General features: G+C 55.6%; 2 protein-coding genes and 1 long non-coding RNA gene across 3 annotated transcripts; 1 reads left to right on the plus strand and 2 right to left on the minus strand.

Annotated features, from left to right (window-relative positions):
• Nucleotides 1-25,207: 25,207 nt before the first annotated feature.
• FGD2 (FYVE, RhoGEF and PH domain containing 2) lies at nucleotides 25,208-34,861 on the minus strand. Its single transcript, XM_064732982.1, has 16 exons — nucleotides 34,653-34,861; nucleotides 32,361-32,583; nucleotides 32,187-32,267; nucleotides 31,735-31,883; nucleotides 30,803-30,959; nucleotides 30,526-30,664; nucleotides 29,353-29,411; nucleotides 28,962-29,108; nucleotides 28,544-28,636; nucleotides 28,164-28,243; nucleotides 28,057-28,087; nucleotides 27,882-27,974; nucleotides 27,633-27,758; nucleotides 26,817-26,963; nucleotides 26,378-26,521; nucleotides 25,208-25,633 (listed from the first exon to the last, which is right to left on the minus strand). Exons 1-16 carry the CDS (start codon nucleotides 34,715-34,717, stop codon nucleotides 25,418-25,420), a joined length of 1,950 nt encoding a protein of 649 aa, XP_064589052.1. The 5' UTR covers nucleotides 34,718-34,861; the 3' UTR covers nucleotides 25,208-25,417.
• Nucleotides 34,862-36,375: 1,514 nt separating this feature from the next.
• On the plus strand, nucleotides 36,376-49,151 carry MTCH1 (mitochondrial carrier 1). Its single transcript, XM_064732884.1, has 12 exons — nucleotides 36,376-36,538; nucleotides 37,604-37,688; nucleotides 38,931-39,037; nucleotides 39,996-40,073; nucleotides 40,357-40,414; nucleotides 41,172-41,223; nucleotides 42,176-42,235; nucleotides 45,298-45,391; nucleotides 45,720-45,767; nucleotides 45,960-46,027; nucleotides 46,701-46,776; nucleotides 47,400-49,151. Exons 1-12 carry the CDS (start codon nucleotides 36,377-36,379, stop codon nucleotides 47,469-47,471), a joined length of 960 nt encoding a protein of 319 aa, XP_064588954.1. The 5' UTR covers nucleotide 36,376; the 3' UTR covers nucleotides 47,472-49,151.
• LOC135458006 (uncharacterized) lies at nucleotides 49,103-53,819 on the minus strand. The gene is made up of 2 exons (XR_010442814.1): nucleotides 53,246-53,819; nucleotides 49,103-50,972 (listed from the first exon to the last, which is right to left on the minus strand). It is a non-coding gene; the product is annotated as an uncharacterized LOC135458006 (long non-coding RNA).
• Between the last annotated feature and the right edge of the window lie 12,707 nt (nucleotides 53,820-66,526).

Raw genomic sequence — 66,526 nt, forward strand, 5'->3', positions numbered from 1 at the left:
GCTGCGCTGCCCAAAGTGCCACTGTTACCCAGCCTCACCTCCCAGTGCCAGCTGATGCCCAGGGCTCCTCTGACACCGCCAAAAGGGCTGGGGGTGTTCAGGTGGGGGTCCTGGCCTCACTGCACCCCTCTGGAGCTGAGGGGTTCTGCTGTCTCACCCGGCTCAGGCAGCAGAGGTGGCTGGCAGAGGGTGCCAGGCATGCCCTGGCACACGTGTTGGAGCTCCTCACACCCAGCCCTGCTCTGCAGTGCCACCAGGAAAGCTCCCAGCCCTGTTGTGAGATCCTGCCTTGGCTCATGCAGCTTGCTCAGCTCAGCCTGCTGCTGCTGCCACACCCAGCCTTCCCTGCTCCCGGGGGAAACTGAGGCACGGGGATGGCAGGATGGCTGCAGGGACGGTCACAGAGCATCACCCACTCATGGGACCACAGCATCCTCCATCCTGTGTCACCCAGAGCCCCGGGGCTGCATCACTCCCAGCCAGGGGATGCTGCTGTTCCTTCCCCAGGTTTCCATCTCTCCCCATCCCTGCAGGCCGAGGTGGGCAGCTCTGGGGCACCGTGCCCACGGCAGCATCACCGCAGCATCACCGCATTCGCTGCCCTTTTTGTGGTGATGAATAATGCAGAGCCCAGCCCCGAGGGCTCCTGGCTGCCACAGGAGGAGCCGGAGGCTGCTCCCTTCGCCTGCCGGGGCACGGAGGGGAAATGCCGGGTCAGGACCCCGTCAGCGTGTGTTTACTGTGTCAGGAGAAGCCGTAAATTCACTCGCTTTAATTGAAAGCCGGTGCTGTGGGTTTGGCTTAATCCACCCTCCTCCTCCTCCATTAGATAACGTCTCGCTGAAACCACTTTGCAAGCTCACGGCATTCCTGTGTGCTGAGCACCGGGCGGGACAGACGGACACGGCCACGCCGGGGGCTCACAAACCCCGCGGGGACTTTGCTGCTGCCAGCTCTGGTCACTGTAGGAGTGACAGGGGTGGGATGGTGGGGATGGATGGAGAGGAGAGATCTCTGCAGCCAGGGCTGGGAACTTGTGGGTTATTGCAAAGGGCCTGGGTGCAGGGCCCTGCTGGGAGCTGCCAGCCACAGCTGGAGCAGGACTGAGAGAGGAGAGGGGCAGAGAGGATGAGAGAGTAAAAGGCTAAGACAGCGAGGTTCCACTTACAATACAATAAATCTTCTGTGCTGAATATTCTGATTCTCACTAATCAATCTAGTCCAATGTACAAATCCTATAGCATTTCCATACAGCCTATAGGAATCATTACATTACCTCACTGTGTTACATTTTAAACCCTAAAATCTCCTCTTTGGGCCCCTTCTGCCAAGCCAGCAGGGTCTGCTCTGACCCTTGGGCCTGTCTGCAAGCAACGGGAGTTTTTCCACCTTCAGTCTGGCCACACCATTGTTTTCCAGTTGTTCAGTAACTGAGGTATCTCAAAGCTTGCTTTCATTTCAATCTCCCTTATAGTTTCCATATTCTCAAAATCTTTTGCCAGACAATCATATTTATAAGGCTTTCCTGTTTCATCTTCCCCAACAGGTCCCCTGTGCTCATCCTGCCCTAACCCTGGTCCCGCTGACCCACTCGTGACATGAAACAGCAGAACAGGATGGCTGAAGGTGGTGGGATGCAGGAAGATGCAGAATTGTGCTGGGTGAGCACCCAGGAGCGGATTCTAAGGGCTGAAGTTGAAAAGACAAAGGGAAATTCTTTGGGAGGGGGGAAATCCAAGCAGGGATGGGCTGGGATGTTTCCAAATAGAGCTGCTGGGGAAGAGCAGTGCGGACCCTCTGGTCTCTGAGCATCAGAGGGGTCAGCACTGCTTCTCCTCACCCCAACAAAGGGAAACTGAGTCACGGAGCTGGGCAGTGCTGGGGAGTGCTCGGGGTCGGGGCTGTTTGTGGGGAGCCCGTTCCTCCTCGGGGTTCTGCAGAACTGACAGAGGAGGAAGCACCGAGGCCATGGAGAGGTCAAACACTGACTGTCCCATGTCTGTGAGCTCTGTCCCGTGTCCGTGAGCTCTGTCCCCATCCCCTCGCAGGGACACCCGGGGGGACCCCTCTGCCGAGGAACGGAGGAACCCCAGCGTCTGGCACCAGGGGAAATTCGCTTTGCCAGCGGAGTTCAGGCAGAGGCCAGGGGCGGCCGGGGCTGTCGGGGTGTCCCGCGGCCGCCGCTGACCTGCCAGGAATGCTGTGAGTCACCGGGAAAGCATCCCCGGGCAGCCAGCCCCGCTCCGAGCCTCCTGAACCGGCACCTCGGCCTTGGGGTGCCGTCCCCGGGACTCCCCGGTACAACCCGAGACACCCCGGGACACCCTGGGACACCCCTGTACATGCCAGGACACCCGGGGACACCCCGGGACACCTCGATACATCCCGGTACACCCCAATACAGCCCGGTTCACCCCGGTACGCCCCGGGCTTTGGGGTGCCGTGCCCGGGACACCCCGGGACACTGCGGGACATTCCGGTACACCCCATTACACCCCATTACACCCCGTATACCCCGGCACACCCCGGGACAACCGGGTAATCCCTGGACACCCCCGATACAGCCTGGTACACCTCGGGACACCCCAGAACACCCCAGGATACCTCGGGACACCCCGATACAACCCCGGTGCCAATTCCCGGACACCATACAGCCGTTATCCCGGACACCTGGTACACCCAGGACCCGGTACACGGTAACGGACACCCGATACACCTACCCGGACATCGACCCCAGTTCACCGAGACACCCGATACCGAACCCCGGCACACCTGGATACACCCCAAGACACCCCGATACACCCTGGGACACTCTGGGACACCCCGGCACACCCTTGGGCACTCCGGCACACCCTGTTACACCTCGGGACACCCCGGGACACCTCCGTACACCCCGGTACACTCTGGTACCCCCCATTACACCCCGATACACCTCGGGACACCCCCCTGCACCCCAGGACAACACGGTACACCCTGGTACACCCCGGTACTTCCCGGGACACCCTGGAGCACCCCGGTACACCCCACAGGGGCACGGGCAGTGCCCACCCAGGGGTGAGCCCCGATGCTGCAGCCAGCCCGGCAGGGACAGGGCAGGCCAGGAGCGATGCCCAGCTCCGGGAAAGGCCAGACATGAACTCAGCCCCTCCGAGAGGGAAGAGCTGACGCGATGCCTGGAGGTCACCGGGACACCATCCCAGCCCAGCTCGGCACCGGGAGGGGAGCAGGAGGTTCTCCCAGAGGCGGCTCCTGTTCGGTCCGGTCCTTTCCCCGGGGCAGCCGGTGTTCCAGGCTTTATCAGCTCTCGGCAGAGGACAGAATGGCTTTTCCCACTGGCTCCTTATCGAGCCTCGGACCATGCATTGTTTCTGGTCACGTTGCGAAATTAAAGAGGCAAACGGCATTTCGGGGAGGAATCGTGAATTCTTGGAAGGTTATCTAAGCGTGGCACCTGCCCCTGGTGCGGGGCACTGGGAGTGGGAATGCCAGGAGGGGACAATCCCAGAGCGTCCATCCCTCTGTGGGTGAGCACCCAGAGCCTGCCCAGCTGTGCCCTCACAGCTGGATTCATCCTAAAGGGGAGGAACTTTCTGTGTTTTCAAAGAAGTCTCAGGAGCAGCACCCATGGGTGGCCACAGACAGCACCACGAGCAGGACCGTGGGGGCCACGAGGGTCCCTTGCCCCGGTGGCAGAGCAGGAGCTGCCACAAGGTTGCATCAGCGAGGTCGGAAAAGTCCTGGATCAGTCCTGAATCCATCCCCAAAGGATCAAACCTTTGGAGTTACCCAGCACCAGCAAACCCAGACCCTGCTCTGTTGGGTCACATCCCTCACACTCCTGTTTGCTCTGACCCTGCAGGGCTCCAGGCACTTCCCAAAGCCCCATCCCAGCACACACAGACAGCACCCACAGCCCCTCACACCCTGCTGGTGTCACTTTGACCATCTCCCTTGCCCTGGTGGCACAGCAGGATGCTGCCATGGGTATTTTCTCCTGGGTGCACCCAGCCCAGCCCAGGATTGGCATCCCCAGGGGCTCTGAGGTTCTCTGCCTCCCCACACCCTCCCTCTGCACAACCAGGGCCAGCTGGGGTGCAGGGGGTGTGGATGGACCCAAATTCCACGAATTTCTGGGAATTGAGCTACCAGATCACACACCACGCTCAGCACAGCTTCTGTTCCTGGGCAGAGAGGGGACGGGGACATGAGCAGCACCCATGGGTGGCTGCAGACAAGCAGGATGGGGAAACTGAGGCACAGAGCAGGTCCCTGGGCTGCCCGTGGTGTCGCCACAGCAGCTGAAGGAGGCAGCAAGGGCAGGAGCTGCCCCTGGAGCTGGGGAAGGATCTTCTGGGCAGGATCAGGCTCCAGAGGATGCAGCCCCAGAGCCCCCCCTGAATTTCCATCCATCTCCCGGCTATTTTCCTTGCTGAAGTGCCTCTTTGCAGGGCGGCTCTGGGCTTCTCCTGGGCACTGGAGGATACTGGGAGGATACTGGGGGCTGCACTGGGAGCTGTGATGCTGAGCGAGGCACCAGCACTGGCTGCTCCCTTTGCTTCCCTGCAGTAAAACACAGCAGGTCATTGAAGGGACAAGTGCGACACAGGAGGAACTGGTGCCACCTCCCGCCTGTCCCCAGCACTAGGGCAGAGCACCCAGGAGGTGACAGAAGGGACCAGCTGTGGGCAGAAGGACGGTGACCTCCAGGCAAGGCTGTGGTACCACAAGGGATTTGTGGTGCCCTCCCAGCAGCCAGAGCTCATCGCTGTCCCCAAGGTGCCACCCCAAGGGCCACTTCAGCACCTCACCCCTCCTGTCCCATCCTCCCAGGAAGAGCAAAGACCTGAGGCTCTTGTGACACCTAATGGCAGCTGCTGTTATCAGACACTCCCAGCAAGGCTCATCTCACCCTGGAGTTGCAGACCAGGTCATGCTCCGCTCCCACCCCAGGCTGGTGTTCCTGAGCTGCCAGAGGGGTTTGGGAGGTGGAAACATCAGCCCTGGGAAATGCAATCCCAGGAGGTGTTTTACACCCCGTTCCTTTCAGGAAGGCTGGCTGTGATGTGGGATGAGGGTTTGGGAAGTGCCTGGAGCCCTGTAGGGTCAGAGCAAACAGGAACGTGAGGGATGTGACACAACAGAGCAGGGTCTGGGCTTGCTGGTGCTGGGTAACTCCAAGGGTTTCATCCTTTGGCTGATGGGTTCAGGACTGACCCAGGAGTTTTCCAACATCAGTGATGGAACCTTGTGGCAGCCCCTGCACCGAGGTTTCAGTGGGTGTCCTTTTGTCCCCTCTTGAGGATTTTTGAGCCTCCTGATCACTCCCAGCTCCCAGTGGTGCCTGCAGGAGAGCCAGGCAGGTGCACAGACAGGAGAAGCTGCCACTGCTGCTCCTCAGTGCTGTCCCAACCCCTGCCCACAACCACAGCCCCAGACATCAGAGGATGCACACGCAGCAGCCCTGACACCCAAATCCAAATCCTGCTGCTGGGGGAACGCCCTGATAAACACAGCCCTGTCCCTGGGGAGGAGGATGGGTGCCCTCAGCTCACAGCACCCAAACCTCGGGGCAGGGGCTGCCACAAGCTTGCATCACCAAGGTTGGAAATCTCCTGGATCCATCCCCAAAGGATCAAACCCTTGGAGTTACCCAGCACCAGCAAGCCCAGATGCTGCTCTGTTGTGTCACATCCCTCACGTTCCTGTTTGCTCTGATCCTGCACCAGGCTCTCTGAAGAAAACACAGAGCAGGCAGTTTTCAGATTGGAAAACTCCTGAATCAGTCCTGAATCCATCCCCAAAGGATCAAACCCTTGGAGTTACCCAGCACCAGCAAACCCAGACCCTGCTCTGTTGGGTCACATCCCTCACACTCCTGTTTGCTCTGACCCTGCAGGGCTCCAGGCACTTCCCAAAGCCCCATCCCAGCACACACAGACAGCACCTGCAGCCCCTCACACCCTGCTGGTGTCACTTTGACCATCTCCCTTGCCCTGGTGGCACAGCAGGATGCTGCCATGGGTATTTTCTCCTGGGTGCACCCAGCCCAGCCCAGGATTGGCATCCCCAGGGGCTCTGAGGTTCTCTGCCTCCCCACACCCTCCCTCTGCACAGCCAGGGCCAGCTGGGGTGCAGGGGGTGTGGATGGACCCAAATTCCACGAATTTCTGGGAATTGAGCTACCAGATCACACACCACGCTCACCACAGCTTCTGTTCCTGGGCAGAGAGGGGACGGGGACACGAGCAGCACCCATGGGTGGCTGCAGACAAGCAGGATGGGGAAACTGAGGCACAGAGCAGGTCCCTGGGCTGCCCGTGGTGTCGCCACAGCAGCTGAAGGAGGCAGCAAGGGCAGGAGCTGCCCCTGGAGCTGGGGAAGGATCTTCTGGACTGGATCAGGCTCCAGAGGATGCAGCCCCGGAGCCCCCCCTGAATTTCCACCCACCTCCAGGCTATTTTTCCTTGCTGAAGTGCCTCTTTGCAGGGCGGCTGGCAGAGGGGGGCACTGCCTTTAAGTGTATTTGATGGATAATTCCTCATTACTCTAATGCATTTGCAAGCTGGGATAATTGATGGATGTTTAACAGGATGCGTTTCCGACAGTCGGCTGGAGAAATGGACTCCCATTACTCTGCAAACGTTTCTTTTTACCATTGAACTCCTTTGTTTCAATTGATCCTCGCCTTTCCCATCACTTGCTGCTCATTAATAATCCCCAAAGCAGCTGCTCCCCCACTCCAGCTCCTCCCAACCTGCCGTGCCCAAGGCTTTAGGTTTGCAAGCAGATCTGGGCATGGCTGCAGTTTTATAATAAACAAGATTTTTCTCTACCCAAAGTGAGGCAAAAGCTGGGCAGGAGCAAGGCAGGGTGGCTGGGGAATCTCCTGGGTCCATCAGAGTGATACCAGCTGCTAATCAGGGGGAATTTGGGGTGAAGAGAGGGAGGTGCAGGTCCCTGGGGCTGAGCTGAGCCCAAGGGAGAGGTCGCCCTTTGGGGCTGGTATCAGCCCAGGCCAGGCTTGGAGCTGAGCCCTGCTCTGCCTGCAGAGCTTTTATCTGCAGGTCCCTGTGCTCAGGGAAGGGCAGCCAGGGGTTATCAGCCCTGCCTGTGCCCTGGGCAGGCTCCGTGCCCACCCACAGAGGGTCCCTGTGTCTGTCCCCACCCTGCAGAGCCACTCGTGGGGCTGGGCTGCAGGGACATCTCCCACTTGCTGAGCAGCCTGGCTTTCATTCCCTGTAGGAGTGACAGGGGTAGCATGGTCAGGATGGACAGAGATGAGAGATCTCTGCAGCCAGGGCTGGGAACTTGTGGGTTATTGCAAAGGGCCTGGGTGCAGGGCCCTGCTGGGAGCTGCCAGCCACAGCTGGAGCAGGACTGAGAGAAGAGAGGGGCAGAGAGGATGAGGGGGTGAGAGAGTAAGAGGCAAGAGCTAAGAGAGCAAAGTTCCCATTCCAATACCATAAATCTTCTTCTGTGTTGAATATTCTAATTCTCACTAACCAATCTAGTCCAATGTACAAATCCTACAGCATTTCCATACAGCCTATAAGAATCATTACATTACCACACTGTGTTACATTTTAAACCCTAAAAACTCCTCTTTGGGCCCCTTCTGCCAAGCTGTAGGGTCTGCTCTGACCCTTGGGCCTGTCTGCAAGCAGAGGGTGTTGTTCCATCAAAAGGGGATCACCTTCAGTCTGGCCACACCATTGTTTTCCAGTTGTTCAGCAACTGAGGGATCTCAAAGCTTGCTTTCATTTCAATCTCACTTACAGTTTCTATATTCTCAAAATTTTTTGCCAGGCAATCATATTTAGAAGGCTGTGGATGGGATGCTTTTCCCATCCACATCTTGCTCAGGATGAGGCACAAGAGCCTTGGCACAGGAGAAGAGCATCCACAGGCCTGGCTTAAGGCAGAATTTAGTAGGAAAAAATAAAAGAGAAAAAGGAGAAAAAAACCCAAAGTCCATAGAGGAGAAAATCAGCTGTGGGTGCTCAGGGGTTACACAGACCTGAGTGGGTGGAAGGAGGGGGATTCAGGTCAGCTGGGGAGATGGGGCAGGACCAGACTGTGAGAGCTGAGATGGAGTGTGGGGAACAGGAGATGTTCCTGCCCTGGGCTGGAACCCTGTCCCAGGGCATGGACCCACCTGATGGAGCCCACAATGCTGGGGCCAGTGGGAACAGCAAACCCCAAATGGCTGAGCCGTGGGAATGAGCCCCTGAGCTCCCCAAAACCTGGGCTGCACCCCTTGCACCCAGAGCACACAGGCCTGGGGCCATGGCTGATTGTCCCCAGAGCCCCATGCCAGGGAGCAGCTGCCTGCAAACACAGCCTGGGCAGGCCATAATCTGCTTTTGGGGGGCTCCCTTTGAGGTCTCAGCTCAGGAGGGTCTGGGGGTGACAGAGGAACCCACACAGCCCATGCCCACCATCCTCCACAGGATTAACACCCTGAGAAGGGATGAGCTCCATGGGAAGGGATGGATGAGACCCCTGTGGCTGCAGACAAGGTGCTGGGCAGGTGGGGGACAGAGGGACAGCAGGATCTGGGATTTATCAGTGCTCCCCTGGAGCACATCCCAGGATTTGCCAGTGCTCCCATAAAGCACCGCCCAGGCAGGATGTGTCCTGGAGATGCCCTCAGTGACTCTGGAGCTGCCCCATGAGCAGCCCTGCTCTGTCCCTGCCCATCATTTGGAGCATTTCTGAGCCTGGGCACACCTGGGGGGTCCCACGGAGCTGCCAAAGCCAGCTCTGATCCCCTCCTGAACTGCGGAGCTGCTCTTAAATCATCGCGGGAAGGCCGGTAAAAGCCTCGGTGCCTTCAAGCATGAAATACAAAGCACTCACCGCCCCCTTTCAGCCTCTTCCCTGAGTGCCCGGCTCACCACATGAAACCTTTTATATCCCCCCTCCCCTCCCCGTTCTCGTTCTCCCCCATCAGCCCGGAGAGCGCCGGCGCCGCCAGCAGCACAATCCCAAATTGCTCCCTTTATTAGGGAAAAAAAAAAGAAGAAAAGGAAGAAAACCGAAGCTTCGATTTCCTTTCTCACCTCTGAAATGGCCTGGGGGAGTTGAGGAGGGGGTGAGGCCAAAGTCACCCCAACCCCAACACTGAGCCCAAACCCAAACACACCAAAGGGCTGGGTTTGAACGGGAAGGGATCAGAGAGGAATTTTGCAGCGAGGGAGGGAGGGTGTGAGTGCAGAGGAACCATGGGGGTGTGTGTAGGGGAGTCGGGGAGCAGGATGGTGGGGATGGATGGAGATGGGAGATCTCTGCAGCCAGGGCTGGGAACTTGTGGGTTATTGCAAAGGGCCTGGGTGCAGGGCCCTGCTGGGAGCTGCCAGCCACAGCTGGAGCAGGACTGAGAGAAGAGAGGGGCAGAGAGGATGAGAGGGTGAGAGAGTAAAAGGGTAAGACAGCGAGGTTCCACTTACAATACAATAAATCTTCTGTGTTGAATATTCTGATTCTCACTAACCAATCTAGTTCAAGATACAAATCCTATAGCATTTCCATACAGCCTATAAGAATCATTACATTACCACACTGTGTTACACTTTAAACCCTAAAAACTCCTCTTTGGGCCCTTCTGCCAAGCTGTAGAGTCTGCTCTGACCCTTGGGCCTGTCTGCAAGCAGAGGGTGTTGTTCCATCAAAAGGGGATTACCTTCAGCTGGCCACATCATTGTTTTCCAGTTGTTCAGTAACTGAGGTATCTCAAAGCTTGTTTTCATTTCAATCTCGCTTATAGTTTCCATATTCTCAAAATCTTTTGCCAGACAATCATATTTATAAGGCTTTCTTGTTTCATCCTCCCCAACAGATGTGGAAGGACCCCAGTGGCTGGGTCAGGGCTGGTATCTGGATCAGGAGGGCTGATGGAGCCAGCGATGCTCCCACAGGCTGGGATTGGATTGGGATCCTCAATCCCACTGCAATCCCAGGGCATGGAGGCAGCCAGGGGTGCCTCGGGGCGCTGCCCAGCATCCTCCCCGCACCCTGGAGGTGGGGAGGGCCCCATGGGGCGCTGTCCCTGCGGGCAGATGGGTCTGGGGGTGTCCCCAAGCCGGGGCAGGCGCAGATGGCGCACATGGGCTGGCTCCTGTCGCGCTGCCATCAATCAGCGCCGGCTCCTCCGAGCACAGCAGCGGCTCCGGGCTGTAAATCAGCCCTGAACAAGGCTCAGGGTTTCTCTGCAAGGCCTGGCCTCGCTGCTGGCATTCCCTCCGGTGGCAGCGTCGCGACGGGCAGACCTTGTGTCCCCGCCGGCCCCGCAAAGGGCGCCCGAGGACGGCGGCGGGAGGATGCTGAACGTGGCACCTCCTGCTGCAGGGGAAAACGGCCCAGGGGAGGAGAAACGGCAGCTCTGGCAGCCTGAACCCCTCCTCAGATGTATTTCTCACCCTTCCGTGTCCTGTTGATGGAGCCCCAGCCTAGCAGGTGTCTCCCCACCCGCCGGGTCCTGCTGGGGTTTGTAGGGGACAATGAGGCACCCACAGACCCTGCATGGCACCCACAGACCCTGAAGGGCACCCACAGACCCTGAATAGCACCCACAGACCCTGCAGGGCACCCACAGACTGTGCATGGCACCCACAGACCCTGCAGGGCACTCAGAGACCCTGAACTGCACCCATAGGCCCTGCATTGCACCCACAGACCCTCAGGGCACCCACAGACCCTGCACAGCACCCACATACCCTGTACTGAACCCACAGACCCTACACGGCACCCACAGACCCTGAATGGGAGTCACAGACCCCACATGGCACCCACAGACCCTACAGGGCGCCCACAGACCCTGCAGGGCACCCACAGATCCTGCACAACACCCACAGACCCTGCATGGCACCCACAGACCTGCGAGGCACAAACAGACCCTGCAAACCCTAGATGGCACCCACAGACCCTGCAGGGCACCCACAGACCCTGAATGGCACCCACAGACCCTGCACAGAACCTGCAGGGCACCCACAGACCCTTCAGCACACCCAGTCCCCTCCCCAGAGCAGGATTTGTCTGTGCAACACCAGGATTGGCCCCCAAGCTGCCCCAAGGAGAGGCTGGGATGGGGACAGGGCCTCTCTGGGTGTCCAGAGGCTGTCTGGTCTCTGCAGTGGCCTGTCACCTTGTCCCCATCCTGCCTGGCACAGTGTCTGGGGGCGTTTCAATCCCCTCCTCCCCATTTTCCTCAGCATCCTCTGGGTGTGGTGCAGCCCAAGGTAGCCCAGCATCCTTCCCACGTGCTTTATTCTCCCCTCCTGGTGCTGCAGCTTCCCAGCAAGGCTGAATTGTTTCATCTCTTTCCAAAATTTGCCTCCCTGGGAGCCAGCCCAGCCTTTAAACTGTGCCACGGTCTGTGTGTAAAACCATTTAAACCATGCCTGGTCTGGGTATTTCTGGTACTGCTGCTTCACCCAGAGGCTCCACTCTGCCATCAGGGTTTCACTTTGCTGCCCCGGGTTTCTCCCATCGCCCCCAGGCTCCCTCCTGTCCACCCAAAGCTGGGGCAGCTCCAGCTCTTGCCTGCAAACACCGAGCCCTGCTCTGGCTGCATCCCTTCCTGATGCCAGCCAGCCTTGGCACAGAGAGGGCAACTCCCCAGAGCAGGGTCTGTGGTGCTTCATTATCCCCTACAAACATCCCTGATCCCCACAAAGGCTGGTCTGATCTGTTCCTTCCCTTCCCCGGGGTGGGAGAGGCTGAGCTCCCTGCCTGGCTCGTGTGAGCATCTTTCATCCCTGCACTGAACGCGCTCGCATTTAAGGAGTAATTACAGCGTGGTGACTCAGCCGTTCTGGCAAACACCCGATGCTGCTCCCCCTGTTATCCCCACCCTGCTCAGGGCATCCCCAGCAGCAGATTTTGGGGGATGCAGCTCAGAGTGTCCCTTGAGCCGTTCAAGCCGCCGGGACAGCGATGCGGATTGTGCTCCAGCATCCCCCCGGCACATCCCGGCCCGGGAGCAGGGGAGGGCAGGGCGGCTGCGATTATTCAATCTGGAGCAACCCTGACCTGCTGACAAAGGCAAAGTTATTTTTAAAAAGCAACCACTCAGCGAAATTCGCCTCTGCTGCTCGTCCTGCTGCTGCTGCTGCCCGCCGGGGAGACAGAAACAGCATTTCTGTCCCGGGAAAGGCTGCCCTGGGATGGCAGCACCGGGGCAGGGGCGTGGGCTCTGCCCCACACCCTCCAGGCTCCGGCCCCGCTGGATTTTTGGGCTGTCGGATCTTCCACAGAGCCCCGGGAGCATCACAACCTGCTTTCCAGCATTATTTATATCTATTATATCTATCTATCTATCTATCTATCTATCTATCTATCTATCTATCTATCTATATTTATATATATAATTTTATATATATATAATTATATATATAATTATATACAGTTATATATATTATAATGCTATATTATCGATATTATTATGTTATATTTGTATATTAATAATAAATATTAAAATATTATTTTATATATTTATCATATATTGTATCTATACTTATATTATATTTATAGTTATTATATTATATTTATAGAATAGTATATTTATATTATATTATATTATATTATATTATATTATATTATATTATATTATATTATATTATATTATATTATATTATATTATTATATTATATTATATTATATTATATTATATTATATTATATTATATTATATTATATTTGCATGGTGAGCCCGGGGCACCCCACATGCACCCCCCAGAGCATCTCCCTGCTCCCTCCAGCAGCAGCAGAATGGATTCTGAAGGGCTCAGGGACATGTTGATGTCAGGGTGGTGCTCACTGCAGCAATGCAGGGTGCAGGGACTGGGAATCACCAGGATTTGCAGGGTGGGGGTGTGGGGGTCCCCCATTTTCACCGCCCCCTGCTCAGCCTGGGGGTCAGCAGCAGCCTCGGACTCAGCCCGAGCGCTCGGGTTTGCCCTCTTTGTGCCAAGGCTGGTTGGCATCGGCAAGGGAAGCAGCCAGAGCAGGGCTCCGTGTTTGCAAGGCAAGAGCTGGACCTGCTCCAAATTTCCAGGGTGAGAAAACCTCCCCAAGTCACGCTCCAGCTCCAAACAAACGCTCGGCTCCAGGGGCCGCCGATGATTCAGCCGGGTGAGACCTCAGCGCTCCCACCTTGCAGCCGCCCCCTTTCCAAATCTGAGAGCGCTCGGGGAGGGTTAATTCCCAATTAAAGGGGGGATGGCTCCAAGATTGCCTGGCTCTTGCCCAGGGCTGTGATCCCAGCCCCGCTCGCCTTCACTCCCCCGAGGTGGCCCGGGAGCCCTCCTTCCCTTTTATTGCCACGAGGTGAATTAATACCCATTTCCTGAAGCTTTTATAGTTTCCTCCCAAATGGCTCTTACATCAGGGGCATATTGGGTTACAGCAAATACCAGCAGCAAGGAACGAGCCAGGCTTTGCTGTTCCCGTGCATTTGGGGACCGCCAGCCTCCGGTCCCTCTCCCTTCCCCCAGAGCCGGGTGGATGCTCCCAGCAACAAACGACTCCCTTGAGATACTGGGAAACAAGGAGGACTCTTGTGGAGCTGTGCAGGAGGAGCCCTGGGCTGGCTGAGCCCCTGAGGGGTGTGGATTGGGGGTGCCCCCCGGTTTCGGGCTGGTTTCGGGGTGCCGGCTGCGGCTGCCGAGGCTGCTGGCTCCGTCTCGCTCGGAGCGCACGCACACCTCTCGGGCTGGTTACTGTAGAAACGAAATTAGCACGGGGAGGGAATGCAATCCCAGAGCTAATTAAGGTAATTACAGCTTCACACCAGCTGCTCACGAGGTCCAAGGACCTTCTGGAACTTGTGGAGGGGATCAGGCGCTCCGGGGGACTTTGAATTCCGATTCCCCCGGACCACGCGGCTCTCGTGGTGTCACTTGTGTCACCCGCCGGTGTGACATTGAGCTGGGGGAGGATGCACGGTGCCAGATGTGCCCCCCAGATGTGCTGGCCCCATCGCAGTTTCAGGCTGTGATTGGGGTCTGGGGTGTGTTTGGGGTCCCTGGGGAGCTGCTTTGGAGGGGGGGGTCAGTGCTGGGGGGGTGCTCTGTGAGCCCAGGACATCCTGCTGGACACTTTACAGATGTGTCACTTTGGCTCTGCAGCTGGGGACAGGCTGACCTGGCAGGGAGGGAAACTGGCTGGCTTGGGGTCCCCCTGCACCCCATATTTCTATTTTATTTTATTTATAGTTATTATACTACATTTATTATTTATAAGCTCACGTGCATGGTGAGCCTTGGGCACCCCACATGCACCCCCCAAAGCATCTCCCTGCTCCCTCCACCAGCAGCACAATGGATTCTGAAGGGCTCAGCGACATTTTGGGGACCCAGGGGCATTTTGGGGACCCAGGGGACAGGCTGGCTGGGGTCAGAGGCTGCAGGATGGGTGCAGGCAGCAGGGAGGTGGGTGTCAGGGGTATTGGGGTGGGGTGCTGGAAAATGAGATTTCTGCTCCAGGCTTGGATGAGCCCACTGGAACCAGTTGGACACACGGGGGATGGGGTGAACGACCTGGCACAGGATCACCCCCAGCATCCAGGGGGGCAGGAGCATCCCCAGAGCTCCCCACTCTCAGCTGGCAAAACATTCTCCCCCAGTGGTAAAAACCATGGATTTGGAGCTGATTCCTGGCACTGATGGAGACGGGAGCCAGGAGAATGTGGCCAAACGTGTTTGTGCCGAGAGTGCCCGGTGGCGTTGAGGGGCTGGGACCGGGGGCTGCGCTGCCCGGGGGCTGGCGGGGCCGGGGCCGGGGACAGGAGCTCCGGGTGCCGCCGTGTGTCAGCAGCAGCAGCAGCAGCGCCGGCAGCGGGCGGTGATTCACCGCTTCCCAGCAGCTGATATTTATTACTCAGCCTCGCTGCGGGCCCGACATGAAATGTGGTCCAGGGAGGGGGAATAAACACCGAGCGGAGCGAGAGGGGGGCGGCGGCATCGCCCGTGCAACCTGATGGGTTTCCCCATCCTCCCCCTCCTGCTGCTCTCTCCGGCTGGTGGATTTTGATGGAGGAAAATAAAGGCTCACAAAAATCACTCTCTCTCTCTCTCCCGGCTTGTCCCCGTTTGCCCTGTGCTTTGGCAGCTCTGCCGCGGTGGGCTGGGACGTGGCAGGAATGGAAGCGAGGAGGGAGGAGGGACGGCAGGAAGGAGCTCCCCTGGGATGCCTGGCCCCAGCAGAGTGATGGGACTGAAATGGGACCCTCCTCCCGAATGGGATCCCCCTCCTGCAGCCCGTTCTCCGTGGCTTTGGAGAAAGCCAGGCATGATGTGGAACTGCGGGCATGAGAACTGCCCAGGTCGGTCACGGGTGAGAGGCAGGGATGGGGACCCATGGGATGAAGAGATGGGGGAGAAAGGGGCACACCCCCGAGAGATGGTCCCCAGAGCTCGTCCTGCACCCTGAGAGGGGTGGTGTGGGGAGAGTTTGGGTATAGGGCTGGATCCATGGGAGCAGAATGGACCCATGGCAGCAGGGTGGATCCATGGGAGTAGGGTGGATCCATGGCAGCAGGGTGGATCCATGGGAGTAGGATGGATCCATGGCAGCAGGGTGGATCCATGGCAGCAGGGTGGATCCATGGGAGTAGGGTGGATCCATGGCAGCAAGGTGGACCCACAGGAGGGATGGGGTCCCATGGGATGAAGAGGTGGGGGAAAAGGAGGCAGATCCCCGAGAGATGGTCCCCAGAGCTCATCCTGCACCCTGAGAGGGGTGGTGTGGGGAGGGTTGGTCTGGATCCATGGGAGGAGGATGGATCCATGGCAGCAGAATGGACCCATGGCAGCAGGGTGGATCCACAGGAGTAGGATGGATCCATGGCAGCAGGGTGGATCTGGTGCAAAGCCAAGGATCCAAAGCACAACGATGCAGCTGCTGCTTGGGGACAGATCCAGCACAGAGGGATGGCTCGGGTGCGGGCAGCTGGTTGTGCTGCAGGGGATGGAACTGCTGCAAAGGGCCGGGTCTGATGCAGAGGGATGTGACTCAGAGTGACACGAGTGCCGGGCTTTGTGTATCCCGCCACTCCAGCCCTGCTGATCCCCTCTCCCACCCCAGCATTGCAGGCACACGGGTCCTTCACCTCCCCTCGCCCCCACAGCAGAGCCCCACCTGTGCCTCAGTTTCCCTGTGCAGCAGCCAAGGGGCAGAGGCCGCTCCGTCCCCGTTTCCCTGAGTGCCTCCATGTGTCCATCCACCCTCCAGCGGCACGGCGAGGACGGACGGGGGCTCCGACCTCCTCCCGCAGCAGCCGGGAAGGGCCGGTGCGAGCTCCCCCGGTTATTTATCACCGCTCCCAGTGCCGGTGTGCGGCTCCCGGGGATATTTTTAGCCCGCTGCAGGGAATCACGGCGGCGAGGGCTCGGGAGCAGCAGGAGGGAGGCAGAGGTGCCGCAGCACGAATCCCTGCCAGCATTCCTGCTCCAAAAACCCTTTCCAGGGAGGATCCCCGCTCCGGGATGGCTGCGGGGTCACGCCCGGGCTTGGCGCCGTCGCATCCCTGCTGGGACCCGGGGGCTGCAGGCTGGGCTGGGCACGCAGCGAGGAGCCGAGGGCGGCTGCAGCACACACAGGAGCTGAGCAGGCTGCTGCTGTCTGCTCGAGACAGGAAGACATTAGAGAGCAGCGCTGTCTGCATCCCTAATCGGCCTCGCTCCGCCGCTGCCGCCCGCTCCCCCTCACGGCGCTGCGCCGGGGGCTGCGGGAAAGCCGGGCCGGGGAGCGCCGGGAATGAAGGGCCAGGGAAAGCCGGAAAAGCCGGGCCGGGGAAAGCTGGGAAAGCAGGGCCGGGGAGCCCCGGGAATGAAGGGCCAGGGAAAGCCGGGAAAGAAGGGCCAGGGAGCACCAGGCAAACCAGGCCAAGGAGCCCCAGGAAAGCTGAGCTAGGGAGCCCCAGGAAAGCCAGGCTGGGGACCCCAGGGAAAGAAGGGCCAGGGAAAGCTGGGAAATTCGGGCCAGGGACCTAGGAAAGCGGGCCAGGGATCCCAGGAAAGATGGGCCAGGAGCCCTGGAAAGATGGGCCAGGGTAGTAGCCGCCAGGAAAAGAATCGGCCAGGACCCTGAAAGCCAGGCAGGGACCCCAAGAAATTCAGGCCAGGACCCCTGGGAAAGTGGAGCTAGGGACCTCCAGGAAAGAAGGGCCAGGGATCCCGGGAAAGCCAGGCCAGGACCCCTGGGAAAGCAGGGCCAGGGAGCCCTGGGATAGCCAGGCTAGGGATCCCAAGGGAATTCAGGCCAGGGAGCCCCAGGAAAGAAGGGCCAGGGACCTCCGGGTGCTCCGTCCCTGCAGTGGGTGCTGCTGCTCACCCTGGTGCTGCTGCCACCCCTGTCCCTGTGGGTGGGTGCTCTGCAGCACCCGTGTGGCACTGCCACACACCCATGTGTGCACACACACACGTGTGCACATGTACACACACACACACACACACACATGTGCGCCTTGCTGGCAGGGAAAGAGCTCCCACCCTGAGCTCTGGGCTCACCCACCCAGGCCTTGCTGAGCAAGGAGAGACTCCTTGTGCCAGCCCCCCAAATGCTCTGTTGTTTTATTCTCCTGTGACCCTCTTACCCCCAGTGCCAACAACACTCCCCATTTCCCACACCCCAAAGCCCATTACAGCCTCCAGCAGCTGCAGAGCACTCAGTGGCTGCTTCCCAGACACCCCAGGATTTGGGCACATGAGGATCTGGGCATGCAGGACCAGGGCTGGGTACTCCAGGGTGCAAGGCTGGGCACCCAGAATTGGGGCTGGGCATCCAGAACAGGGGCTGGGCATCCAGAACTAGGGCTGAGCATGCTGGGGTGCAGGGCTCAGCATCCAGAACCACAGCTGGGCATCCCAGCGTGCAGTGCTGGGCACCCAGAACTAGGGCTGGGCACCAAAAACTGGGGTTTGGCACCCAGAGCTAGGGCTGGGCATGCCAGAGTGCAGGGCTGGGCACCCAGAACTGTGGCTGGGCATCCCAAGGTGCAGGGCTCAGCACCCAGGACCACATCTGGGCAGCCCAGGATGCAGGGCAGGATTTCCAGGACCAGGGACAGACACCCTGGGGACAGGGACAGACAGACATTCCCCCCTGGCAGTGCCGGCAGGGCATGGTGCTGATGTGTGAGGCACCGCCCTCCTGTTCCAGGCAGTTTCCCAGTTTATTTTCTCCCCTATTAGATTCCAGCTGGCAGGATGGCTCCTATAAATATACATAAGGGCTCATTTCCATGACATTTTATTCGGCAGCAAATTCCACAGCTGCCTGGCAGACGCTGCTGCAGTGGGTGAGAGTCGTGCCCGAAACCAGCCCTGCCTCAGTTTCCCCATCTGCAGCCCAGGTGACAGGGAATGGATTTCCCCACATTTTTGACAATCCGTTCCTGGAAAACCCAGGGTGTTATTATCAAGGCTATTTATAGCCTGCTAAATGTGTTATTAATGTGATTATTTGCTGTGTGGCAATGGGTAATTGCCTTGGGTGGGGAGTGTGTGTGAGGTGCTGCATGGGGATGGTCACAGAACCTGCTTCCAGCTGAGGGGGAAACTCACCCCAAAAACCCCAGGAGAGCACTGGGGTGTGCCTGGTGGGTAATGGGGTCCCAGGGCAGAACCAGGGACCCACCAGGGCAGGGCAGGTGAGGGGGTTTGGTGGCTCCAGCGCTGAAGTCCAGCTCTTGTTTCGATCATGATGATTAGCTGAGTCACAGCTGGGGTGCTGCTAATTAAATGTATTTCTTAATTAACAAGATCACAGAGAAGGCCTGCCAGCCCGGCTTGGCTTTCAATCACGGCTGACAGAGGCAGCTGCGGCCACGAGGAGCGGCGATCACCCCGGAGCAGCGATCATCCCACCCCGTGCTCAGCGCTGCCCCTGCAGAGCTGGGGATGCTCCCTGGATCTGGGGATGCTCCGCCGGATCTGGGGATACTCTGCTGAATCTGGGATGCTCTGCTGGATCTGGGGATGGTCCAATGGATCTGAGGATGCTCCCTGGATCTGGGGGTGCTCCTGAATCTGGGGATGCTCCGCTGGATGTGGGGATGCTCCCTGGATCTGGGGATGCTCCCTGGACCTGGGGATGCTCCCCTGGATCTGGGGATGGTCAATGGATCTGGGGATGCTCCCTGGATCTGGGGATGCTCCCTGGATCTGGGGATGCTCTGCTGGATCTGGGGATGCTCCCTGGATCTGGGGATGCTCTGCTGGATCTGGGGATGCTCCCTGGATCTGGGGATGCTCCGCTGGATGTGGGGATGCTCCCTGGATCTGGGGATGCTCCGCTGCCCTCCTGCTCCTCAGGGCCCATCCCACAGGCAGCAGGAGGGTGAGGATGAGGAGGGCTCATGCCCGGCATCGCCCAGCCCTGGCTGTGCCTCTCTGGGGTGCAGTGAGTGTGTCAGGGCTGCTCTGCCCTGTGACTCAGGGCTGCTTCATCCCTCGCTGCCACCTGAGCCCCGGCTGAGCCTGGCTATTAATTAATATTAATAACAATCCCTTGCAGCTGCTATTCACTGGCCTCAAAGCACAACCTGAAGTAACCCCCGGTCCCGATGGGGAAATCTCCACTCCGCACCGGATGGGGAAACTGAGGCACGGGAACTGGGGCAGGCGCCGTGCCAGGAGCTTTCCCTGCTCACGCATAGAGACAGAGCCTGGAAAATGAGGAAGCAACAGCCCAGGGACTGCCCCACGGCAATGCATGGATGGGTGAGCCGGAGTGGGTGGAGAGCTGGGGGAAAAAAAAAAAGAAAGAAAAAAAAGGAAGAAAAAAATTAATTAATTAAATAAATAGATAGATAAATAAATAAGTAGATAAATAAGCCCGTTGTGCCCCCCATGCCTAGCTCTGTTTTCTGGCTCCCTGGCAAGTGGGATGCTGAGCTCCCCGAGGGGATTTCGCGTGTCCTCGGCCCCCGGCGCGGGCGGGAATGGGAGCTGGGGCTTCTCCCGCTTTTTGGCAGTCTGGTCATGTCCTGGCGGCGGAGCAGCAGCAGGACTGAGTCACGTTCCAGCGGCAGCAGTGACTCACGGCCACCCCAGCCTCCCGGCGAGCAGCCGGCACATTGCAGAGATTCCTGGATGGAGGAAGGAAAATAAAATTAAATAATAACAACTGCCAGCATCATCCCCCCCCCACTCCACCGCCACCTCCGCCCCTTCTTCCTTCCCCCAGCCTCCCACAACACAGGCGCAAACAGCGAATTCCTGCGGCACCGGGAAACACCTCCCGCCTCGCCACACCAGGGATGCACGACCTGTGCTTCCCCAGTGCACGAAATGCCCTTTGCAGGCACCTGCGGGGGCACCGAGGAGCAGGTGGAACCTCCCCCCCGTTAAACGCTGCCCCAAGCATGGGGACACCCCCAGAGAGAAAAAATGGGGTGCAGCTGGGTGGATCCTGGGATCCCCCTCTGGGTCTGGGTTGTTCCCCAAGGGACTTGGGAGGTGAAGAACACCTAAGGTTACACAATCCTGGCTGTGGGGTTTTATGTTTTTTGGGGGGTATCATCAATATTTTCCATCATTTAGCATCATCTCCCACCCCCATAGCGAGGTCCTGCCTGTGTGCTGCAAAAATGGGGCGCAGCTGGGTGGATCCTGGGATCCCCCTCTGGATCTGAGTTGTTCTCTGAGGGACTTGGGGGGTGAAGAACCCCTAAGGTTACACAATCCTGGCTGTGGGGTTTTATTTTTTTTTTTTTTTTTTTTTTTGGTGGGGGTATCACCAATATTTTCCATCATTTAGCATCACCTCACATCCATGCAGGGGATGCCCCCAGACTCAGGGGACACCCGTGTCCCTCGTGTCCCCGCAGCCCTGGGAGCCCCCCGGGGCAGGGCTCTGCTGTGGCCGCCTCTGAACTCCGTTTATTTATTTATTATTTAAAGCGCTTGGCGGGAGCAGCGGAAGCGCCGGTGGGGCTGAGAGGCTGCAGAGGCTGCAGAGGCTGAGCTGCTGCAGCTCCAGCGCCGCGGCGCTGCCGAGAGCTGCCCAAAAACCTGCCCAAAAATCCCTCAGTGATGGGGGAGCTGCCCAAAAACGCCTCAGTGAGGGGAGAGCTGCCCAAAAACGCCTCAGTGATGGGGGAGCTGCCCAAAAACGCCTCAATGAGGGGGGAGTGCCCCCTGCCCCACAGTGAGGGGTGTGCTGCCCAAAATCTCATAGTGAGGGGTGTGTGACTCAGGATCTCATAGTAAGGGGTGTGTGACCCAAAATTCACTGAGGGATGTGCTACTCAAAATCTCACAGTGAAAGGTGTGTTACTCAAAATCTCAGTGAGGGGTGAATTACCCAAAATCTCAGTGAGGGGTGTGCTACCCAAAATCTCACAGTAAGGGGTGTGCTACTCAAAATCTCATAATGAGGGGTGTGCTGCCCCAAGAGCCCCATGGCAAGGGTTGTCCTGTCCCACAGTGAGGGATGTGCTGTCCTCAAGCAGGGACTCTGCTGTGGGTCACAGCCCCTATGGAACTCAACACCTGCAAGCACTCAGTGTGGGGCTGGCCCCTATGGAGCCCAGCACCCTTACAACCAAATCCCAGGGGTTACAGAGCAGAATCTGCTGTCCTAGCAGAGCAGGCACCTAAAGAACAGCCCCTAGAGATCACAAAACCCCATCCCATGTCGTACAGAGGGACCTGCAGTTAGTGAGTGAGGGAACATCCCTCCCCAAAGAGGGGGCAGCCAAGCCTGCAGAGAACCCCCCTACAGAGCCTGTCCCTGTGGATGAAGAGCCCAGACCCCCAGAGCAGCCCCCAGAGCAGCCCTGCAGGCTGGGCCTGTGGGGTTCGGCAGCCCCACATCCCACCCCACACCTGAGGGGCACCAGCCCAGGCCCTGCTGAGCCCCTTCTTTGGGATCAGAGGGGGATTGCACCCACAGAGCCCTGCAAGGGGGGACCACAGCTGTGCCCCTGCCACCTCCCCTGCTCCCTCAAACCTCTCCATGCACCCCAGAGGTGAGGGCTACATGGAATTATCCACATGCATGACATTCATGGCCTGTGTTAATCCACTTCCAGTGATTGCACTGGTAAATCGGAAGGGTTAATGGCATGCAATTAATAGCAGCATGCTTATTTTGCTGTTTGACATATTGTTCATCTGCCTTTATGGTACAGAGGCATACAAACAATGCCAGTGGCAGCTCATACTGTCCCAGAATTTAAGAGATTTTCTGGAATCTCTTAGAATTTGGAGAATCTCCTTAGAATTTAAGAGATTGTCTGGAATTAGAGTCTCTGCAGCAGATAACAAACAGTGCCATTTGTGTGTGTGGTTCTGAATTCAGCAGAGCAATATCCCCAGCTGGGTTTGGGATGGACAGTGGAGGCTCTGCAGGGCAGCAGCTCAGGGACACAGGTTCCCCTGGGTGTCTCTGATGCTGTCCCAGCCCAGCACAGCCCCTGTGGCTTTCACAGGGTATTTTGGTCAGTGCTTACGGGAAGAGGCGTGGGGGGGCCCGCAGGGGGATGCCAGTAAATGGCCTCTGAGCCTTCCCCATTCTCGAGAATAGGAAACTGTGGCTTCTGCACCGGGGTTTCACTTTCTGCTCTGGAGGCGGGAGGGCCAAACTGCTCTGCTTGACCACTGCTGTGGCACTGCCTGGGGACTGAGATAGGACAGACAGGGATAATTCATCACTGTATTTATTCTCTGCACGTGTAAAAATCTCTTTATTTGGGGAATCAAAATAAAGTTTGATCTCTGAAAGTTTGGTCTCCCACCCTCCTGTTTGGGGATGCTCAGGGCAGTGATGCTGTCACCCTGTCCTTGAGGGTGGCACAGTGCAGGCCCAGCCTGCAGGGCTGCTCTGGGGGCTGCTCTGTGGGCTCTGGGCCCTTCATCCATAGGGACAGGCTCTGTTGGGGGGTTCTCTGCAGGTTTGGCTGTCCCCCTCTTTGGGGACTGTCCCATTGGGCTTGTTCCCTCACTCACTAACTGCAGGTCCCTCTGCACTGCATGGGATGGGGTTTTGTGCTCTCTAGGGACTGTTCTTTAGGTGCCTGCTCTGCTGGGCCAGCAGATTCTGCTCTGTAACCCCTGGGATTTGGTTGTAAGGGTGCTGGGCTCCATAGGGGCCAGCCCCACACAGGGCCTGCCCTGGTGCCCTGTGCCACCTCTCCTCTGTGGCAGCCCCCTCCCAAGGCACCCATGGGTGCTGCAGTGATCCCGAGGGTGCTGAGGATCAGGAGGGAGGAGAGCAGGAGCTCTAAAAATACCCCCAGGTGCCCTCTGCCCCGGGAGCAATTCCTCACTGGGTAAACAGGAAATTTATTCTGAGGCCATTCACGAGCTGAGCTGAGCTGAGGGCAGCTCCGTGCCCGGGGCTTGTTTTGTTCCTCCGCTCCTCGCTGACACAGCGGTGACACAGCCGAGGTGGAAGGGCCACCAGGCAGAACCTTCCAGCCCCGAGGGTTTCCCCTTTGCTCACTCTTTCCTCCCCTTGCTCACCCTGCCAGGGCTGATGAGAGGGGGTTCCCCTTCCCACGGGGTGACTCTGGGAGCTGAGGCTGCTTTGGGGTGTCTCTGCAAAGCCCTGCTTGTGTTGTGTGCAGCTGGGCTCACATGGCACCCTGACATCCAGCTCCTCCTCTCCTTGACAGCATCTCTTGAGCTGGAGGAGATAAAACCACCACAGTTTGCTCTTTCCCAGGATGAGCTAGGTTGAGAAGACTGAGGAAGGACATTGCTTACAGCTTTTTCCTCTCTCCCCAAAGCCCCCCAGGGTGGTGACAGCTGGGATTCATCTTTACCCCCTCATCCTTTCCCCAGGTGTTGTTCCCATTTGCAGGACCCTGCTCCACCTCCCTTCCCAGTTTGCAGGGCTCTGTTCAGCCTGTGACACCCCTGGGCTCTGCCCAAGGCTGCAATCCCTGCCTGCCAGGGATCATGAGCTCCTCCAGCTCTGGCCATGAGGCCCCTGGCAGGCTCAGAAGTGGCAGCTTCTGCCTGGGCAACGTTTTTGGGGAGCTAAAGAGGACACAGAGAGAAAGATGTGGGGCTGCAGCCTAAAGCACTGACTGAAATGAAGAGGGGTGCTCGTTATGCTGATGATAGAGAGGGGATCCCTGTGTTTCCCAGCATCACCTGTGTGGACATGACCTTGTCCCTGTGTTTTCTCCCTGGAAATGTAATTGAGGGAGGTAAAGGGTGGGCAGGGGAGTGCAGGGAAAGCCTGGGATGGGCAGGACTGAGGGCTGGCTTAGACAGGCAGATGAGGGCTGTGTGTGGTTAAGGGGTGCCCCCACACCATGGGACTGCACTGTGAGGCCAGGAGTGGTGACAAACTGGAAAAGGGACATCCTGAATCCAGCACTGGTGTCCCTGAGCTGTGAGGCTGAGCTACAAGCTGGATCCCTGATATATTTGTGACACACACGACAATGTGGAGCCACGGGGACAATCCCACGGGGCTCTCTGTAAAACAGACGCCCAAAGCAGGCTGCACGGAGCGCAGAGAGGAGTGGCAGGAGGGTTTATCCGAGCAGCCCCAGCCCCGCGGGCTCGCCCGGCTCGGGCATCCCCGCCCGGCTGCGGAACGATGGAGCGGTGCTGCCCTCGCGTGGCCACGGGCGGCACCGCACCGCGCCCGGCCCGGGGACTCCCCCAAATCCCCGCTCCCCAAACCCCCTGCTCTCCCAAGTCCCCGCTCCCCAGATTCCCGCTCCCCCAAATCCCAGGTTCCTCTAAATCCCCGCTTCCCAAATCCTGGACTCCCCCAATGCCCCACTCCCCAAATCCCTGCTCCCCCAAATATTCCGCTCCCCAAATACCCACTCCCCTAAATCCCCCGCTCCCCCAAATCCTCGTTCCCCAAATCCCTGCTCCCCCAAATCCCAGCTCCCCAAATACCCAGCTCCCCAAATACCCTGCTCCCCTAAATCCCCCTGCTCCCCAAATCCCCGTTCCCCAAATCCCCTCCCAAATGCCCCACCCCCCAAATCCCCTCTCCCCCAAATCCCTCACTCTCCAGATCCCCATGTCCCCCAAATCCCGGGCTCCCCTAAATCCCCTCTCTCCCAAATACCCCAAATCCCCACACCTCAAAATCCCAAGCTCCCCTAAATCCCTGCTCCCCAAATCCCCGCTCCCCTAAATCCCCCAAATCTCCCACTCCCCAAAATTCCCGCTCCACCAAATCTCCATTCCCCAATCCCTCTCTCCCCAAATCCCGGGCTCCCCAAAATCCCGCTGCTCCCAGCGGCTCTGTCCAGCATGGAGAGTGAGCAGGGAGCAAAAGGGGATCCCAGCTCGTCCTTGTGCTGGCAAACGTGTCCCCATCCTGCCCCTATCGCGATGGAAATCCAGAATTCAGCGACTTCGGCCATGTGCCCAAAGCCAGCAGTGAGAGCAGGCAGGGGAGGTGTGACCCCCCCAGGCAGTGCAGGGCTGGGAGTGGCCTCATTCTGCTTCATCTTCATCCTCCTCCTCCTCGGTGATCCCCGCAGCAGAGCGCGCCATGGCCTTCATCCAGCGCTGTTTGAGCTCCTCGGTGTCGGCCACGAAGGTGAACACCTGCCGGGACTGCACCAGCTGGAACAGGTGCCGGGACTCGCTCTGGGGCAGGTCCCGCACCTGGTAGCCCAGCAGGGGGATGGAGGTGTGGGCTCGGACGTCCTGCAAAGGAGAGAGACAGGGGTGGGAGGCAGGGATGGGCACAGTGGGATGGGATGGGATGTCCCTGGGCACGTTGGGATGTCCTGGGATGTCCCTTGGGGACAGCGGGATGTCCTTTGGGCACATCGGGATGTCCCTTGGGCACAGTGGGATGTCCTTTGGGCACAGTGGGATGTCTCTTGGGCACAACAGAATGGGTTGTTCTTTGGGCACAGTGGCATGTCACTCGGCACAGCGGGATGGGATGTCCTTTGGGCACAGCAGGATGTCCCTTGGGCACAGTAGGATGTCCCTTGGGCACAGCAGGATAGGATGTCCCTTGGGCCCAGCGGGATGTCCTGGGATGTCCCTTGGGCACAGTGGGATGTCCTTTGGGCACAGTAGGATGTCCCTTGGGCACAGTAGGATGTCCCTTGGGCACAGTGGGATGTCCCAGGATGTCCCTTGGGCACAGCGGGATGTCCCTTGGGCACAGTGGGATGGGATGTCCTTTGGACACAGTGGGATATCCCTTGGACAAGCAGATAGGACAGAGGATAGATGTCCCTTGGGCAATCAGCCATGGGATTTCTAGGATGTTCTCCATCGGGTCCCTTAGGGACAGGATGGTTTCACTGTGGATTCCCTTGGGACACAGTGGAGTTGACACTTTGTGGGTGACCAGTTGGAAACAGTATGCCCAGGATGTCCTTTGGGACCACCTCACGGGATGTCCCCTGGGGGTGCACTCGAGCCAGGCCTCACCTGGGGGGCTGCATAGATGTAGAGCACGAGGGGATCGTCCTGTGGGATCACGAACCAGCCCCGCGTGCCCCCCTTGCCGTTCTTGTCCAGCAGCTGCAGGGAACTGCAGAGCAAACTCCTGCTTGATACCTCTGCAGCTCCTTTCTGCCAAAGCAACCAACAAATCCCTCAATACCCAGTGCAGATGGCAGAAAGGGCACTGAGGTGAGAGAATTTCCTGGGGAATTCCCTGCCCACTCTAGGGAAAGCAGGGGCAGGTGAGGGCTGTGACGGTGCTGCTGACATCCTGTGGTGAAGGGAGCTGCTTGGTCCCAAGGCTAGGAGCACGAGGGAGGGAGGGAGATCAGGGATGGAGATAACACATGCACCTTCTGAGTGCCCTGGGAGTGACTCCCACCCCTCCTGGGACAGCGACAGGGCAGACAGGGGTGGAGCTCACCTCCAGGATGCCTTTGTGCTTCCCCTCGCGGTCCTCCAGCACCGTGTGGCCGGTGAGGAAGATGAAGCACTCCTGGCAGACGCGGTTGGGGCGGTTCCCATCGTACTGCAGCTCGGCCTTGTAGTCAGAGCAGCGAGCACACACCACCTGCAGCCACCAACGGGGACACTGGTGACACTGGGGCAGGGCCAGGGGACCCAGCGACAGCTCCACGAGGAGCTGAGGGGCAGGAGCTCAGCCTGTCACAGACATCTTTTATGAAAAATCCTTTCCTTAGGATTTTTTCCTCCTGAGAAGCTGGGAGGCCTCAGGAACAAAATGTAAACAATGATTATCTGCTGCTGTGGAATGCAACAGGTGCATCTGTGATTGGTCTCATGTGGTTGTTTCTAATTAATGGCCAATCACAGTCAGCTGGCTTGGACAGAGAGTCCAAGCCACACAGCCTTTTGTTATCATTCTTTCATTTTCAACTTCTGACTAGTCAGATCAATATTCTTCTCTTTCTTAGATAGTTAACTGGTACAAAAGTCTAAAATAATAAATCACAGCCTCCTGAAGCAGGGAGTCAGATCTCACACTCACTGGCCCCGTGGAGAGGACACACGCCACAGAGGAGGAGGACCCCACGGGCCCAAAAGAGGGAGCGACACTACAGCAGCAGGAGGAAGAGGGAGGGGCACCACAGGCCAGCAGGGAGGGAAGGAGGGAGGGGACACTCACAGGCCAGCAGGGAGGGAGGGGACACTCACAGGCCAGCAGGGAGGAGGGAGGGGACACTCACAGGCCAGCAGGAAGGAGGGAGGGGACACTCACATAGCCACAGGCCCGGCAGTGGTGCCTGCGGCGGGTGATGGCGTTGAAGGGCTCCCTGCAGCGCATGCACATGGTCACCAGGTTGTCCCTCACCCACTGAGGGGCTCGGCGGCCCAGCTCCTCTGCCTGGGGGTGGGAGAGCACAGGCTGGGTGTCCTCAGCCTCCCCCCAGGCTGGTTTAGCTTGGGAAACTGAGGCACAGCACAGTGTGTTCTCCCAGGTGGGGCACAGGGAGAGCAGGAGGGTTACCTTCAGTGCAGGGGTGTCTGTCTCCAGTCCATGGACTGCTGTCTTAAAGGTCTCACTCCTCTTCTCCTTCCTGTCAATGGCATCTTGGAAGGCCTGGAGGGGAAGGCAGGGCTGGAGGGGCACTGGGGTGCCCTCACCCAGGGGCTGTGCCCCCTCTCCCAGCACTCGGTGGTACCTGGATCCAGTCGTTCATCTCCTCCTCAGACCTGGGTACAAAAAGGACCTGGATGAGCTGCTGTCCCTCCTCCCTGAGGATCTGCATGACTTCACCCTTCCCCTCACCTGGCTTGGAGCTCCAGTGTCCGCTGTTTTCCTGACACCAGGAAGGTGTGAGGGAACTCAGCGTCCTTCAGCTCCCGCACCTGTGGGAGACAGAGGAAGGATGTGGAGCTGAACCCACTTCCAGCACACCTGGACTTTTCTCCATGATGTGGGGCACAGGGATGTCCCTCTGGCACAAGCCCTTTCCCAGCCCCTCAGATCCCACAGGCACAAGATTCCACCAGCATTTCCCAGGATCAGAGCATCAACCTCACTCACAAAGCCCCCCCTGGCTCCAGCTCCTCCCTCCCTCCTGAGGAAATTCAGGCAGCAGCCACACCCCAGAGCAGAGGCTTTAGGAGCAGGCAGGAGCTGGGGGAAGCACAAGATGTGTGTCTGACCTTCATGCCCCCCACATCCATGCGGAGGTGGACCTGGAACTCGGCGCCCACCTGGATGACCTTGGGCACGCAGTAGAGCAGCATGTTGTTGAACTGGGAGGGGAGAAGAGGGTGGGTTGGAGCCCAGCACTGCCTGCTGTGAGCTGTGGGCTTGTCTGGGGTCTGGGGTCCTTCACTGCCACCTAAAACTTGTCTGTTTCTGCCTCAGCCCCCTCCCACCCTGCAAAGATGAAGGATGCCCAGGGAACAGCAGATTCCCAACCATGCCTTGCACTGAGCGGGGTCAAACCCTCTCCCCCCAGCTCGGAATTCATCTTCTGAGTATCAAAGTGACCCAGCAACACCCTGACCAGGCTGTACCACCCCTCTCCCCACTCCCATCTCATGTTCTCCCTGCCCCAGGCGCCCCAGCTCCCACCAGGAACAGGTACTTCTCCGACGTGCTGTTGTTGCGGGTGGAGATTTTCTGGATTGGCCCCTCCTTGATCAGCTCATTGGAGGGATCCACGATGTCATCCTCGAGGCCCAGCCTCTGATAGACCACCCAGAGGTTCTGCAGCCGTTCCTGGGGGAGGCACAGGGACCTGTTCTTGTGGGGTGCTGAGTACTGGGAGAGGTGGCACAGCTCTCCCAGCCCAGACTGGTCTTTGGGAGCAGCTCCCAGCCTTGACCAGCTGGTCACACCCAGCTGATGCTACAGATGTGACTTGGTGGTGAGGTTGGGCATTAAGAGCAGGGTCTAAGCTCCACAGGGCTCTTGTCCCCTTCAGGGGACTGTGCAATGAGCTGCAAAGCATTTCCAGCCTCACCATCTCGGCAATAGCTGCATTGGAGTGCTTGGCCACCATAAAAATCATCTCCAGGGCCTCTGCAATGAGAACAGACAGGAGGTGAAACACCTGCTCTGGAGCTGTGGGAGGAAGCTTCTGGCTCTGTCCCTTATGGATGCACATGAGCAGCAGCTGCTGCCCTTCCATGAACACAACCAAAGTGGCTCTGAAATGCTGTGCAGGAGTCTGGGTACAGCTGCACTGCACATGGAGGGACAGACAGCCCACTCCTGTACCCCTCCATCCCAGCAGGACTGGGAGCTGTGTTATCCACAGGGGTCTGAAAGTTCCCCCAGCTGCTACAGGAGTTACTGTGGACCCCTGACACACCAGCCTTCCCCTCCCCAGCCCCTGAAAAAGAAGATTAATCCCTCTCCCTGCTAGAAAAGGATCAGACTGAGAGGTTTATCCAAGGGCACAGGGCAGCTGGTGAGTGAAGCCAGGTTTTCTGGTGCCCATGTACAACACCAGGTGTAGGAGCACCGGGGGTAGGACGGTGGGGACAGACGGACAGACGGACACGAGAGATCTCTGCAGCCAGGGCTGGGAACTTGGGGTTTATTGCAAAGGGCCTGGGTGCAGGGCCCTGCTGGGAGCTGCCAGCCACAGCTGGAGCAGGACTGAGAGAAGAGACGGGCAGAGAGGATGAGAGGGTAAGGGAGTAAGGGAGTAAAAGGGGTAAGAGAGTAAGGTTCCTATTACAATACAATAAATCTTCTTCTGTGCTGAATATTCGAATTCTCACTAACCAATCTAGTCCAAGATACAAATCCTACAGCATTTCCATACAGCCCATAAGAATCATTACATCACCACACTGTGTTACATTTTAAACCCTAAAAACTCCTTTTTGGGCCCTTCTGCCAAGCTGGCAGGGTCTGCTCTGAGCCTTGGGCCTGTCTGCAAGCAGAGGGTGTTGTTCCATCTAAAGGGAATTACCTTCAGCTGGCCACGCCATTGTTTTCCAGTTGTTCAGTAACTGAGGTATCTCAAAGCTTGCTTTCATTTCAATGTCGCTTATAGTTTCCATATTCTCAAAATCTTTTGCCAGACAATCATATTTATAAGGCTTTCCTGTTTCATCTTCCCCAACAACCAGGGGTTGTTATTTCCCCACAAACCCACCGTGCCCTCCCCTCCGTGATCCCTTACTCTCAGCATCGCCCCTGTCGGGGGACTGGGGCGGGAGTTTCCGGACGTAATCCTTGAGGAGGAGCTCGTAGCGCGGGATCCTCTGCACAGGCTCCAGCATGTGGTGCTGCAGCGTCAGGTTAGCGCAGACCTTCCTCTTCTGGCCAGGGACAGCAGGCACGGGCAGAGGAACAGTGACCAAAGCAGCTCCCACGCTCTGTTGTTTCCTCATTCCCTGGAGATTTTGGGAGCTGTGCTGCCAAAACCTCCATTCCCCACTCCCCTGCTCTGTCCTTACCTGGATGTCAGCAATGAGCTCCTGGAAGGGCGGTGATTTCTCTGACCAGGCAGTGATGAGCTCCACGGCCTTGTCAAAGTTCTTGACGTACTCCCCGTACATCTTGAGGAAGGGTGCCAGCTTCTGGATGACATCCCCGATGCGGGGGTTGTGGTGCCTGCAGGAGGGAAGCACAGACCAGCAGCTTCCTCAGGACAGACAGACAGACAATGAGGGATGAACTGAAGGAGCACAGTGGAGGACTGTGGTTTGCCCTGCTGCAGGCTGCTACATCCCCACAGTGTTTCCTGCTCTCCAGAACAGGAATGTCCCCACCTTGCAGCCAACCTTGCACCCAGGCACACCCTCAAACCACCTGAGATGTCACCCAGCTTTCCATACTCTGATCTGAGCATTTTAAGGAAGTGTTTTCCAGCAAAAAGACACTTGGAGCAGAACAGGTTGTGTGACTGTGTTCACAGGGGTCTGAGGATGAGAGAAGAGATGAGGATCTGACTCCATGTTTCAGCAGGCTTGATTCATTATTTTATGATATATATTACATTAAAACTATACTAAAAGCATAGAAGAAAGGATTTCATCAGAAGGCTGGCAAATAATAGAAAAAGAAGGTATTATAACAAAGGTTTGTGGCTTGGACTCTGTCTGAGCCAGCTGACTGTGATTGGCCATTAATTAGAAACAATCACATGAGACCAATCACAGATGCACCTGTTGCATTCCACAGCAGCAGGCTTACATCAATGTTTACATTTTGTTCCTGAGGTCTCTCAGCTTCTCAGGAGGAAAAATCCTAAGGAAAGGATTTTTCATAAAAGATGTCTGTGACAGGCTGAGCTCTGGTCCTGGAGGGAGCCTGAACTCAGTGCTGCTCCCCCATTGTGGCCAAACCACCCAGGTGTGCTGCCCTCCCCTCCCCTCCTGCAGCTCACCAATCCTCCATGCGCTTCTGCAGCTCTGGCAGGAAGAACTCAGCATGGAACTGGTAGATGGAGGAGATGTTGGAAAAGATCATCTTCACCACCTCCTCTGGCACCGTCTTCCCAGTTTTGGCTTCTTTCATCAGCTCTGTATAGAATACCTGGAAGGAAGAAGGGTGAACAAAAAGGGCCAGGGAGATGTTTGAGGATCCCATTCCTTCTCTGGGACTGGCACATCACCCAGTGAAAGGTCTGTGCAGGAGGAAAATCCCAAACTCTAAGAGGAGAGGGGGATGGAAGGCTTTGCTGGAACAAGGGTGCTTCCCACAGGCGTGGGGTATAGAAAAGACAAATGCCAGACCCAATCTCTGGCTGTAAAGACCAGCAGCCCACGTGTTTCTCATTTTTACAGCTTCAGTCCCTCCAAAATCCCCTTACACTGGTCCCTCCAGTCCCCAGTTCACCTGGTCCAGGAGGTGCAGGCGGTTGACATAAGCCTGCTCTGTCTCCAGCAGCTCCAGGGCGATTTTCTTTTCCTCTGGTTCCTGCATGGGGAGCAGGGCTCAGCCTCATGGGCACAGATGAGACCCTGAGCCAGCCCTGAGTGTGGGCACAACCCCAGCAGCTCTGGAGCTCACCTGGCTGCCAGGCTCCAGGCCTGGGCCCTGTGGCCTCCTCCAGTCGTCCTCACGGATTTTGGACCGCAGAGAACGGAGGCATTTGAAGCTGAGTCCACGCTGGCCTTGCTGACCCTTCTCCTCCTCATCCTCTTTCCTGGTCAGGGAGTGGCTCTGGCTGGCAGGGAATGCTGGAAGCTGCCTGCCTGCCTGCTTGTCCCTCTGGACAGATGTGCTGTCCCTGCTACAAAGGAACGGGATCAGCTCAGCCATTCCCCAAGCACAGCCCAGCTCAAAGCCACCAAAAGGGACAAGAGCAGCAGCTGCCCAGCGCTGTCACTGCCCTGCAGTGCAAACATCCTCAGCATCCTCCATGGGGTCAGGATCCAGTTTCTCTTCTCCCAGAGCCCCCTGCTGCTGTCCCCAGTCCCCCAGCACAGCCCCCAGGCCCAGCTCAAAGCCACCAAAAGGGACAAGAGCAGCAGCTGCTCAGTGCTGTGGCTGCTCTGCTCCACTCCAGCCCTGCAGTACAAACATCCTCAGCATCCTCCATGGGGTCAGGATCCAGTTTCTCTTCTCCCAGATCCCCCTGTTGCTGTTCCCAGTCCCTCTCCTGCTCTAGAAAAGCAGGATCCTGCTGTTTATCCCACCCACAGCTCTGGATTTCTGCCTGCTGCCACCATGGAGAAAAGCAGGGAGAAGCCCAATAACCAAGAGTTTTGAGCCAAGTGTGGGTGGTTTTGCAGACAGGTTGTTTTTGGTGGTGCTCTCTCTTCCCTTTTCTGGCAAAGGCAATGAAAGCAGGTCCAGAGAGGGCATGAGGGAGAAACCAGGCTGTGAAGGTGACAGCAAGTGACTTGTCTGTCATCCAAGAGCTGGTCACTGCAGGAAACTGCTCTGGGCAGAACTGGAAAGACATCCACTGCTGGCCTGCAGGCAGGAGTGGGATGGATGGGATGGGATGGGATGGGATGGGATGGGATGGGATGGGATGGGATGGGATGGGATGGGATGGGATGGGATGGGATGGGATGGGATGGGAAAGCCATGAAGAATTTGGACATCAAAGTGCAAAGCTGAGGATGGGAAGTGGCTTGAGGGGCAGAGACTCATCTGAAGAGGATGCCAGCTCCATCCCATGCTCAGGATGTCTGTGAGCTCAGGAGTGCATCCACAGCCATGCACAAATCCCCTCCTGTCCAGGGCAGAACCCTTCAGAAGCTTTTCCATCTCTCCTGGTGCCTCCCAAACCTGTGTCAGCCTAAAGCCACAGCTGAGTCCCAACAGGGAACTTCTCTCTTTCTATTTATGCTGACTTAGGCCAAACCATGTCTGCTCATTCCCAGGTTCCCCAGCTTCCTCTGAAAGTATTGAGTTACTTTTATTTCCTCTAAATCAAAGGCAAACAACAAACACACTGCAGCAGTGACATGGGGGCAGATCAAACACTGCAGTGGCTCCAACACAGCATCACTGGGGGATGATGGGGACAAACACAAAGCCTGGGGACAGCACACAGCAGAGATGCAGGAGTTCCTGGAATGAAAGGAAATCTTGTGCCTGAGCATCTTCAGGAATGGCTGCAAAACTCACCTGCCCAACCACCCAGCCCCTCCAAGGCTCACTGAGAGCATCTCATGGAATGGCAGGATTCCATGCCTTGATCCATCAGATGGAGAAAGTGAGAAATAACTCACCTGAAGCCTCAGAATTACTTTTACACCAGAGCCAGGGCAGATCCCCTCACTGAGACCCAGCACACGCTGTCTGAGGGTCCCAGCTCACACTCCAAAGAAAGGAGCTGGTTTATGAAAGGAATTCTCTCTCTCCCTTACCATAATGCTTTCTGTTTCCTTTCCTAGGAGCCACATCTGTGCAAACAGCTGGACAGTCTGCAGCTGGGACCCTCCCAGACACCCAGGCAGTCCATTCCCAGTGACAACCCCTGCCCAGAGGCACAATTTCCAAACCACAATTCCTTTCCCCAGCAGCAGCAGGATGCAGCAGGCAGGCTGAGTGTGAAGATGCTGGCTGTGGGAGAATGGGCTGCCACAGCCTAACCCTGAGCCAGGCACAACCACTCACACCCCACTGAGGTTTTCAGACTCTGCTCATGACCCACAGCAGGAGGAAGACACTGAGGACAGACCTGAGTTGTGAAGGATTGCAAATCACCCTGTCAGCTTCTCCAAAATCACCTTGTCATCTTCTCCACAGGCTCCAAACCACCTCCACAGTGGGTTTCTTCCTTCCCAAACTCACTCCCCGTGGAGCCCTAACACATCCTGAGCACCCAGAGCCCTCCTGCCTTACCAGTGCTCTTCAAATGCAGCCACCAGCTTCACCACGCTCTGCTGATAATCTGCTTTTCCCTCCATGGTACAGGCTGGGAGCAGCTCCAGGGTGTTCAGGAGCTGCAGCTCCTTCCTGTGTCCCCCTGTCAGCTCTGAAGTGCTTCTGGCTGCAGTTTGGGAGCGAGGATTTGCACGAGGCAAAGCCCACCCGCTGCCCTCTCTGTGGCAGCAGAGCTTGTCACTGGGCTGGCCTCAAAAGGGAAGGGAAAGAGGAACCAGAGCACTTTGTGGGCAGGAGAAATGCTGAGAAAACACTGGGAATGGCTTCAGTTTGGGAGGGACCCAAGTGTGCACAGCCAAGGGCAGAGCAGCAGCAGGGATGGCGCAGGGCAGGGGTGACCTGGGACACCTCAGGTAGGATGGGCTGTGTCCTCTCAGGACTCTAGCTGCTCACAGTGACCCTGAGATACGTTAGAAAATCTCTTTTCCCAGCCCAGCGATCAAAGAAGGAGTCAGAACTAATTTTTCAGTCTCAAGGTTGTTTATTGCTCCTTATCTATAAAATTCTTTCTCCTGTCCAGCCGAGGTCTGCTCAGCAAGACAGACAGAGGCACTCTGGCCGCCCCCAGGGCAGTGTTATCTTTTTATACAAAACAAATGTACAATATTTACAATTACTTCCCAATACCTATCACCTATGTTAGACAGTGAGCTTCTACCTTAAACCTTAAAGTGCCAACATTACAGCAGAAGATGGAGGCCAAGAAGAAGAAGAAGAAGAAGAAGGAGAAAGGCTGGACATACCCAGATTCCTCCATCTTTTCCCCTGAACCCCCATGCTAAAAACTCCAAAAAATCTATTTTTCACCCTGTGATAAATTCACTATCATTCTACTTAAACTTTTGTGGCTTGTAAATAAGGTTGGTAATTGTTTTTTCCAAGGGCTAAATCAAAGGCACAGGGGTCTTGGGCTCTGTGCCAGGGTCTCTGAGCCCCCTGGGCAGGGGCTGGAGCTCTCCAGGGCAGCCAGAGGAATTTCCTTGTTCTGAGTGTCCCACTAGGGTGGGAGTCTGGACAGTCTGGATGGCTGGAGTGGGCTGGCAGGACCCTGGTGCCCAGCTAGGGCTGGTGTGTCTGCCCCAAACACCCAGAGCTGCACGGCTGTGGGACCAGCCAAGGACTGCTGGTAACAACAGAGAGGATTGTCGGTAATAACTGTGAGAAAGAACAAGATGTGGCTGGAGAAGGGACCATGTGGACATAGGGCAATACTTTTCCAGAAAGGTCTAAGACAGTGCACTGTGTATGAGATCCAATGTGCGTGGCAAGTGAGAAACCCATCCCAGAGCCTGTGCCCCAGGAGGGTCAGGCAGACCAGTGACGGAACCAGCACTGGAAATCTGCTTTCCTTTTTTTCTTTTTTCCTTTCCTTGTATTTTTGGGGTAATTTTTTATCCTTCCCTTCCCTTCCTCTCTAAGTCGATTTATCTTTTCTCTCTCCCCTTTCCCCAACCCCTCTCCCGTGTGCTCACAATCCCCGTCAGTCACTCACACCCAACTCTCCAATCCCTAAACCCCTTCTCCATTTTCCGCTGCCCCTCCCGCCCCTCTCCCGCCGCCGCCATCGCCTCCCCTCACGCCGGGCTCCCCCTGCCCCTCAATGGTTCCTCCCGCCCCTCAATGGTTCCGCGGTTCCCCCCCCGGCCCGCGGCGCGGTGGTGGCGGCCGGTGACGCGCGAGCCATGGCGGCCATGGCGGCGCTGCCCCCGGGGCCGCTGTCGCCGCCTGGCGGGGGCGCGGCGGACGCGGCGGGGCCTGAGGGCGCCGAGGGCCTGTTCGTGCTGCTGGGCGCGGGGCTCGCCGCCGCCAGCCACCCCCTGCTCTACGTCAAGCTGCTCGTGCAGGTCCGCTTTGAGGGGGGGACGGTGCGGTGGGAGTCCCGTGTGTAACGGGAGGGGTGAATCCGGGATAACGGGGGGATTTGTGGATAGTGCTCCTATAGAGGCCTCCGTGCGCTGGGGGGGTCACTGTTTGTACAGCCCTGCCCGGTATAACGGGGCCCCCTGTGCGGTGGGGGCACCTATAGGATGGGGAGACCTCAGTGTAATTAAGGTGGGGTCCCTGTGGGTAACGGGGCATCGGGACCCCGGTGTAGTTAATGGGGTCGGGTCTCTGTGGGTAACGGGGGATTGGGACCCCGGTATAACGGGAGGAGATATATTGGATTTCCATCGGGGCACTGGATTCCTGCAGTGCCCCCATGGAAGCCCCCATGTGCTAGGGTTATATACACAGTATGTGCAGCCCCCCATTACAGTGAGACCCTCTGTGCAATGGGGGTATCTACAGAATGGGGGGCACCTATAGAATGGGGGACCCCTGTGTGGGATGGGGGATTGAGACCCCACTGTCACAGGTGGGAGTGGATTCCTGGTTCCTGCCCCTATAGAGGACTCCTTACCTTGGGGGTCACTGTACATGCAGCCCCCCCATTATAAGGGACCCCCTGAGCACTTACAGAATGTGGGTAATGGAGTGCCCCATATGTAAGGGAATGGGGTCCCCTACACATTGGTGGACCCTATATAAAAATGGGGTCCTATGTAATAGGAAGGTGAGGATGCCTTCTACAATAGGGGACACCATACAGTAGGGGCTCCTTTGTAGTGGGGCATTGGGATCCCTCCTATGACAGGGAATGAGGACACCCAGCAATCTGGGAACCCCTATAAAATTACCCCTCTGCCATGGGGCCTCCCATATAAAGCAAGATAGGAAACACCAAGACTCTCTCAGTAACAGGGACCCCCTAAAATGGGAAGGTGGAGGACCCCCTGTAACCTAGGGACCCCATAAAATGGGGAAAGGAGTGCGTGAGAGTGATGGGGGCATGCTGGGATCAATCCTGTTCATCCCAGGGACTTTGGGAACACCAGAACAGAGATCTGCTCACGAGCTTTCTCTCTCAGGTTGGCCATGAGCCACTACCTCCAACCATTGGCAGAAATGTGCTGGGGAGGAAGGTCCTGTACCTGCCTGGCTTCTTCACCTACGGTGAGTGACTGTCCCTCCCTGCCAGCACGAGGTCCTGCCCTCGTGGAATCAGGGCTGGGAGCTGCCAGGCAGCCTGAGCTGACCCCAGCAGCACTCCCACATCCCCTTGGGATCATCTGAGGCTGCAGTGAGGCATAAACCACCACAACTCCTTGCAAGGCTGTCACATTTATGTACCTCTTGCTATGGGGTGTTGGTGCTGCATCGTGTTCCTGTGGCACATTGCTCCTGGTTTGGGGGCTTTTAGGTGCTGTAGGTTTGTTGCAGGAGGTTTTTGTGTGTTTTGGAGGTTGCAAAATACTTTCCTTCTGCTCCAAAACAGCCCTGGAATAACCTGCCCCCTGCCCTGCTCATTTGTGTTGTAGATGGAGCCCTAAAAAGGGACAGAAATACCAAGAAAAGGGCAGATAATATGTTTAGAAGGGAAAAAAATGGTATTTTCCTCTTTTTGTGGGTGGAGCAGCTTGGGAGAGGTGGGTGAATACTTTGTGACCTGCTGTCACAGCAGGTTTGCTGTGGGGCAGGGGAATGCACTGTCCTGACAGCTGAGCTGGGCCAATCCCAAAATCTGCCAGTGGTGCCCATGGGGTGGAACCAGCACAGGAGCAGGATGAGAGCCCTGGAAGCCCATCCTGGGACACCCAGGGCTGGAAATGCTCCAGTGCTGCCCTTTGGAAGATGCAATTTCCAGAGAGATGGGCAGTGTTGGGTGATGCAGAGGTGCAGAGCCTGCCTGGCTTTGCTTGGACAGCACAGAACAGAGACAGGAGCAGTCAGCAGCCACCAGCACACAGTGGGTTCTATCCCACCTTGTTATATGTGGGAGAAATGGGATCTCTGGGCTTTTTTTGCAAGGAGGTTTGCCTGGGAGAAGGTGGTGGGGCAGGAACTGAATGAGGGTTTGGGAGATCCATATGAGCCCTCCTGGGGTGGAGGGAGGAGGTGACAGCACAGAGCACATGGGATGATCCCCCCTGCCTGGTTCATCCAAACTGCCTTGGAGCCCTTTCAGGTGAGCAAAACCATCAAAAAGACAAAAAGTAGCCCAAAATATTGCAGCTGTCCTTGCACATTAGCCGGATGACAGAGTAAGAATTCCTATCCTGCAGTAAGAAGTTTCTTTAGGACTGTTACAATAAATCATGCTGAGCCTGGTGTGGTTTCAGCTGAGCCCTGGGGCTGTTTGGGGTGCTCTGCATGCCCCCTTCCCTGCTGACAGTACCCTGGTGTTGTCCCTCCCAGCCAGACACATCGTGGAAGTGGATGGGAAGAGAGGCCTCTTCCGTGGCCTCACCCCTCGCCTCATCTCGAGCACTTTATCAACCATCACCAGGGGGAGTGTGAAGAAGGTAAAGGTCAGCTTCTCTCTCCATTAATCACCTGCAGGGGCAGTGCTACTGCAGCAAGAGCTGCACAGGAGGACTGATGAATCCATCCCCAAAGCATTTTTTAATTTATAAACCATTTTAATTTGATTTGGCGTCCCTGTGCCTTGTATCCTCTGTCTGCAGTTTTGTGACTCCTCTATTCCTCTGTTTTACTTTCCATCCTTTGTTCTCCTGTGTTTTTTCTTGCTTGTTTGTCTTGCCCTTGCATCTAGAGTGTCCGGTTTATCTCGGCTGTTTGAGGGGCCTGGAAAGGCCCGAGGTGGCCTTGGGGCAGCCCGCGTATCGAAGGACGAGAAGAGGCTTCAGTTCTTCTTTCGGTTTTTATGTTTATTAATTGTTTATCTAAAAGATGTTCTTTCAGCCGAACAGAGATCTGCTCAGCAGTCAGCCATGAGCACACTGTCTGCCCTCCCGGGCAGCCACGTATCTTTATACCCATTGTTACGTGTAGAATATTTATCATTTTTCCCCAATACCATTTATTCTTATAACTCGGTGCACTCTCAGTAATAACCAATCCAAAGGTGCCACCATCACCAAAGAAGATGGAGGAGAAGAAGAAGAAGAAGGAGGACAGGACACACCCCAATTCCTCCATCTTACTCCTCTAAACCCCCCTGTACATAAATCCTAAACCCTGTGTCTCACCCTCTAATTAACTAATCCCTTCACCATTCACCCTGGTGAAGCCCTCATCCTTGTCGTCTCCTGTGTAGGACCAAAGTGCAGCCACCAGACACTTCTGGCAACATTCCAGGACTCCCGAGCCCCCCAAGGTGGTCTCAGTGGCCCAGCATCTCAGGACTCAGATCCTGAGATCCGACACTAGAGCACTGCTTTTTGTGGTTCCCCCCATCCTCAGACATTGTGGGTCAGCATCTCCATCAGTTCTAACCACGTTGCTTCCCTCTCCACTCAGGCTTTTCCACTGGAAGACATGGAGCACGTGTCCAACAAGGATGATGTGAAAACTTCACTTAGGAAAGTGGTCAGAGAGGTGAGAAGTGGATATTGCCCACTCATGAGTGGCTGCGGACATCCCTGGGGACGTGGGTGAGATTACTTGGGGAGAAACTGGAGTGAGAAGTTTGTGGTGAGAAATTTGTGGATTTGTTTGTCTGTCAGTTTAGTGGCCATTCTGTGTCTATCCATTAAATAATTCACAGGAGCAGAGGTTCAGCACAAGAACAAATCTCAAAAGAGGGACCCAAAATGTGTGAGGGAAAGCGAGCAGGGGGAGCACACAGCTTTTCTCACAGCGTTTTCTCCTCCCTTCCCAGACATCCCACGAGATGATGATGCAGTGTGTGTCCCGGGTCGTGTCACACCCCCTGCACGGTGAGTCCTGTGCCCTGGCTGGCAGCTCCCTCCAGGCTGGGCATCACCCCAAACCCTGCACACTCAGGGGGATGGTTCTTATGATGCTTTCTGTCATATGAGGCTGATGCTGGGGTTTGCCTTCAGGCACTAACACAGCTGAGCAATGAGTTTCTCTCTTGCCACTCATCCAGGACCTTGTCCTAGAGATCCCATTGGGGTTAGGGCCAGTAGCAGCTTTCCAGTGCCTAAAGGGGCTCCAAGAGAGCTGGAGAGGGACTTTGGATGAGGGCATGGAGACACAGGACACAGGGAATGGCTTCCCACTGCTGGAGAGCTGGCTTAGATGGGATTTTGGGAAGAAATCTTCTCTGTGAGGGTGGGGAGGCCTTGGCACAGAGCAGCTGTGGCTGCCCCATGCCTGGAAGTGTGCAAGGCCAGGCTGGACAGGGCTTGGAGCAGCCTGGGAGAGTGGAAGGTGTCCCTCCCTATGCCAGGGAGTTTGGGAAAAGATAGATCTTTTGGAAAAAGTTAGGGACTTGACAGATCCCTTCCAACCCAAACCTCTCTGTGATCCTCTGAAATCCTTCCCACCACTTACAGGCTCAGGAAAGGCCCCAGTTTCTAATGAGTCTTGCAGTGCTGATGACCACTGAGAGGAGCTGGAGATGCTGTGAGTTGAGGGAGAGCAGAAGGGTCATGTTTCATTTCCCTTGACATCCAGTACAACCCAAAGTGGATTTGTTTGTCTATCAGCCCTGTGTTTCTTTCCTCCCAGTGATCTCCATGCGCTGCATGGTCCAGTTCGTGGGCCGGGAAGTCAAATACAGGTGAGTGGCTGCACCTGGGGAGGCTCTGGAATGCCAGGTACTGACCCCAGATCAAATATGGGATGCTCTATGTCCGTGAGTGGAGCTGGTGCGCTCACTTGTGATGGTGGTCCATGGCTGGTGAGTGGCAGCAGGGCTGGGCTGCACAACCCTCCACCTCCCAGGGAAGTGATCTGAAAAAAGCTGCCACATTCCCTTCCATCCACATGGAATAAACACTGCTGGTGGCTTAATGGTGGCTCCCATGCCATGGGAACAGGGTTATCCAGGAGGCTTGAGAGGCTGAAAAGTGAATCTGAGCTGTGCTGAGAGGGTGGGTGACTGGGGTTTGAAGGTTTGTGGAAGGCTGGGCTCTGTCCCTGATTGCCTCTGTTCCACCTTGTGCTGTTTGGGGCTGTATCACCCCTTGCTGAGTCTCCTGCCTTTTTCCTTTGCCTATTAATGGAAAGGGAAGGCAGCAGGGAGGCAGAGTGGATAACACAAAGCTTTGCTGCAGCCCTGCTTAGTCTGTACAATTTTTCCAAGCCTTTTGCAGTACCAGCTGCCTCTCTGCAGGGCAGAACTGCCTGTGGAGCAATGTGGAGGCACACTAGACAGGATTGCAGCCAGCCCACAGCAGCCAGCTCGAGTTCCCAAAGGCAGGACAGGGTTCTTGGGCTTAGAATCATCCAAATCAACCCATGTCACACAACATCTGTACCCACTCACAAAGCCTCACAGAGCTCCTGTGCCTTCAGCATTGACCAGTTGTGTGCAGCTTGTTCTGCTGGTGTCACTGCAGACTGGCAGAGCACAGACACGACCTTCCCTCCCTCAAAGCTGCCTGGAGTGAGGAGAACAGGCAGAACGAGCTGCTGGAATGATGGTTGAGGGCTGCAGGATGTGTATGAAGCTGCACAGGGCAGAGGTGGAACAACTCTGCACACTCACAGCTCTTTTCCTTTCTTGGCAGCGGTGTGTTCAGTGCCATTGGCAGGATATTTAAGGAAGAAGGGATCCTGGGATTCTTTGTGTAAGTGAATTGTTGTTTAAATACTTTCTCCCATAGCCTGAAGGCGCTGATGGCTCTGCTGGCAGCTCTGCCACCCCCAGATGGAGTCACACTGAGCTGAAACCTTGTCTGACCAAGGGACTCCCACGATTAAATCTGTGCCTTTGACAGCGCTCCAGGTTGACCATTAAGTTTGCCCCAGATCTTATCTTCAATCAAACCTTCAGAGCCCAGGGCAAGCTGTGTTTTTTCTTATCTTTCTTTTTCCCTTCGTGCTTCTTTGTGTTTCAGTGAAGGGCCATTTAAAGCATTTGTTTGTGCAACAGGCACCAAGATCAAGTGCAACAATAAGTTCCCTTGTTGAAATGAAAGCCAGGGCCTGGATAAGCAGCAGATTGCTCTGCTGAGCACCGTGGGTGCTTGTAATGAGCAGGTTTACCTGTGTGGCTGCAGTGTGGTGGTGCCTGGACCAGGAGGAGCTGAAAGGTGTTTCCAGCTGCTTTCAGAGCCTGGCAAATTGGTGCATCACTGAAATGGAAGTTTAGTGGACACCTTTTTGCTTGAACCCTTAATTATTGCTTCCTGCCTTTCTTTTTCACGTCTACATAAAAGCAGAACCACCTGCTGTCTCTGCTCGTGGTGGGGAGATAACTCAAATTATTATGTCAATAATAGTAAAGGCAGCTCTGGAATTTCAGTAGGGGTCTCCAGGATGCCTTTGGCTCTGCACTCACAAAATATGGGCCTCCAGATGAAACCTGAATGCATCAGGAAGAGGGAAAAAATCACAGGGGGTCTCACCCTGTCCTTCCTCAAGGGGAAATGGCCAGGGATCTCCACCCATTGAGGGTCACTGCTTCTTCCTGTGGCAGCCCACAGCTTCTCAGCTGAGCTGTGCAGCTCCAAATCTGCTCCACTAAATCCAGGATGGTCCCTGTGAGTGGGGCATGGCTGTGAGTGGAGCAGGCTGCTCACAACCCTCCACCTCCCAGGGAAGTGATTGAAAGAAGCCACCACATTCCCTTCCATCCACATGAAATAAACACTGCTGGTGGCCTAATGAGACTTAATGGTTCTCAGGAAAGGCTTTAACACAACCCAAATTGTCTCAGGAGGGCTCTGAAGTTCTACATGCTCTACAACCCTGTTAGGAAATCCCTTTGCTGTGAGGGGAGCACAAACTGCATCTGAAGGGCCAAACTGCTGATTTTCTCCTCTGAGCCCTGGTGCAATCCCAGCACATCCACTGCCCTAAAATCATGGCAGTGCACTTGTTTCTCATGGCCTTATAACAGTGGCACACACTCTCTGAGTCTCTCTCTCACTCTCTGGGTGTGTGCCTGGCTAGAGATAAAGCTTTGCAAGGATGGGTTTATCTCCCTTCCCCTCTTATCTGCAGCAGGCTCCTGCCAGCCCAGGGAGGTGTTCCCTGAGCTCCAAAGCTGCTGGGCATGGTCAGTTCAAACTTGGCTTGTCCCAGGTCCCTTGCACTGGGGTTTTTGCTGTTGGGTCACACTGCTGTACATCATTCAGGCTTCCTCCTCTGCCTGCTGCTGTTCCAGCTTTTCATCATCTTCCAAAGATATTCCCAGTTCAGATCTTGGACATCTCAGCAGGTGTGAGAATTGCAGCACTCACTTTTTTATATCAATATTAGTAGAGGCAGTGCTGGAATTCCAGGAGGGGTTTTCAGGCCTGATGCCTTTGACTTGTTGGCTTTTTTTTAGTTACTTTTTGCAGCTCTCAGACCCCTGGTTTCCAGTCATCAGCTCAGGGCCAGCAGCTGTCATTACTTTGGAGGGGAGAAAGGGATGGGATCCTTATTGGAAGTGGAATAAACAGTCTGACTCCCTCTCAACAGTTGGGTGAGGTTTTCCTTCTGGGGCTGCCCTGGCCCAGCCCTTTGCTTCTGGAATTTATTAGGCTCTGTTGTATCTGCAGCAGCTCAGGAGCTTCAGACTTAACTTTGAGTTAGAGAAAGGATGGATTTTTTACAAAGGCCGAAAGCCAAACACAAAGCAGAACATCTCTTTGGGGCCAGAGAGCTTTGATTTCTTTGTCCTGTCTGCTGCTCTCATGTATCACATCTTTGAAGCCAGTGAATTTTCTGCCGAAGGTTTCTGCTGTGCCTGGCCCCTGAGACCTCAGCTGCATCCCCAGGGCTGCTGAGGCATTAACAATGCTCAGGTTGTTCCCAAAACCAGTCCCAGGTGCTGCTTTGCTGCTGCCGCAACCACAGCAGGAAACAAACCGGTGCTTTGCTCTGAGGAGGCAGCGTGGTGTTTGGGGAGAAACAAAAGACTCAGATTAACGTGCCTGGAGGGGGCTCTTTGCAGCTCAGCAAGCACTCCTGTGGCTCATGATGGGCTCCTTTTCAGAGCTGACCACATCTGCTGGTGAAACACGGGTTTGACACACACCTGGGTCCTTTTGCAGTGGAACAACCCCTGCAAAAGCAGGAAACCCTGCCCTGCTGCAGCAGAGAAAACTGGAGAAACCCTCTGGAATATTTTATTAAAGTTTTAGTGCTGGTATCTGCAAAAGCTGGAAGTGCTGGTGCTGTTGGGAGCTCCAGTGTGTCAGTGGGAGGCATCAACCAAAGAACTCTGCTTCTGGGGCAGCAGGGACTGGGGAAAATCAGTGTTCCCCCAGTTATTCCCATTTCTCAGTGAAGCAAGTTGTGCAGGAGCAACCCCTCTCATTTTGATTTCTAAAACGAGAGAGATTCCACAAAGAGATGAACTTCTCATTGTGCATCCAAAAGAGCATCTTCAGAAATGGAAACCACTTCATCTGTGTCTCACTTGGGTTTCTCAGCAGGAGCTGGGCCAAGAAGATTTGGGATAGAACAAGGGGAATTGAATCATGCCCAAAAAACATCCCAGTTTGCAGCACCTGTAGTACCAAGTTTGAAGGCTGAGAGAGCTCTTCCCTGAAATTTCCCTTTTCAGTTCCTCCCAAAGTAAAAATTCCATTTTGGGGGAGTGGAGTTCCTCTGAGCTGGTGGAGGGAAGGAGGGCTGGGCGTCTCAGGAGGTGGTGCTGGACCCTCCTGCACCTCACACCCTCTTTTTGCCCTTGCAGTGGGTTAGTCCCTCACGTCCTGGGGGATGTCATCTTCCTGTGGTGCTGCAACCTCCTGGCTCACTTCATCAACACCTACGCTGTGGATGACAACGTGAGTGAAGTGCCTGAGGCAGGGCTTGGGGTTCCTGGGGAGCAGGGGCTGACTTAGTACAGACCCCAGGCTTTGGGGACATCCCTGAGTGCTGGGGGCTCTGTGTCTGCTCAGGGCTGTGCTTCACCTTTGGGTGATCACAGTTTGCACTTTGGGGGATCACAGTTCCCCAAATGCCTTCCCAGACTCTCAGCTGGAATGCAGCTGCTCTCTGTTGCTTTCTGCCTCCTCCCCTGCCCCTCACCTCAGGCTCAGGGGGTGTCACACAGTGACAGTGCCAGCCTGGTGCCATCCCCTGCCCCACAACGCCTTTGGTTTCTCTCTGCAGTTCAGCCAGGCCTCGGTGATCCGGAGCTACACCAAGTTCGTGATGGGGGTATGTAGGAGCTGCTGTGTCCTTTCCCCTCCTCCTGCCCCCTCTGGGCTCAGAGCTCGTGCCCTGGGGACACAGGCTGCTCTGTTCATGACATCCCTTATCCAAGGATAACTCTGCTAACATGCAAAAGCTGGAAATAGCGTTTTTGACATGGGGAGCTTTAGAGAGGCTGCTGCTTTTCTGTGCTTTCAGATCGCTGTGAGCATGCTGACCTACCCGTTCCTTCTCGTGGGAGATCTCATGGCAGTGAACAACTGTGGGTATGTCCTTCACACTGAGATCTAAAGCTTTTCTTTTCCTTTCTTGCAGCCCCTTGTTGTCTGAATGGGCTGCTAACGACCGTAAAGCTTTCCTCCAGCCCCGTAAACTCTGTGGCACCTCGCAGAGCTGGCTCGTTTCCTCTCCCAGGTTGCTTATAATTTTAGATCAGAGGGCACAGACACGAGCAGCAGAAAAGCTCAGGTGGTGAGAAATCGGGAGAGTTGTGGTGGTCTGAGCTGAGCTGGAGGCACAGGGATCAAAGGGACAGTGCTGGCTCCAGGGAGCAGCACGAGGGAAGCAGAGCTCTTACGGCAGCAGACAGGAGCAGGACCAAGCTTGCCTTCCCAATCGCACTGCTGCAAGTTTTCTGCATTTTTTTGCTCATGGGAACGGGATCCGAGTCTGGTGCCATGTTTTCTCAGTATCTGCTGGCTTTTGAAGGTGTAGATACGGTCCTGGACTCTCAGAGTCTCCAGGTAACGCTCCTTGTTTGTGCACTCCAGGGGTAATTAAATTACAGATCTGCTGCATTGTAAATAACGAGCTGTCACTTGGCTGCCAGCCCGGTGTGGACACTGTCCCCGTGTCCTCGTTCACACCTCCTGCTGCTCTTTTGTTACCTGTGCGGGTAAGGTGACACATCCACCTCAGCTGTTCCCTGTTGCCGTGCAGGTTGCGCGCCGGCCTCCCTCCCTACGCTCCTGCCTTTGCATCCTGGATCCACTGCTGGAGGTACCTCAGTGCTCAGGTGAGGGAGCAGGGCACACACACACGGGCCTTTGGGCTCCCTCTGCCCCTTTCCCAAGTCTCCAGCATTCCCCAAAAGTGCCTGTGCTGCATCCTTGCTGTGCTCTGTAACCTGCTTTTGTCCCTCCAGCTGTGGCACTGGTACCACAATGGCAGTGCTGCATCCTTGCTGTGCTCTGTAGGCTGCTTCTGTCCCTCTGGTTCTGGCACTGGTATCAGCCTGGCAGTGCTGCTGTGCTGCATCCTGTGCCCTGTAACCTGCTTCTGTCCCTCTAGTTCTGGCACTGGTACCACAATGGCAGTGCTGCATCCTTGCTGTGCTCTGTAACCTGCTTCTGTCCCTCCAGCTGTGGCACTGGTACCAGCCTGGCAGTGCTGCTCTGCCCCTTGCACACCCCAAGCTTGCAGCCAGTGAGCTTTTGTCCCGTGCATAGCACACAGCATGTCTGTGCCCCTCTGCATGTCACCCCTGGGTGAAATGCTCACCTCAGCACCCACAGGGCTGGAACCTCACTTTGCCCAGCCTTGCAGCCCTGCCATGGGCATGGAGTGGGGCCCTGCTGAAGCAGCTGCAGCTCCCTGGGCAGGTGTGAGGCTGCCCTGACCCAGGGCTCTCCTCCTCAGGGGCAGCTGTTCCGTGGCTCCAGCCTCCTGTTCCGCAGGGCGCCCATCCCAGCCTCCTTCCCCATGGACTGACGCCTCGGCAGGGACAGCTCATCAACCTGGACTCCTCAAGAAACCCCCAGCTTGTTTCGATATCTGTATATTTCTATTTTCTGATCCAAAGTCCATGGTGCCAGAACTGACACCTCCTCTCCAGCAAGGCCAGGAACAGACTTCTGGACATCTGGCTCAGGCTCCAGCTGCACCAAAGCTCCGTCCTCGTGGCTGTCTCAACTGGGGTGTATAGCAGAGAGAGCAGAAAGCTGTTGTCTCTTTGGTCCAGGCTGTAGCTCTGGAGTTGCTGGGGAAGTCCAGGAATCCAGAAAATGCCCAGGTACTAAAGGAGCCAGCCATGAGCTGCAGGGACAAAAGACTGCTTTGTTCTGCCTGAGCTGATAAGCAGCAGGAGATCCAAGGTCACCTCCCTGGGAAGGTTATGCCAGGTGACAGCTCCTGCCTCATCCCTTCTGGAGAGAGCACCTTGGCCTGGCAGGTAGCTCATCCTGGGCAAGATCAACCTGGCATCCATATTCAAGGTTTGAGGGTACCTGATCACCCAGGAACATCCCACCTCCCACAGGCATGAAAAGGAAATTATAGGATCAAAATAGGGAAGGGAAACAGAGTCCCACTGCAAAGAACAGCAGAGTCCCAAAGAGACAGGTCCAGCCCAGCTCAGGGCAGTGATGGGATGTGGACACAGAGAGAGCCCTTGGGAAGGGACATGTGCTGCCAGTGGTGCTGCTTTGGGCAGGGTTTCACTCATGGAATGGGCTGTGTTTGGGTACACCCAGCAGGGCTGTGGGCTGGGCAGGCAGCCTGCACACGGTGGGTGCTGGGTTGGACTGGCCTGGCTGCACTGAGGGGCATCTCCCAGTTCCTGCTGCTGTTGCTGATGGAAATGGAGCTGCTGGGATCTGAGAGCTGCTCACAAAGGGCTCTCCTGCAGCAGGGGCAGCCATCCAGGGCTGTCTGCAATGAAGGGATGCACCTTGAGCTGGCCAGAAGCTGCTGAGGCATCAGAATTGAAGGCTCCTGGTCTCAGTGGAGCATGGCTCTGTGTGTAGCAGAGCTCACCAGGGCAGGATTGATGCTTAGCTCCCCAGACAAGACTTTCTTTGCACCAGTCTGTGCTGTGATGGCAGCCAGGCAGATTTCCCCACCTCTTTTGTACAGAGGTGATGCTGCCCTCCTTGGGAAGAGGTTTAGCATTGCTTGAGCAGGTTCCCATGTGGGGTCACATCTCATCCTGCTCCTCTGGGGTCCTGCCACCACAGGGGGCTTTTCTCCAGCAGACAGGGTTCATGCACACCCCAGGCAGGGCTTGCAGGACTGCTGGTGTGTGCAGGGTTGCAGGACAGTGCTGCTGTGTGCAGGATTGCAGGACAGTGCTGCTGTGTGTAGGATTGCAGGACAGTGCTGGTGTGTGTGCAGGACAGTGCTGCTGTGTGTGCAGGATTGCAGGACAGTGCTGCTGTGTGTGCAGGATTGCAGGACAGTGCTGGTGTGTGTGCAGGGTTGCAGGACAGTGCTGGTGTGTGCAGGGAGTGGCAGCCCCCACCCAGCTCCCTTCTGTGTAGTGAAGTCCATCCTGTCTGTCCTCCCTCACTCCCAGTTTGTGTTACAGTTAAATAATGCATGGACCTGTTCCCTAACACCAGAGATGATTTCAAAGAGGATTTAATTATGCTCCAAAATACAGTTATAAAACAATTATTGGGTAGTTTGGTTTTTTGGGGGTTTTTCTGTGATTTTTTTTGGTGTGATTTTTTTCCCCCTGTATAATGTGCTCCCTCAAGGAAAGTTTCACTTTAAGACAGGTACTTCCTTTGGTCTCTTCTACAAATCAGGGGGTAAAACAGCTGTTTAAAACTCAGATTCTCCCTGATTTTCTTCACCTCCACAGAAGGTGGGCATATTTAGGCTGAGCAAACTGCAGTGGGTGCACCTGGAATGAGGGTGGAGGCAGCAGAGGGCTTGGGTGCTTGGAGCAATATATTTGAAATTAGGTTTTTGGAGTTAAAATTGACCCTGAGGTCTTCTGGAAAGTGGTGATGGAGACCCTTTGCTGCTTTGACTGGTGAGGTGGCCTCAGCCATTCCATCTTCCCCCTCACAGCTCCATCCTTCCCTTTAACCACCTTCCCTTTTATGACCTGCTCCCACACAGGGCATTGCACCTGCCAGGTCACTCAGCACCTGCTCAGGAACCTTTGCCCTCCAAATTAAAGCCACCTTCTGCAGCTCACCTGCCTGTCAAACCTCCTGCAGCCTCTGCACAGCCTGACTGCAGCCCCTGCAGGGAAAAGTGCTATTTCCTGTCCTTTGAGGAGTTTACCTAAGGAATTTACCTAAGGGATTTACCTAAAGCTGCACCAGTGGATGCATCCAGCCAGGAATTTCTGCCCAGTTCATCAGGGCCCACAAACTTGGCTGAAACCCCAACAGTTGACTGTAGTTTTTGCTCAATTTAAATGAAAACCAGGTTTCAAAGCTTTCACTGCACTGCCTTACTTTGAAGCAAGGGGCTGCCATTCTTAGGATGATTGAATATTTCCTCACCTCCTCTTTCTGTCCCTGATTCTTCTTGTCCTATCCTTCATTTGAGGGGCCCTAGGACAAATTTCATTTGAGGGACAACAGGGGCAAATGTCTGCACCAGGAGCAGGCAGGGAGACAACCCAAAACCAGGCTGGGCATCCCTGTCCCTTAAATTGCTGCCATTAGTCAGTGCCCAGCCCTGCAGCTGGTGCTCAGGTGAAGGGAATGGGGCCCCATTCCCACAGGAGAGGGGATCCAGGGTGGAACATGTGGTGGGGAGAACAAATGAAGGGGTGGAGGAGGAGGTTTGGGTCTGGCGCCCAGGATGGAGCCGGGGGTTTGTCCTCCTGTCTGCCCAGGAAACAGCCTCTGGTTTAAATATTGACTCTCCCTCCTGCACAAAGCCAGGCTGGGTGGGGATTGCTGCTGTTCTGTGCCCACACCGTTTATCAGCCTCCAGTGCAGAGCTGAGATTGCTGGGACTTTGGCCTCATCTGCTCCCAGCTGCCCGGGGGAGAAGGGAGGCAGCGACAGCAGCCAGGAGAGGGAATCTCAGGTCAAGGCTGGTCTGTGTCTCCGCTGGGCATGGATGCTCGAGTCTGGCAGGATCTGGAAAGCAGCAAGATGAGCCTTTGTGCCCAGGGAAGTGCAGCTGAGCTCAGAGCCAATGTTCCATCCTCTCCTTTCCCCTGCAGAGCTGTCCTGCTGGAGACCCTTCAGTTGAGTCCAAACCCCTCCTGGCCGCGCCGCTCTCCTGCCGTGGAGCCGGGAGGGAACATTCCAGAGAGCCCTCCCGATGCCTGGATGGTGCCTGGTGTTTCCTTGGTGTCTGGTCAGTGGGAAGGGCAGGGCTGCCAGCCTTCCCTCCCCTGCAGCCATGGAGGGCCCCATCTTGCAGCCACGCATGAGGAAGTGCCCTGTGGCACAGCTGCCCTCGATAACGCTGTTTGCTCTGTTCTCCCGCAGCGCCGAGCTCCACGTAGGCAAATAATTCCTTAAAAAAAAAATATATATATATATGTAAAAAAATAATAACCCTCACAGAGGAGATCCTGCTGCCGGGGTGGTGGGGCTGGCTGGTGCCAGGAAATGCTCAGGGTGGGGACTTGGACTGGACCCAGGACCAGCAGTGTGGTGGCCCTGGACCTGTCTCTGTCCCTGTCTTCACACAGCCCCATCCCCTGGGATGGCCTTCATTTGAAATAGGGGATTACAGAGGAGCCAAGTCCTCGTGGGTTCCCTCCTGGATAAGGGAAATCCCGTCTGGGAAAAGGAGAAGAGGCCACAAAGAGCACAGGAGCAAAGCTCGGCACAGCCACGCTGACAGGGACAGCCCCGTCCATCACTCATGGCTGGTAAGAGGAGGGGAAGGAGGTGGGGAAGCTGCTTTCCATGCTCCTGCTTGCCTGCTACAGGGTTTTTTTAGGGTAAACTCCCTCAAATCCCCCTAAGCTGAGCTGCTCTGTTCCTTCCTGGGCAGTGCTCTCAGGGGGAGCTGGTGATGTTTCATCCCACCCTGAGGGGATCTGGGTCTTTTGGGGAAGAGGTGGCAGCACAAGGTCAGCACAAGGTCAGACTCCTTTCCCTGCAGCCACCGTGACCCCTGCACACCTCCCTTGGCACTTACAACGTGCTGTGCCCCCATCCCAGGGAAAAACAGGAGGGGAAGAGACTCCCCAGCTTTAAACTTGTCCCCTCTCCCCCTGCTGTGACCCCAGGCCGGGCTGGCATGGCGAGGGTGGGCATTGCCGTGGCTGCGGCCCTGGCTCGAGGCGCTGCCCCTCGCTGCAGACATGTGAACGCTCCCATCCCTCAGAATGGAGTTTCTCCCTCCCTGAAAAGCCGCCTGCGCTCTGCGGCCGGGCGGCTCTTGTCAGGCTGCCAGAGGAGGCCGGAGCAGCGTCACATGCAGCAAAGTTTTACAAGGCGAGCGAGCGTCTGGGGAGAGGGACGGGAGAGGGACCGACCGCCGCACGCACACACTCGGACGCGCACGCGGAGAAACCTCCTCCAGCTCTCATCCCAACGCTGATTTTTTTTTCTTCCCTCCTTTTTTTTCCTTTTGTTTTTGGAAGAACAAAGACTTTGGGGTGGGTTGGCGCTGTTGTTTTTCCGGGATTGCTGTCGGTGGATGGCGGGAGGCTGGAGGTGGAGGGGGGCAGACGGTGGCTTGAATGTGAGAAAGTCCCAAATTTCTCTGGCCGAGTTGCCGAGATCATCTGTGCAAAACTTAGAGGAGGAAAGACGGGGGGGGGGGGGGAAATAATTAAAAAATAAAATATGATGACGTCACTCAGAGCAGGGGTGCCTTCCCTGCTGCCTGTCAGATGCGCCTGAAAAGAACAGGGCAATAAAACAACAGCCGCCTCTGTCTCCCTCGTTAAACACGGCACTAATTGGATGTTAATTTTTCCTTGCTCTTCTCGCTGCTCGATTGTGAGGGCTCTGCCTGGCTCTCCCTCTCCCGCTTCCTTTCTTTCCTGTTGCAATGCTCTTGGCAGCTCTGAGGGACTCCGGACTGTTCGCTCCCCTCCCGCTCGTGGACTGGAATAATTCAGGAGCTGGGAGAATTAAAAAAGACGAGGCGCGGGGGCGAACGGTTCAGAAACGGGGCGGGCGTGATGGATTTTGAGAGCTACGCTAATCTCCCCGTTTCCCGTGCATTGTCCTGCCGACTTGGAGCTATTCTCTTCCCATTTGATTTCTCTTCCCTTCCTTTCCCTTCACGTTGGGTTTGGACTGCAGGGCAAAAATATATGTTTGGAAAAAAAAAAAGCATAAAAAAAAGGAAAAAAGGCAGGAAAAAATAGGAAAAAGACTAAAAAAAAGGGGGGGAAAAAGAAGAAAAAAGCCAAAAAAAAAAAATGGAGGAAAAGAAAAAAAGCCTGGTTCAATGACGACAAACCCCCAAACCTCCTCCCAGCTCCCCCCGTCTCGCCGCGCTGCCTAACCCCTGCGTGGAAACAGGCGTTTTAGGGAGCCAGAGCAGGAAGTTGTTGTTCTCTGTCTTGCCCAGGTCATCCTTCCAGGGTATGTGAGCAAGGGCGGTGGGCACGAGGGCTCGGTGGGCGCCCAGCAGCCGTGGGCCGCCCCCCACGCTACCCCCGGCCAACGAGGCGGGTGAGCAGCGCAGGGGGAACGGGGGCCGGGTGGTGTTTTGGGGGACGCAAGAGGGGCCCAAGGGACAGGATGGGTGGGGGAGCGGAGGGGAGGGAGCAGGAGGCGGAGGTGGGGGGAGAGAGCGAGAGCCGGGGAGTAAAGTCCTACCTGGGATCGGTGCCAACTTCCTGCAAAGGGTTACAGACCCGCGGCTTTGAGAGCCCACCAGAGGCGAGTGCGCTCTTGTCACGGTTCCAAGGCGAGATGAAGGCAGCGGGAACAGGTACAGCAGATGCCGAGTGGCCTCGTTTGCCCGCCGAGCGGGGCTTCGGCTCGATTTAAGCCTCGCCGACGAGGAGCCTTCGGTGCTCCCGCCGGCGGGGGCCTCGCCATCCCCGCACGAGGCCACCGGGGCTGTCGGGTGCCAAGGGTGGGGTGGGTGGCTCGGTGGCGGGGGGGTGTGTGTGCATGGCACGGGGGGGGCCTCCGCAGCTCGCTCGCCTTCTTGCCGTTTGGATTAACATGCGGAAGATGCGCCTGTCACTTTGCTTACTGTCAGCTCCGGCTCGGGGATGGGTGACGGCTTTGTTCGGCGCAGCCGGGGGAGCCGTGCCAACTCGGACTTGGCAGGCGAAGCCGGGTGGGCAGGGAGAGGGGGACGAGGGAGCGGGAACGGCTGCTGGGGCGGCTGTGGAGGGACGTGGCCGCAGGCCCGCGTCTGAGCACGGCAGCTTTCTGTTGGCGTGCGCCTCCCTCTCCCTCCCTCTCTCCTGCGCTCGCCTGCGCCCAGGCTGGTGCAGACAAAATGAAAACGTGTTTTGTTTTGGTTTTTTGGCATCTCCCCAGCAGAGCTACCAACCCCAGCTGCCCCCCCTCCGCTCCCTTTCCCAACCCGCCGTGACTCCCTTTTACAATCGGCACGACCCAGGTGCTTGGGCAGCAACAAAATAAGGCCAAAAATACCCCCTGGCACCCAAACCACCCCCAATCTGCCACCCTGGGCAACAACTGCTCCCAGCCGTCCTCCATGGCGGGTGGGTTGTTGTTTGTATGTACATATATATATTTTGTCCTCTTTTTTTCTGCCCCCATCGAGTCCCTCTCTCGCGTTGGGTGTGTGTGTTCCTATTCAAGGACCCACTACCTCCTGTCATGCTAAAACCAGGAAGGAGGGAGCCAAGGGCTCATTTCTGCCTGGACGCAGGGGCGGCGTGCGAGGGAGACAACGATGGAGGACAAGAGGCGGGCGGAGAGGGATGGGAAGGCGGGAAAAGGAGCATGGGGAGGGCGGAAAAAAACTAATCCACCTCCCCAGGCCTTTTGTTTAACCTGTGTCGATGCAAAGAGGGGTCTTGGGGGTTTTTTCCCTGCCCTTGTCTTTTTTTTCGCCATGTGCTTGAGCCTCATGGGGCGTTTTCGAGCCTGACGGGGCAACTTTCCGGAGCGGGCGGTGTCGGAGGTTGATTTTTTGGGAGGTGACGGGCTCGTCCCGCAGGCGCGCGGCTCCCAGTGCAGGAATTCCTGCCAGCTCGCCTTTGTGCCAGCCTCCCTTGGCCTTGGGTGTCTCGTTCGGATGGAGCCTGGCATCCAGGCACCGCCCATTTCTTGGCATTGAGCTGCGAGGAGAAGGAAAGGGGAGAGAGCGAGCAGAGAGAAGGGAAAAAAAAAAGCTGTCTCACTCAAACTGGCCTTTCTCGGAAAAGGATCCTTCCCCGATGATTGTCCGGATAAGCGGAGCTAAATCCAGCCACTACTCAACAACAAAACCACTCTCTTCCACGGTGCGTCTCTCTTGCTGCCTTGGTACGAAATCGAACCTCACTCTTAATTTTGGTTGTTTTTTTTTTTTTTTTTTTTTTTTTGTCTGTGCGGTTGGGGTTTTTTTTTTGCCTTTGATTTGAAATAACGTTTTGTTCCTCCAGTTGCTTTGTTGTTGCTGTAACCTGCCTTCTCCCCAAAATCCCTTCCCGCCGAGTCCTCTGGCCCTTGGTGCTAAAACACCCGACTTTAATCGGTCTCCTAGAGAGGGATGTGTAGCATAGCAGATAGGCAGGTCCCTACGTGCAGCATTTGGAGCAGAACTGGAGGGTGATTTCTCTCCCTGCCCGCACCCCAGCACCCGGGACGTCCCCAAGAGCCACCCGGAGCTGGGCGTCGTCGCCCGGGTGCCTCTTTAGTTCCCCAGCGGGCACCACCGAGGGGGAGAATGTGTCGAATCATGTCGGATTTGCAATTCAACATGGCAGCCGGAGCAAACGTGGTGGGAGACGCTGGGCACGGGCACTCCCGGCAGCGCCAGCGCTGGGTGGGGGCACAGCAAGAGCGGATGCACGGACAGGGAGGACAGGAGGACAGCGGGGAGGACAGCGGGGCGAGGTCAGAGCAGGAGGATCATTTGATTTCATTTCATTCGAAAGGGGTGAGTTCTACCAGGAGCGGTCTGGGAAGGAGGGAACTCAAGCCGCCTGGTTTTGTCAGCATTAACTGTTTAGAAGCTGGCTGGTTCCCCACGCTGGCACGGCGTGCCTGGGCGGGCGCGGGGCCGGGAGATGCCCAGCAGCGGGGCGGGACAGGGCACTATGGAGGCGGCTTTTCCTGGAGCCATGGCGGCCTCAGGGCTGGGCCGGGTGCTGCTGGTGGAGGCCTTGAGAAGGCCCGGGGTGGAGGAAGCCGTGTGAAGGCTCAGGGTGTTCCCAGCCTCTGCTGGACGGAACCCTGTGAAGGCTCAGGGTGTTTTCAGCCTCTGCTGGAAGAAGCCTTGTGAAGGCTCGGGGTGGAGAAAGCCGTGCAAAGGCTTGGGATGTTCCCAGCCTGTGCTGGAGGAAGCCCTGAGAAGGCTCGGGGTGGAGGAAGCTCCGAGAAGGCTCGGGGTGTTCCCAGCCTCTGTGAAGGCTCAGGATGTTCCCAGCCTCTGTGAAGGCTCAGGATGTTCCCAGCCTCTGTGAAGGCTCAGGGTGTTCTCAGCCTCTCCTGGAGGGAGCCCTGTGAGGGCTCGGGATGTTCCCGGGCCCTGTGGCCCCTCCGGCCTCGTGCAGGTTCGCGCCTCGCACCGGGGCGAGGTTTGGCACAGCCGAGGCTCCCTCTGCAGGGTGGCCCAGCCCTCCCCGAGCCCAGGGCTTGCCCCAGCGTGGGGGAATATGCCCTCTTTCTGTCAAACTTAATTTAGGCCTGGCTGGGACACAACAAAAGCAGCTTGTTTGCAGGGCAGGGTCCTCCTTCCTGGCTGCCGCGCACTCCGCAGGCGCTCGGAGCCATGGAAGCCACCCCTCCTCCTTCACCAAATTTTTCCTCCCTGCTCCTCCCCCTTTCTCTGAAAAAAATCTTTTTTTCAGTGAGCAACGCATGGCCCTACAGTAAAACCTTAAAAGTGGCCACAAAATACCCGAATGCTGTGGCCCTTCTGTGCCTCTGTGACCCAGCGGCCTGCACTGGCTGTATCAGCCCTGCCCTGGGGACATTCCCAAAACTGCCTTGCCCACCAGGATGGTGACAGCTTCACCTCCCAGAGATGGTGTCCTGGGCATTTCACATCTTCCTGACCCTGTGGCCTCATGCACCCTGGTTTAGTGGTTGGGATGCTGGGGTCCAGTCCTGGACCTTGCTTGTGCTGTTTCCACAACACCCCACGGCTGGTTTGGCAGCTGAAATCCCCACATTGAGGGAATTCAAGCACTTGTGGGGTCTGACCCCCAAAATGTGCCAGGATGGTCTCTTCAGCAGAGCACGTGGACACAGTGGGTTACATCCAGATCCTTAATTCCTGTGAAAAGGCAGCACAAGTGTTTTACTCATCATTGCAGCTTTTCCCTTGCAGATTATTTATACAAAGAGGGGCTGGGGTGAAACCAGACCTTTCTCAATTTGTTCCCAATCCCTATTGCTTTCCTGTGAAAATCTGGTGGAGAAAAAATATGAAAAAAACCCAAAACCCCACTGAAGGTCCTGCAAGCAGCCTGAGAAGAAAAAAAGTCTGAACTCAAGGCTCTTCTGACGTGTCCTAAGCAAAACATCTGGCACCCCTGGAAGAGCCATGCAGCCAAGGGACACAGCTGTTTTATTCCACAGCTCACAGCACAACAGGGCTCGTGCTTCCAGAACATGGCTCAGCAGAAAGGGTGAATTCTTGAAAGGGGGAGTCAGATCTTTGTGCTGTTTATTGCCTCTGAATCCCCAGTTTGCTCTGAGGCTGCTCTGGTGTGGGCTCTGCTCCATCTCCTGGCAGGAGACCAGGAGCTCTGCTCTGAGGCTGGAGCCTCGTTCAGCTGCTGTAACCCCCAGCAGGCAGCAGAGCCACTCTGGATTTGCACAGACATTCCTCACAGCAGGATCAGGCCCCCAGGTTTCTCGAGGGTGGCTCTGGGTAATTTCCTTTCCTTAAAAGGACCAAGTTTGGCCAAGGCAGAATTTGAATTGTGATTTCCTTTTTTCTTTTTCCTCTTTTTTTTTTTGTTTTTTTGTTTTAATCCCCTACAACTCACAGCAAAATTTGTCTTGGTGCGAACTGCCTGATTTACAGCTGCAGAAAATGCTGAGCTCTGTGTCTCCACAGGCCAGACCTGAGGGGGAAAGGTTCCCCCATGCTGGACCATCCATGTAAGCAGCTTCACCACTCCAGCAACCACTTCTGGTGGGAAACAAGGGGTAAAAGGCAATGAGACCAATTTGACCTCTGTGGGCTCCACCCTCAGCCTTTCCACTAATTGTTCCAAGGGATTTGGGGTACAAGTTTCATGAGATCCTTGCAGAAGCCCATCCGAGGCAGGGCTGATGCTGGCAGGCTCCATGGGGAACACGGTGTCCAAGCACAGCCACATCAGATTCACCCTCTGTACCACCCCACAGAAGAATCAATCCCATTTATTTTTCCCCCTGCAGCGTTTTTCTCTCTCTGCCACCTCTCCTCATTTCTCTCTACCTTTTTTCTGTGGTACTGGATTTTTATGTTGGAGTTGCTCATAGCTACTGTTTAACTTTGCTGAGAATTGGCTCTGTGAAAGGTGAGGGCTAGGAGGACACAGGAGGTGCCCAGTTTGTTATTGTAGGGCTGCTCATGGGCACTGAGCTGTGCTGTCTGGCTCTGCAGCTGGAAAGCCCACGAGACACACAGGCTTTGGCATGCTAGGGCTGCTCTCCAGATAGTCCTGGCCACAGGAAATGTGAGAGAAATAGCCCAGCAAGGACACAACCAACACTGCATGGGGTGAGGTCTGTGCAGTCAGAGGGGTCGGGGCTGTGTTGCTGAGGTGATGGCAGCCAAAATTCACCCTGGGGTGGCCTCACTGAACCTCTCCTGCTCATTCCCACGCCAGGGCTTTTCGCCAGCGTGGCTTTTCCCCTCTGTGGTTGCTGCCAGCATCCCCATCCTGCTGCCCAAGGGAGGTGTCCATGCATCCCTGGCTCATGCAGGGCTGGGCAGGTTTCTCCTCATCTGCAAGACACAACAAACATTGTGCTTCTTCCTCCTTTCACCTTCCTCCTCTTCCCCCCAGCTTTAGGGCAGCCATAGCCACCTTTATCTCAATATTAGGTCCATGTGGACTCACAGCATGGCCCATGCTGATGTTTTATTGCCAGGTGTGAAGACCTGGAACAGCTTTGCCAGGCCTGGGAGCTTCTGGGAGTAACACCAAGAGTTCAGGTTCTCCCATCCTTCAGTCTGGGTTTGCCTGGCACTGGGCATCAGCTCTGATGAGGGGAAGGGAGGTTGTGGGGCAGCATGTGGCATCCTGGCACGGGAGCCAGAGTGAATCTGGATGGGGAGCAGGCCCAAACATGGGAGCATCAATTGCATCAATTTTGACAACAGAAATCTGAGCTCAGGCTGGTAGTGGAGGCACCCTGAGCATGCAAGGAGAGAAGGTCCCAAAATCCCAACTCAGAGCAACAAGTTGGGTTATAGAGTTTTCTGAGCAGGAAACTCCTCACAGAGACTCCACCAAAAGTCAGGGCAGCTGCTGATGCCAGTGTGATTGATAGCTTTAGTGTCTGCATATCTGCACATCTGCTCCCAGAGCTGCAGTTTGTGGGAGCAGGGTTGGGCTAAGACCCCTGGAGCTGAGCAGCGCACGGGGAGGATGTTGGGACCATCCCCACAGCTGCTGTGTGTTGGGAGCTGCCTCTGAAGAGAGCTGGGATGAACACAGAGGGAGATGGATAAAAGGAGGGCTTTGCTCCTTCCTCCAAGGTGGCACTGCACAAAATCCAAGCAGGTGATGAAACCCATCCACTTGGCATGTTTCAGTGTCCAGATATAATACAGATGAGGTTTCCAACGTCACCTCCCAACTCAGTTTGGCCACTGGTGGGGAATTGCTTCTGCTGCTTTAAATCCACAAAACTTCCTTCTCTCCCTGTCCCAACGGCCACACACCAAACCCCACCCTAGGGGCAGCTGCATCTCAGCAGAGATGAGGAGACACACAGTGAGTGATGTGTCAAACCCCACAGCCTTTGCTGATGACCTTGCTGACCCTGAAATCTTCCTGGCTCTTCAGAGGGGCAGCAGCAAAAGAAGAGCCTGGCACCAAACTCCCAGCGCTGAGCTGATGGAGCCGGGCTGTGCAGGATCTGCCCTGCCCCGGGGCTGGTCCAGCCGTGCCTGAGCACGGTAGGAGCTCCCATGGGCATCTCAGCTTTGCAGTCCCGGCCCTCCCTGCCCGGGGGATTAGCGGGGCTGCGGTTCCCAGGGCGGGGGAGGGCCTAATGAGCACAGACAGGATAACCAGGCAGGTATGGGCTTCCTGTGCTTTAGGGCTCAGGAGGAAATCCTGCAGCTGGTGAATCTGGATGCGATTAGTGTCCATTTCTCCCTGTGTAATCAACCCATCTGTTCATCCTTGTGCATCAGCCACGCACGGCCCACTGCAGGCAGTGCCTCTGGGGCATTGTGTTCATCCCTGCCATGGCTCCACTGCAGGCAGTGCCTCTGGGGCAGTGTGTTCATCCCTGCCATGGCTCCACTGCAGGCAGTGCCTCTGGGGCATTGTGTTCATCCCTGCCATGGCTCCATGCAGGCAGTGCCTCTGGGGCATTGTGCTCATCCCTGCCATGGCTCCATGCAGGCAGTGCCTCTGGGGCAGTGTGTTCATCCCTGTTTGTCACAGCCCCACTGCAGCAGATGCCTCTGGGGCATTGTGTTCATCCCTGTTTGTCCCACTGCAGGCAGTGCCTCTCTCAGGCACTGTTTCCATCCCTCTCTGCCACAGCCACTCAGGCAGGATGGGAACAAGGCTCGCTCTGAACCCAGGCAGCGCCTGCTCCTCTCCCTGCTGGGCTGGGCCACAGTCCCAAACAGCAGCACCCAGCCCTTTTCTTCCTCCCCTTGTCCTTTATTTTTCACCATGGGGCATTTTTGAGCCTGATGGGGCAACCTTCTGTAGCAGGCAGTGTCAGAGGTTGATTTTTGGGGAGGCAGCAGGGCCTCCAGTGCAGGAATTCCTGCCAGCTCCCCTTTGTGCCGCCTCCCTTGGCCTTGGGTGTCTCGTTTGGATGGAGCCTGGCATCCAGGAAAAGCCTCTGCTGTGGCAGGAGGGAGGGTGGCTGCTCCCAGGCCTGGAGCAGTTCAAGGGATGGCTGTGACACACAGATAAGCTCAGCTTTCCACACTCTGCCTGCTCATCCCAGCTCAGCTCTGCCACACGCAGGTAAAGGTGGATTATGTTTGGCTGCCTGGCTTCAAAGCCTTGTTCATCCCATGGGATGCTGAGCACAGGACACACAGGGCCCCTCATGGTCAGGAGAGGGATTGAACTCTCAGTCTGCTCTGTGAGAACACTGGGAAAGTTGATAGGTGCTGTGAAGGATCCTCAGGGCTCATTTCAGCTTCTTTTCCTTGGCAGTTTTGTCCAACTATTCAAAAAACACGACAGCCCTGCAGTGGGTACAAATGTCAGGTAATGCACTGGCTGAAATGAAATCAAAAGAGGAGCTGGTGTGTGGATCAATGGGGTTTTCTTTGTAGGGCAGTGGCTGGAGTTTGCATGGTCCTTTAGGGTCTTCTGAAAGGTCCAGCTTGGTGACAGTTGGGACAAAACTCAGGGTTACAATTCCCAGTCCTGTATATCCAAACAGTGTCAACCTCCACTGAAATGGCCCTTTCTGGTGGTCACTGGAGTGTCCTGGGGATCTGTCACACCAAATGCTGTCCATGTGAAGGTGAAGGTTGTCCCTAGCTAGGGCAGTTCACATGCACAGCCCAGTCCTCCCCCATGTGTGGTGTTCAGGCACCTGAGCTCCTGCCAAAGTGTCATTACAGCCAGGAACCATCTCAGGAATGCAGCACAGGTTAAACATTTCATTTGCTTTCAAGGGCTACTTGTTGCTTCATTTCTAAATGCAACCTGTCCTCAGCCCCTGGGCTGCTCTTTGGCTCCTAAATCTTCTGATTTTTGTTTGGTTTGGAATGCACTGACTTACCATAAGGAATAAATGAAAAGCAAAAGAAAACAGCAGTAGTTGTTTGTGTAGGCCCTACATTGTTCTGTGCTCTGCTGCTACTGAAACAGGAGAGACAAATCCCAATCCCTGGGTTTGTCAGGGGGTTTTTTGGGTGGTGGCTGTGTGCAAACAAGGCTGGGGAAGATAAACAAGCAGAAAACAAATGGGTTTAGGAAATGACAGTTGAGGATGGTCAATAACTGATGGGTCAAAGCCAGCACAAGACCATCAATTAGCAAAGCCATATTGATATTGTTTCTCCAAAGCATTTTTGCATCCACAGAGAGGGCTGAGAGCTGGATCTGTGGTCAAACTTGGCTGCAGTTTGGAATCTGTACAGTTTCTATGTTGCAAAGGGGGGGTTTTAGGAAGGATTCTGCCTGTAGAAAATATGTCCACAGTTCCAGAAGGGCTCAGCCAAAAGGGTGATGAAAATCTGTCTGTTGGTGTCATCGTCAGAACTGCTGGAGGTGGGAACATTTGCTAATCTTGCTTATTTTAGGGGGCCTGCTTTCAGCAGCAGTTCAGTTCTGAAAATGCAGCTCTGAAAACTCAGCTCTTCAGAGGCTCATACAACACCTGCCTCAGACTAGACTAAAGAGGGATGAATTTTTCAGACTTGCTTGCCTAATTGTGATTTTCAGCTTCTTTCCATTTGGTCTTTGCATTGTGTAAATGTGACACAGAAGGAATAGCTGTGACATTGCCTGGTGTTTTCTGTTCCAGCTGGGGAGGAACCAGCTAAACCTGCAGGGTTGGTGTGGAAGGAGAATTTTGTTTCACATTTGGAAATCAAACTCAGTAATCTGAATTGTCACAATTCTGTTCTTCCAGTGCCCCCAGGCCTGGGGGCAGTGTCACTTTTAAGGGGTAACTTTGGCACCCTGAGGCAGTGCAGGCTTGAGCAGGATTGTTGTATTCATCCCAAACATGAATTCAAGGCAAACAGCCTTCATCAGCTCCAGTTGTTACATCTCTATTGGAACATTTCAGTGGGTTAAAATCTCCACTATGGGCTTTGACTTCCCTGTTCAGTTGCCTCAACAGACACATGAGGTGCCTGAAGCTGCACAAAATGGCTTTGGGATGAGCTCAGGACTGGCCAAAGCCTCAACTGGTTTGGCTTGCAGGATCTGTGGCAGCTGCAGCTCCAAATCCAGCCTGGGATGGGTCCCAGTGAGATGGACAGAGAAGGCATCTCCCACTTCAGAGAGTTCTGTGCCACCACCCAGCTTCTGGAAGAGAGAGGAGTGTGAGCAGAGCTGCAGAGCAGGGTGGGATGTGGCTCACAGACTGCTGGGCATGTACTAAAGAGGTCAGCAATGTTGTCAAAACCCTGGCTTGGGGTTTTTCTGGAGCCCCAGAGCTCTGTTTGTGATGTGGCAGCTCCATCTTCATCCCTGATGGGAGCTTGGATGGACTCAGCCTTTGTGCTTCAGGAGTGCCAACAGCATGAATAATGTATAGGAGTTCAATTCTTCTCTCCCTGGCCAGGGGCAAGGTGTCCCAGCTGATAAGAACTGGGAGCCCAATCTTGTTAAAGCCAGTGTTAGACTTAGACCTTCATGAGATCCACTGCCTCGAGCAATTCTATTGTTCAAAGCACATTTGGTTAATTAGTACATTAACTAATAACCTTCTCAGCATCCCAGGTAGGGAATATCTGTCTCCCAAAGGAGGAAACAGGCAAAGTGACTCACTAAGACTGCATGCAGAAGCTTAGCAATGCAGCTGTTAAGTCTGGGTTTTTCTGTCCCAAATGGTTTTGTGTGACTGCTGCTGCCTTATGCACATCATTTACTCGAGGCAGAAATGGAGGAATCCTAAAAACTCCCAAGAGAGTGCTCAGGCCCAGTGAGGGAAGGTACCCCTGGACAAACCTGAGAAGAACTGAATCCATCCAAATACTCAGAGGAGGCAATTTGCTTCACCCACATGCACCAGCTAAGGAATAAAACCAAAACCACTTCTCCTCATTTTCAAGGAAAGTTTTTCTCACCACCTTGGCTTTTCACTCACATCTTCATCTGCTCTAAATGTCATGAGCAAATGGCCAGTGTGGGGAGGAGAGAGCACATGAGGAATGGCAGTGGGGCTGTGCTTGTACGGGCTCACTGGGATGGGATCAGAGCAGAGGGATAATTCCTGAAGAGATTCAGACAAACAGCCAGAGGGGAAACTTTGATGCTGAGGAAGCCCTTCAACTCCAACACATGATGATGAGCAGCTGATTTACACAGCTGGAAAAAACCCTGAGCTGAAGCACAAGGGTAGAGTTCTTTGGCTTGCCAGACCCATGACAACACCACAGACCCTTCTCACGAGCCCTGATCCCAAACAGAAAGGAGAAGTTTGTTCTCTCCACCCAGCCCTGACCTGAAGGCTCTGTGTGCTTTGCCTGCTCTCAAATGACAATTCTCAGCAGCAAGGATGTGTGTGCAGAGGAATGAGAACCAACTCCTGCATGCAGGGATGCATCCCTGAGGAGGAGAATCTCACAGGGTTTAATTGTGGGGCCTTATCAGTCTGCTGGCTTCCAGCAGCCCAGGCAGCCACAGCCCTGCTCAACTCTGGAATGTCAAGGGAGTGCCTGGAATGAGGGACTGGTGAGGTCTCAGGAGCAGAAGGCACCAAAGCAAGTGGCCTGTCCTGCAGGAGGGACTCCTTTCATGACCACAGCTCAATCCACCACCAGTTTGCTGAGCCCACAGCAGCCCAGATTGGAGGCTACAAAAATATCCCTGCTCAGCAACTCCTCCCTTGTCCTTTGTGAAGCTCCAGCATTTTAATCATGTTCACACCTCCCTCTCCTGACACAAACCATCTCAGCTCCCTCCCAGGTCCACAAAACCTGTGCATTCCTGGTCTCATTCTCTTGCTGATGCATCAGACACTCTCCCCTCCATCAGCCTCCCAAAAATCCCCATTTCTTATTCTCTGTATTTCCATCTTTTCCCCCCTAATTTGACTAAGATTTGTTGAATAACCAACTAGTGCTGAGGGGCTGCATGCAGCTCTGGGTGTGCTGTTGATAGACTGAGCAGCCCCAGCCCCTTGCATGTCCCCAGTTCTGAATTTCTCCATCTCAGTTCTGTATTTCTCCATCTCAGGACCACCAGGAAGGTGCTGCTGATGTAGGGGAGCTGTTATTGGGAAAGGCAAAACACCCCAAATGTGTCTTGTAAATGTGTCTCATCCTACTCTGTTCATTTTCACTCAGAATAAGGGTAAAAGGGCTCTTCAGGTTGTTGAGGGTTCCTAGAAGAGAATATTGGGTGCCAGAGCAGCTGAAATTGGTTTTTACTCTGAGCTGCAGCCTGACATGCTGCATGTGGCCATTCTTGATCTGTTCTGTGCACATCTAGAGCCCTTTGATCATCATTCTCCAGCCTGTCTTGCTGGTTTTCCTGGAAGAGTATTTCACAAGAAATGCACTGTTCTCTCCATGCACAGGTGTTTTCAAGCAAGCCTTGTCTTCTCAAAGCCTAGTAAAATAAACCAGACTTGGATCTCTCAAATTCCTTCAAAATTCCCAGACTTTGAGGTTAATACAAAGGGCACAAACCTGTGGGGTCACATGGCTCCACATCAAACCCATACCAGAAATCAGGATATCCTGAGCAGGCTCTCAGTGGAGTTTGTTACAGGTGATACTTATTTTTAGGGACATTTTAATAAGGCTAATCAATCACAACAAATTACTAATAAATCATAACAATTTTCACCGGGAAATCTTAGGTTACTCTGCCAGAAATTGCAGTGAGGAATAGTGGTTATTTAAAAAGATCTAAAGATTTAACATTTTCACGGGATAATTCAAGATGTTGCCATTATGCTTCTGCTCTGAATTACTCTGCAGAGAAATTACCCTCCCCAGTGGCTCGAGAAAGCTGAGCAGGTCCAGCCTCCTGTGCTTAAATTTATCCCATGTAAATATGGCACAGAGTGCCTCATCCTATTGACAGCCTTCTCACAGGATTTTCCTACGGGCCCTGCAACAGCTTCACAGCTGTGCTGGGTTTTGGCATTTCCAGTTCCCTGCATCCTTAAGGGATAGGAATTCTAATTGGGAGATCTTACCAGTCCTAAATCTTTGAATACTCCTGATTTTCACAGCTTGTCCCATCTACACCAGCAGACAGCCCAGGGGCTGTTTGATTTGTGTCCTCCTAAGGATCTTCCCATGCTGGGTACTCCCAGACAGGTTTGTGAGGTGTTTGCCTTGCTCTAAAAACCTGTCATTGGTTTTGGTGAGGATTTAGAGGAACGTCACACCTGTGGTAGAGAGTGGGATTCATCTGGGTGTCTTGCTGGATGTAATTTCAGCCCTGTGCTTTTGGGGGAAGAGGTCCTCAAGCTGGTCCAGGGGCTGTTTGATTTGTGTCCTCCTAAAGGTCTTCCCATGCTGGTACTCCGAGACAGGTTTGTGAGGTGTTTGCCTTGCTCTGAAAACCTATCATTGGTTTTGGTGAAGATTTGGAGGAACATAATGTGCATGGTGGAGGGTGGGATTCATCTATGTGTCTCTTTGGATGTAACTGGGACTTCAGCCCCGTGCTTTTGGGAAAGAGGGTCCAGTGAGAGGCATCTCTGGTTCCTCAACCCATGGCATGGGCAGCTGTGGTGCTGCTCCATGGATGGGCAGCAAGATAAAAGTTGTGATGGATTTTGTGGGCACAAGGTGCTGCTGGAGAGAGCCTCTGTTTCTGAGGCAGGCTCATCCTGACGGGAGTGAGAGCAAGCAGGGAAAGCTGGGATTGCTGCTGGGATTGCTGCTGGGATTGCTGCTGGGATTGCTGCTGGGATTGCGGCTGGGATTGCGGCTGGGATTGCTGCTGGGATTGCTGCTGGGATTGCGGCTGGGATTGCTGCTCCCGCGGGTGCCGTTGGGATCCGGGCTGTGGAGGCCACGCTGTCCCCAAGGCGGGTTCCTCTCCCCCTCTCTGCGGGTGTTATTTACACCATTTCCTGCCCAGGGAAGTTCAGGAGTTTGACGTTGCTGCGTTGGTTTCC

The sequence above is a fragment of the Zonotrichia leucophrys genome, chromosome 26 (genome assembly GCF_028769735.1).
Source record: "Zonotrichia leucophrys gambelii isolate GWCS_2022_RI chromosome 26, RI_Zleu_2.0, whole genome shotgun sequence".
Classification (NCBI taxonomy): domain Eukaryota; kingdom Metazoa; phylum Chordata; class Aves; order Passeriformes; family Passerellidae; genus Zonotrichia; species Zonotrichia leucophrys.

Excerpts from the sequence above, each read along its gene's own strand:
- FGD2 (XM_064732982.1), bottom strand. The coding sequence starts at position 34,717 with ATGGAGGGAAAAGCAGATTATCAGCAGAGCGTGGTGAAGCTGGTGGCT. Across the intron at positions 30,665-30,802 it reads AGCTCATTGCTGACATCCAG|AAGAGGAAGGTCTGCGCTAA; the intron begins GTAAGGACAGAG and ends GTCCCTGGCCAG. Across the intron at positions 28,088-28,163 it reads ACACTGGAGCTCCAAGCCAG|GTCTGAGGAGGAGATGAACG; the intron begins GTGAGGGGAAGG and ends TTTTGTACCCAG.
- MTCH1 (XM_064732884.1), top strand. The coding sequence starts at position 36,377 with ATGGCGGCCATGGCGGCGCTGCCCCCGGGGCCGCTGTCGCCGCCTGGC. Across the intron at positions 46,028-46,700 it reads ATGGCAGTGAACAACTGTGG|GTTGCGCGCCGGCCTCCCTC; the intron begins GTATGTCCTTCA and ends GTTGCCGTGCAG. Across the intron at positions 46,777-47,399 it reads GGAGGTACCTCAGTGCTCAG|GGGCAGCTGTTCCGTGGCTC; the intron begins GTGAGGGAGCAG and ends TCTCCTCCTCAG.